At 45.1% G+C, this 72089-nt stretch overlaps 2 protein-coding genes across 2 annotated transcripts; both read left to right on the top strand.

The window, feature by feature from the left end:
* Positions 1 to 12885: 12885 nt before the first annotated feature.
* LOC149329302 (uncharacterized) lies at positions 12886 to 20545 on the top strand. Its single transcript, XM_089561942.1, has 2 exons — positions 12886 to 14638; positions 15625 to 20545. The coding sequence occupies exons 1-2, from the start codon at positions 14557 to 14559 to the stop codon at positions 16263 to 16265; spliced, it is 723 nt and encodes a 240-aa protein (XP_089418068.1). The 5' UTR covers positions 12886 to 14556; the 3' UTR covers positions 16266 to 20545.
* A 16544-nt stretch (positions 20546 to 37089) lies between these two features.
* On the top strand, positions 37090 to 70716 carry LOC149329301 (uncharacterized). Its single transcript, XM_089559224.1, has 4 exons — positions 37090 to 38110; positions 39091 to 39726; positions 65675 to 65848; positions 66510 to 70716. The coding sequence occupies exons 1-4, from the start codon at positions 38029 to 38031 to the stop codon at positions 67148 to 67150; spliced, it is 1533 nt and encodes a 510-aa protein (XP_089415350.1). The 5' UTR covers positions 37090 to 38028; the 3' UTR covers positions 67151 to 70716.
* Positions 70717 to 72089: the final 1373 nt, after the last annotated feature.

The following is a 72089-nucleotide window of genomic DNA, read 5'->3' as shown; positions in this document are numbered from 1 at the left end:
GGTGAACGTCCTTACCATTGTGACCATTGTGGTAGCAGCTTTGCACAAAAGTTCACCCTAGAGCAACACCAGCGCACACACACAGGCGAGCGTCCTTACTGTTGTGACTATTGTGATAGCAGCTTTACACAGAGAAGCAGCTTGGTGGTGCACATGCGTACCCACACGGGTGAAAAGCCGTATCAGTGCCAGCTGTGCCCCATGGCGTTTGTAGTGCGTGCATATCTTAAGAGGCATGTTAGATCCCATAACGGCGAAAAGCCCTACCAATGTGACTTGTGCCAAAAGACATTCACCCAGAGCTGTAGTTTGAAACGGCACAGAAAGGTGATTCACAAAGTATAGCAGTGGTTTGTGATGGCATTAGTGAATGCGTTTTGCTAGGTATCATTTTGTGTGCAAGCTAACGAGATTCTAGCTGAATGCCCGATGAAAGATGGTAGCTAACCTTCATCATTATATACATTTGTAAGTTTTGTTCACTTTTACGGAGTTTTCAGAAAAAAACATTTGTTGTTCCCTTAGACTACACACACACACTTGCTCTAAGTCTTTCCTGAACACGGACAGTGGGCCTGCTATGCTTGTAACTCGCATGAATGAAAATAAAATTGCGGTCATACGGGGATGTCATCACTTGATTTGATTCATTTCCATTTAAAGAAAATGGTGGAAACTGAGCCAAAAGCTGCATAAAGCAGCTGCATAAAGGCCCAGTACAATGGCAGCAGCAGAGGAAACACATGCACAGTTTCTTATCACACTGTTAACGGATAAAAATGAGTCAGCTTAATAAGTTAAACAACCTGATAAATTTAACGAGTGCTTGATAAATTAAACAACAATTGGTCGCACACACATTGGAGGATATTGGTATATGATTTTGTGGTTCCACAAACAGGTATAACAAAGAACGCATACACACAGAAACCTTTCACAGAAATTGCTCAGAAGGGAAAAAAAAATAATTCAATGAAATTCTGTATGTTGAGTGCAAGAGTTCACAAGTTTCTTAAAGTCGGTCAGTGAGAGATTACATACGTTTACACCTTGTGCGAGGTACGAATTCAGTAGCCTCGGAAGTGTATTACACAGCATGTTATGTCCGTACTTAGTTCGAGAAAGAAGAACATTATAGTTTTCTGCAGAATGAGTGATGTACGCTGGATCGTTTTCATGCAGATTTGCAATTTCTCTTAGAGTTGTGTTGTTTCGTATGCGAGGTATACTTGTGTTTTGTTATATTGTTTAAACAAGTGATTTCAGTGCTCCTTCTGGGAAACGTTAGCTGTGATTCGCATAATTTTTTTCTGCATTAGGAAGAGTTCATTTAGGTTTTCATCAGTGGTGGTTGCCCATAGCAAATGACAGTAACGAACATGTGATAGGAACAAAGAATTATATACTAATAAATTGACTGGTGTGCGTAAGTTATATCTATTACGATTTAACAGGCCAGTGATATTGCTAAGCTTCTGCAGCAGAAAACTGGCATGTTCATCCCACTGTAGTGTGCTTTGAAAAACAACTCCGAGCACTTTTATTTTGTTAACAATCTCTATTTTCATTGAATTTAATATCGAACTGTTGTTAGTGGGAATATATGTACCCTTTGTATGAAAAATGGCTGCTTTAGTTTTTGTCCAATTTACATGTAGGGCATTTTCGTTTGACCAGACGCCAAGTTTGTGAAGTACTTCATTTGAAGCACTGATTAAGTTAGAGTTAGAGTGGAAAGAAATAAATATACTAGTGTCGTCAGCGTATGTTACAAGCTTAGCATTCGGATTTATAGATGCAATATCATTAGTGTACAGAATGAAAAGCAGGGGCCCAAGTATACTGCCTTGAGGGATGCCGGGCACAATATCTTTCTGTTGTGAGGTTGCATTATTTAAAAGCACGAACTGGCACCTTTTGTCTAAGTAGGACTTAATTAATTGCAAAGGTACGCCTCTAATGCCACAGGTTCAAATTTCTTGACTAGAGTCCGGTGATTAACATGGTCTAAGGCCTGTCTGAAATCCACAAATATACCTACAGTAAGTAATTTCTCTTCGAAACTTCACAGGATATATTCTTTTTGGTCTAAAATGGGCGAGTTCTGTGGATTTCAGTTTTTGAAAGCCGTACTGTGATTTATTGTCTATTAGGTTATGTTTGTTGCAGAAAGAAGATAACCTATTAAACATTATTTTCTCCAATCCTTTTGAAAAAAAATGGCTGTGGCTTAGCTAAGGTTAAGCCTGGATATCTCGAAGCGAAAAGCTCTCGCTGCTTTTCGGCCGACTCCCAAGCTACCACTTCTGGATCGGTGTTTCTGCGCCGTCCAACTGTTGCTTCTTCTTCTCCTTCCATGGCGAGTGTCTGCGCCTGTTCTATGGGCAGGCGCGCTTTATATACCCCTGCTTTCAAATGTGCACTGCGCACGGCTGCGGCGAAAGGTCAAACAGCTGCTCGTTTAGCTCTGGTGCTTCCATTCTTTCTTCGAAACCGCTCGATGTCTCCCGAAGTACAGTCTTCGCTCACCTGGCCACTCTCAGTTGACGCAGCCAAACGCCGCATTTCATCGTCCTTTTGCCGCCGTTTAGCAAGGCGTGCCTCTCGTGCTTCTGGAGTTTCAGCTGCTTGTCTTGCCTTGCCCTTTTCATATGCTCGCTGCTTTTGAGCCAACTTCCTCGTTACCACTTCTGTGTCTTCTTTTTCTCCTTCCATGGCGAATGTCTGGGCCGCTTCTACGGCCGCCGCCGCCGCTCACGCGTTTTCGCAACGCCTTGCGAAAGAACCTTGTCCTCTTGGGACGGCGGGGGCGAGCGCGCGCGGCAGTGGCGAGGGGTAAACCGGTGGCGAGGAGGAGAAGTGGCGACGTAGCGCGCGCCGCGGCGGCGCCCAGGGGTGGCTCACGCGAAGCGCGGTGTTGACGAGCCTAGTGAAGCTTTTCGCTTCAAAAACAGGCAGAACAGATATAGGGCGGTAATTTTTCATATCCAACTTGTTGCCTTTCTTGTAGAGTGCCATCACTCTAGCAACCTTCATTTGTGAAAGATCTGACATTTAACATAGATTATAAATGTGAACTAGTACTGGGGCAATTTCATGGGTTACATATTTGACAGGTCGTATGTGTATACCAGCGAAGTCACAGCTTCTTGAATTCTTAAAATTTAAAAATATTGTCTGAACTTCTGAAGTTGTAGTTGGGTGGAAAAATATAGTATCTTTGTTTCATACTAAAGGAAAACTGTATGGCAAAGAAGTCAGGGGACTGCTAACTCGGTCAACAAAATACTCATTAAAGGCATCCGCTAGGCCCTCTCCTGTTATCACATGTCCATCACATACAATCTTCTCCACCTTAACAAAGTTTTCCTGTTTTTGCAGAAGACTATTCAAGTTTTTCCGTATCTTTTCTGGCTGTCCAGCACATGCAGCAAATAGCTTTATGTAATAGTCTTCGTTATCTTTTTTTAACTCCTTATTTAATCTGTTCCGAGATGTCTTAAAGAGTTGTAAGCCAGAACGTTGGCGAGTTTTAACGAATGTGGCATAAAGTTTGTCCCGTTTCTTTATTTTCTTTCAAGAGCCGTTTTGTAATCCAAGATTTTTTTGCATGCTTGCACCGTAGACTACTTTTATTGATGAACTGCTTGTGATACGCATAAAGAAAGATACTTATAAACATATTGTAAGCATCCTCCGAGTCATTTAGGCTAAAAATGCTATTCCAGTTTAATCGACTGATCTCAGTGCGGAAAGCCTCAAGAGATTCTTCCGTAATGGCTTGAAAAGTTGTGGAGGGACTTGAAGACGTAGTGTTCATGGGAGCCTTAATGCTAAGACATATAGGCGTATGGTCACTGATCGGACAGCGCAGTACAGCGTACGTGAAGTGTCGTAATTTTTAACGAAGAGATCTATAATGGTTTCGGTCATGGCGGTAATTCTGGTGTAGGTTTTGATTCTTCTTGTTGGAGAGAGACTTTAAAAACATTGTTCCCAATATTAGAGGGAGATTTAGCTTACCGGAGGCGTAATAGCATAGACGTACATGGTTTACCAGAAATTGGCTACGCACACGCTTTTTTTATGTTGCACATATTGTGCTGTCCTCCCATGCCAGCTTGCACTTGCATTGAGTGAAACCCAAGTGCAGTTACGCTGCATGTGCTGCGTGCTCCTTTCCAGCTACTTCTCTGTGGGCAGCTCCATGAGGCATATACGTGCTCGGGTGCCAGTCTGATTCATTTCATCAAAAGAATATAAAATGTGTGCTCATGCTACCATCTTTTATTTCCTGAGGAGTAGTGTCCTGCCTGTCTGTGATGTCGACAACTCAGGTCGAATTTCGATGGGAGCTAAATTCTAGAAGCCCGCGTACTGTGTGGTGTCAGTGCACGTTAAAGAACCACGGGTGCTCGAAATTTCCCGAGCTCTTCACTATACGGTGTCCTTCATAGCCTGAGTCGCTTTGGGACGTTAAACCCCCATAAACCGTCAAACTATTCATTCAGGTTCAAGTAAATCGCCTATACAGGGTGTTCCACCTAAGACTTATTACATTTTCTAAAAATAGGCTTTTTGTGTCAACGCTTTTTTCGGCGTTGCATTGTCAAGAGCGAAAGACGCCGATGCGCGGGCAGTAAAAACGTTGGGCAGTGCTGCGGCACGGAGCGCTCGCGCTAGGCCCGCTTCTAAGGCTGACAAGGGACGATTTCGCTCGGGGTTGGTACCCATCGGATAAGAGCTTGCGCACTAATAGCACTGATAAACCGCCGTACGTGCATGTTAAGCCGGATATAAAATTCAATGCCTGCAAGGATTGCGACCCGCCGAGTGCGACATCGAAACCAAAAGCGAACGTCCAGTTTTCGTTTCGCTTGCGTTAGAAGGTTACAACTTTCATACTGACACCCAATTTCCAATCAACTATACCTTGTGCGCGAATAAAACTTTGCAGTGTCATAAAGTATAGTTGCTTTATGTTCTCTACATGGTCCTCATAATGTTTATTCGTAATTAAAATGTGCCCATGCCAACCATGCAGGTAAGATGTACGATGGGGTAAGCTGCATCGCGGGTGGCATCAACAATTGCACAAACATGTGCACAAATTTCGTGTGTTGCCGGTCCTGCGAGCAAGACCTACTTACTGCCTGCGAGTACCTTTTTAACATATTCGTTTTTGTGTGTTGTTCGGGGTTGCTTGTTAACGCCTTACGTAACATGAAAGCCGCAGTATCAGACAAATTTGCGCCAGTGAAACGTGCCGGAGTTATTCCTTTAAACCTGCTATTTCAACACTTGCATCTGCGGGTAAGTAAACGCAACAGGCTGCACTAACGTTAACCTGTTTAAATTCATTACGTGTGTGTATTCTGCCGTGACCGTGTCACTCACTCGGTCGCCAGTGAGCTTTACTCGCTTACTTTCTCTTGTAGCGGGATTTAGCAAAGACAGTACGTTCGTGGAGATCGATATATGCGTTCTTCTTTCGCCATAATCACGAGGAAAATGCTGCGGTTAGTTCTTTCAGTGGTATGTATGAATAGCGCTCACGGTGCACTGGGGTGACTTGTGCAAGCCTGCAGACCATATCCCAATATCAGTACCTGTAGCCGGCAGTTTACGCCGAAAACTGGTACAAACAACTACTAGTTACTGCATCTCACTAGGCTTTTATTTTGTATATACAGGTCGACACCCCCGGCATGCTGTCATGACATGCTGTCATGGCATGCAAGTATTAAATCTTTTTTCCAGGTCCTAATAGCCGCCACCTAGGAATGAAAAGTGCATGCTACCCTAGCATTGCACTAAATGGTCTGCTTTAAAATACAGGACTGCCTGCATTATTGAACAATGCTGGTGTCTTTTGTCGTCTTTTTTTTTTTTTGGCCTGTTTTCTATGTTCTCTATTTTGCAGGCATTGGAGGAGCACCAGTAGCCAGGGGAAGAAGATTCCAGCGGAACTGCTGCCAACTTATTTTAACCTATAGCTTGATGCTCCTGTCCTGTAAAACAATGTATTGAGCGATGTGTCTTATGTACCACGCACCAAAAGATCTCCCATTAGATTAATAGATAACTGTTGGCGTCCCCTTTGTTTCAGGCCTGTGGCGAGTGCCACCTCGCCTAGTAAGTTGAATTGGTTCATTGTTTTATTTTTCTACAGTCCCTTCCTTATTTGTAAGCTTTGAATCCTTTTATGTTTATTTTTTGACATTTAAGGCTATTTTTTGTATTCTACACTGTATTCCTTCGATTTGTGTGACGTGTTGTGCAAATTTTTTCATTCTGCTTTTTCTCAGAGTCTGATGGCTCATTAGCCATTGTGCGCTTTTATTGTAAGAGTTCCTTGCTAGTTACGCTTTAGCTCCTCCAAGTTCATAAGTTGTCCTGCCTTCCTTATTTGTCATTGCGCCCATTCAAATTCTAACCATCATTATATTTATTTCATACCTGCTTTTTTGTATGATATCTGGCATAATATTTGTGCTTAGAAGTTTCAAGTGAAAAGACTGCATAAAAGTAAGGCAGGAATTATCTTTCCAGTGAAGCTAGATATTTCAGTTTAAATTGCAACTGAAGCAATGTTTTTCTTGTTGAGCAAATCTTATGGTTTGTCATGCACATTTCTTACTTGCCAGATTTTAAAATACTCTATTAGTCACCATAGGGGCACTGTGGTTATGGCGCTCAGCTGCTGACGTGAAAAACACGGGGTCAGTATCGGCCGCGGCAGTCGCATTTTGATGGAGGCAAAATGCCAGAGGCCTTTGTACTGTGCAATGTCAGTGCATGTTAAAGAACTGCAGGTGTTTGAAACTTCTGGAGCCCTCTACTACGGCTTCCCTCGTAGCCTTAGTTGTTATTGGTTGATAAACCCCATAAACAAACAAACAATCTTTAAGTTTAATGCAGTTAAATTCTATCCTTGCTCTTTTTATGCCCAAATTTTTCAGACATAGGTAGTTTTGACCGCTTTGAGATCGAGATTTGTTGCATAACAACCTTCTTCAAGGTTTTTCTGAGGCTGTTGTAAGGCCATTTGCTTTGTTTATGCAATCACTTGCGGCCATAGTCAACTGTTCAGCCTAAAAGTATCGTACTCGATGCAGTAGGCATGGGGATGTCCTCTGCTGATAACTTCATTATTATCAGTGTTGTCGACACTATGTGACAGATTAGGGGTTGGACACTTATGCTGTCGTTGCTTTGAGCTGTGATGGCTTTCCAAAAGATAAAATGTGCGCAGTTTCAGCGCCATAGTGTTCATTGTCCGGTGTTGCAGAAAAGTCGGCGTCATTGGCCATGAGCGAAATATCCACAGAAAACCTGTAGGAAAGCAACCTAGGTGGGCCACGTAGGTCGCTTGTCCTTGTGACTTCATTACAATCTGCCAGCCGTTGCAATTGAGACTTATATTAATGGTCGGTCGCGAGGTTCCTCGGGAAGAGCAACCTGGGTGGCTCTGCCAGGAGTGGTATGAGGACTCCCTGGGACCTATGAATGTTATGCAGAGAACAACCAATTCCACATATATTTGCATTAATCCATTAACTCTGTTGTGTCATACCCTTAAAGTGGAGCTCTTTCGGCAATCTTAAACTTTTTATTCCAGCATGTACGGTCATTCATGGGAGCGCTGCTGAACATGACGAGTGGAGGTAGCGGCACTGCTCTGCATTAAATGGTTTAACCTATTACGACTCAAGTTTTCGAGAACAATCTGGAACACAACAGCTGTCTAAGGATGTCGTTATGATGCCAGTGATTGTACGCTGACCGATTCTAGGGTCTGTAACATTCAGGTTAGCTCCATTGTCCATTAGTTTCCTTCACTTATCACTTCCTTGAGAGCAATGACGTTGGGATAAAATAGCACCGGGAAAGCAATAAAACTGTTTATTTGTAAACAGAGATAACTACAGCGTGGTGTTGGGTCTGCAATTGGACATTGATTCTACATTCACTAGCACACAGCCAGACGGTATGTGATCAGGTAGGAGGGAAGTGGCATTTAATTTAAAAAATTTTTCTTTCAGCATTGCCTTGGCCACCTTATGTCGCATACCAGGGTTACCACCTTTAAGAAGTATCGTGGACAAACGATATATGCTGTGATCTAACAGATTTCGCTCACAACGTGGGAATTCCCTGGGTGCTCACATATGCAAGGACCAAAAGACAATGTAGTCAGCAGTGCTGTGAATACACGCACCTCATGAAAACTGAGTACTAGGGGAGGCAGAATTAAGAAACATGTGCTACATGAAAAACTTGAGGAGGATAGAAACAAATGCGTCCCCACCTACCTTATACCATTAGTGAGGGGTACGAGCTCACGGCAAATGTTCCCGCAAGCTCTAGCGACGTGCGTGCAATGAATTCCCGAGGCTCAAGAGAGAGAGATGTCTCCCCGACACCTGCGACTGTTGGCGCTGGGGTCGCTGCAATGCACTAATGCAGTAAACCGCTGCAATGCAGTAAACCGAAGGGGGCGAAGCGGCCCAAGTCCCCACAGTGGAGAGAATGCGCTGTATAGTTTAGTGTTTGATCTCTGCACTTCCTTCTACGATTGACTGTATTGTATCGAGTGACACTCCGAATTTGCCTTGGAGATCGCATCTACAAGGATAGCCTTGCTCTGAAATGCATGGTGCCATATGTGCTGATAAAATAGGCAACTGCAGATATGTGGCTGATCTGCAGTTTAGGGTGCGCTCTCCTGGCTCGTGGCATTCGCTCGAAGCAGTGCATGCGAGTTTTACCTTAGCCAGGAACCCGCATCTAAAATCACATCAGCGCACCCCAGTTGCATCACACCATCAGTCTCCTATGTACGGGAGTCGTCTATCTGCTACCATGGTTTCATGGCAAGATGAAATCTATTCCTGCATTTTAAAGGCGGCTTCTGAGACACTAACTTTCCCTTGTGCTTATTCTGCTTTTCTGAGTGTCATTTTGCAGGAAAATCAAGCGTATAAGCTGGAGAAGGAATGCCAATTGCTGGTTAAACAACCTGTATGGACAACTGCTGCCAAAGTATGCAGAACCTCAGGCTCGTATCCTTTCAAACTGTGTGTCTGGTGCTCTGAATTTCTATGTGCCAAGTTAGGGTCACCAGAATCATTCTCGTTGATTTGTGACAAGAACACAATGTGTCTCAATCTGGCAGCACCTCTACATGGACTGGAGAGCATTTTGGAGCTTAGGCTTACGACCTTCTGTGGCATATCTGTTCTGGTCATTGCTTTCTTTTTTTTGGCTGTGTTGAGCTGCATGGAATGAGAGTTTTTTGCAGCAAAGTTTATCTCGCCAGTATTTACAAACAACATGTGTTTCAACATGTGTTTCAAATATTTGTACTCACAGTTAACAGTGTGTTGAGGTATTAGCGGGGTCGCAGCGGAGCACCAGACAGAGACGACCAGCGTGGCAGGCTTCTAGTTCCGGACTGCGTGTGCCGGGCATGCGCTCCGAGCACGCGCTGTCGTTCTTTATTTTCTTCTAGCGCGGGAACGCCGATCTCAGCGCCGGCGCTTTATAGCGTCTGAGCTGCTGAGGCGGGCCGGGTTCTGATGAAGGCTGCATGGGCGCGAGCGAGGCCGGTGCAGGGCCAGAGGCTGGCGGCGGCGAAAACGGGTCCGCTGCGTCGTAGAGCGGCGGCGGAACGTAGTAGGCGCCGAAGTACGCCAAGACGGCCGCACGCAGCTCATCGTATGGCCGGCCGCCGAAAGCAGAGTAGGTGAGCCGACGCAGGAGGTCGGCCGGGAGGATGTCACAAAGGACTTCGTGTTTGAACGGCTGGATGGTGATGCCGTTCAGGTACATCGCAGCCTCCAGTTGGGCGAACCACCCGCCGACGCCTGCAGGCCAGAACGCCGGGAGCGGCGGGTCGAAACTTGGGTGCTGCCAGTACGCCATGCTGGAACGCCGCTGAGATAGAAGGCACGGTTCGCCAGGTCACCACTGTTGAGGTATTAGCGGGGTCGCAGCGGAGCACCAGACAGAGACAACCAGCGTGGCAGGCTTCTAGTTCCGGACTGCGTGTGCCGGGCATGCGCTTCGAGCACGCGCTGTCGTTCTTTATTTTCTTCTAGCGCGGGAACGCCGATCTCAGCGCCGGCGCTTTATAGCGTCGCCGGGCGCTACAAGTGCAATGCCAGTTGCGCTTCTTTTTTCCTGTCAATTGAATTTAGGATCTGTTCGTTACTTCAAGCAAGGTTCCTGGACCCTTCCTGTAGTGTAGTTCAGCGTGGAAGAAGACCAGGAATCGTGCTTGTTGATGATGATAGAAGAGATGATGATATTTACAGCATACTCATAGAGAGAGTAAAATTGGAGAAGCCGGAATGAGTTTACAAAGAGAACAAACTTTGCGCTACTTTACTGATCGACCTAGTAGGTTAGAGCCTAAGTAGCACTGCATTACATGCCAAGCATGGAGCCCCAGCTCAGGCTGGACTCCATTCATTCAGCTCGATTTTTAAACCCTTATTTAACAAAGAAATAGGGGAGGTCATTTTCACTTGCCCGCCCCAAGCATCAATTCTCCAATCAACATATTATGCGAAGTGGGACCTAACCCGTGGGTTGGGCTCAGCCTCGAACCCAGGGAAACGCTGAGAGCTCAAAACAAATCAAAAACAAATACGACACCACTCTCTCTATGGTTAGGGCATCCACACCCTCTCCCGTCGGGGCTCTTCTTCCGACCTGTCTCATGCACGCTGCCGCCGCCCCCCTCTCCGTGCACTACCGTTGCGAGTCAGGTTCTTGACACTGATGCGTGCCCACCCGTCATCAGTGCATGTCGTTCGTGAGCAACGAGAGAGAGAGGAAAAGGGCCACGAAGCCAGTACAGCTCAGACGGTGGGACGCTCAGCGGATAATAATGTGGAACGGACTTTGTTCCCATGCATCACAAGAAAAAAACGTGGTAATTGCCTTAACCGGCGCTCCTAACCACCTTCCGTCAAAGACGCCTCGGTTAGGCCCCTTGGCAGTACGGGCAGCTGTGGGACATCGGGTGCCTTTCCGACGATAGCCTACAGCTTAAGGGGGCCCCGTGAAGATTGCGGCGGTGCGTCAAAAGAACATGTCCAACTCCCTATCTGCACTGTGCTTTGGGGGGCTTTCATTTACAACGGATAGCCACTTCCGTGAGTGCAGTGTTCCTGAAAAGGGCCGCAGCTGGAAATGAGCAGCGGTCTTGCACTATCCATAGCCTTTCACATTTTGTGATTAGGGTTGAAAGACTGCACAAAGTGCCCTGTGGTGTGGGTTTTGTGCATTGTCGCTACTGCTTTGTGCATTGCCATTTAAACAAGAGCGCACAAGCACCAGTGCTTGTGGCATTTGTGTTCATTCTAAAGTGACCTTTGCTCCCCACTATATTTCAGGTCATTACTGATAAGCCAATGCGTACAAGGTTCCAGAGGAAGAAACCTGCAATACCACGCCTGCCACCCTTTCATGACTCCATTGCATCATGCTTATAACCTGGAAAATTGCATGTTCGGTGACCTCAGTGCATTGTGTCTGTTCACAAAGTGGGTTGGAAATGGCTTTGATGTGATTGCTTGAATTGCAGGGATCTTAATAATGACGAGAATGGGCATAACCCTCAGAACAAAAATTTTTAGTTAACTCGTTCCGTAAACATTATAGTTCTTTCCCCAGAAATGACAACAGGCTTGCTTAAAGGAGAAGGAAGGAGGGAATAACGGGTGGCTGCATAGTGGTCTCTCCAGTTGTTGTTGATGTTGAGGAGGCACTGGGTTCTTTCTGTTGGTTTTGACACAATAGTCATTGAGCAGAAACCATTGGTTTGCACTGGTTGACTAGTTTAAATTAAGCTCTCGGTAAGATTCCCATTTTTGTCATGGTACCAATGGAACACCTGACCTCGCACAGCAGTCGAACGCAGCCTATGACCTATGTACTCTTGCGGTGTGCACTCTGTTGTAGAGGTATTAGGATCACGATGTTTGGTGACTTCAAACCAAGCACCAAGAGAGGATTATGCCTGTCGTGCAAGGGCCATTGGTCTTGCAGCTATCTCAGACAAGCCAGGCACTCCACGTAAAAATGGGTGGAAAATGGATGGGAGGATACGGAATGGTTGTCCAGCATTACACAAGACAATGAATGAAATTGACATATGTTTCAGGGCATTTATAACATTCAGGGGATTTTTGCATATTTCCGGAAAACAGTCTGTGCTGGTGTGTGTAGAACTTGGCATGTCAATTAGCTTTGTGACTTGGAGAATCGAAAAAAAAAAATAAGCAGCTGGGGCTCATCTTAAATAAAGGAGAGGCATTGGTTCCAAACCATTTTGCTCGGTTCAGAATACAAAGAGAAAATTTTTATCATTCAGAGATCAAAGCAAGATGTCTGGAACTGAAGTGACTGTCATTGCGAAAGATGATGTGCGAGATCACAAGAAAGAAAACAATATGTAATTATGCTATACATTGTGCTGTTGCTCTGATAAGTGTGTGAATTGATTATTTCATTTGTACCACAGTCTTTCGCATTTTTGACTTAAAGCAGAAACATCGCGGGTGAATATTGCATGCGTTGAAATAATTTGCCTTCTGGTGCATGTGTGTTTGACGCATCAATCTTGATGTTGATTCTTATGCTGTATAGCCGCAGATATTTTCAAGTGCTTGCTTACGTCACTCAGTGTGATTCCACCACATTGCACTCTTGCTTTGTCTGCTAGTTGGGGCTTTATGAACTCTTGGGGCTCTGTGGAACCCCTGCTGTCAGTATTATATGACAAATTCTTCATGGTATCATATTTGCCGGCGTTCACTTTTATGGGCATATCTGTGGCTTTGCTGAAGAGTACGCTATGATTCTTTGTGGTTTGTCACACGTGACTGACCTCACTTTGTCGTGTGCGAAGCATTCCTGACTCTGTCCAAGCTATGTTTGTTGCTGTGTGCATTTCGCCTGCATTCTGACATCTTCCATTCCGTTTTGAGGCTCTTTGAAGAGCAGGCGACATTTGGCTGTATGGGGTGTACCGTCACATTGTTTTATTTGAGTTTTCTACTACTGAATGCTGTTCTGCACATTTGTAATCATTGTGCATGGACTTCAGTTCATGATCATTGTATGCACCTTGAATTATCTTTGAGGAAGAAATTATTCATTTATGCGAAGCCATTCGAGAAAATTTGCTCGCCCAGTGTTTCTGTACAGCTTTGTGCTCTAAGGATGCTTTACCCTGTTGTCCATGGCAATACAAGATTTACTAGACTTTCTCGTCCAAGAACCACACTGTTTTTTTCTTTTGTTTTATTTATTTAATGGAGTGAGGTCCTGACGCGTGTCAAGTCTTCAAGCCTCACAAAATGCCTGTAAAACTGATTTAGTGTTGCTGTGATTTTGCTCAGAATTATGCGATAGGTGATGACAAGTTATACTTTTATTCTTTATTTCTCGCTGCATTCACTTTCCCCGCATCAGTGGCATAGTCATTGGAGCATGCACCATGCATGTAGGATGTTCAGGGTTGGAATCTCAGTACTAGCACTGGGTACCCACCAGAGATGCAATACGCAAGTTTTCCCCCGGCTTTTGCTGGGTGCAGTGCTTGGAAATGGGTCTTTAACCTCAACCTGTGTCGAAGAAAGTGCCTTGAGACATGGCCTCTTTAGCCAGAGCTGCCCTTTCACCATCTCACTTATTGTGATCAGCTTTCACTTTCGTTACTGTCCGATGAGATCACCTCGTCAGTATACATCTAGTGACGTTTTTTTTCCGTGCTATCCATGGTGTTGGAAAAGAATGTCACCTTAAACCTCTTTCAGTGTAGCGCATTGCAAAGCTCAGTAATGACAGTTTCTTCTTTCCCCCCCCAATTTTTCATCCCATATTGGAGATGTTGGCCTTGCACGAGTAAATTTGGTATCTCTAACTGCACTGGACACACAGTTGTGTGCACTTTCAGATGCGCTTCTACTGATTTGGTTAATGGCACTCTTGGAGCTGCTGCTGGGGACACACTGTGTTGGACATGTTGGCCACACTCGTGGGCAGCTGTAATCTTGGCTGCAAGCAAGACTGCTATCAATTTTTTACCAGTTGTCACGCTCTGAAAGGTTTTTTTCCCGTGTGTGGTACAAAGGGTGTAAGAGGTCTACAAAAAAAAAAGGAATCCTGTACCGGTGTGTTTTGTCTCTAAGCATAACTGACACTCTTTATTTCTTAAGCCTGTGTAGGCAGACTTGTGCAGTCCTTCTTATGAAGCCAGTTCGCTGCAAGTGAACAGGTCTTTGAAGTGGCTGTTAGTTTGCTTGCTACAGCTTTCTGATTTTTTTAGGTAACTGTGATTCTTTCATGAGCATAATCATACTTCTCACCTCCATGCAGATTTGGAAGTTTGGAATGTTTGCGTTGGAACTAGATTGTTTTTAAGCTTGGCCTACTGAATTTACACAGCCTAGCGCAACTGTTGTATGAGATTGCATTCCATTTTCACCTTCTGATCCACATAACACCATGTGAGTTGTTGCACATGTAATCCTGTGTCTTATGGATGTAACCTGTCTTTCACTTGCAGGCTTGACCACCAGAGGCCGCAAACACTGTGGATTTTCTGGACAAAACTCATCAGGTTAGAATCTGCAGTTTTTCTTCGTAAATGCACTCCTGAAGGTTGTCTTTCAAGGAGCAGTATGAAGGATACAGAAGCTTCTGTTCATAGAACTGTGGTGAATTATGATGATATTTGCCCTTAATATTCTTGAAAGCTGTTTTTCATAATATGTGAACTATTGACCAAACTGCCACCCCTGTGAATTCTGTGCATTGATGCAAGGACTTGTGCAGGGGTCCAAGGCCTCATCAGGTTTTAAGCCTTTAGCTCTTGCTTCCTCTTGTACGCCGTCTAAGGAAACAGTACACTCCAGAATGCGTGTGGTGCGGAGAGATAGCCACCCTCTACCACTTCACATGGGGCTGTCGGGCGAGCCCGATAGAGCCCAAAGTTACAAACCCGTCAATCGAGCACTGGGATGAGCTTCTGTCCAGCTCCGACCCGCAAGAACAGCTTGCGCTAGTTGAGCGGGCCGAGGAGGCAGCAAGAACCAATGGGATCCTGTACCTAGGAACACCACCTGCTGCTCAAGACCCCAACCCCTAAACCCTGTCCCATTTTGCGGAATAGTTTTATACTACTACTACCACTAAGGAACCAATAAAGAAAACAAAAATGGCAGTATGCTGTGTGCTAAACAGCCTTAGCTAAACATAGCTAACTGCGATTTGTTTAGTTATTAGGCCCACTTAGGAGGGCTGAGGACAGTGTTCGTCATGATGCCAGTAATGCAAGTGCTTTGGATTGATTTCAAAGGCTACCCTGTTTTGTTGGCAATGATAACATTTCTTGCAGCTGAAATGTTTTCAACTGCTTGCAGAATTTATTCTAGGGATATCATTCCTCAGGCAATGAATTCTCCTTAATGAATAAAACTTTTCATAAACATCCACAGCTCTTGTCGAATATGTCCTGCACATTGATCTTTATTTCCCTAGCTCCAGGTGAGCTGTGCAATGTTGGTTCCTGCATTTGATTGAAAGTATTCTGCCTTTATAACACAGGTTCCGTCATCACAAACAGCGACCATGGTGCACCTCCTGTGCAAATTTCAAGTGGTCAAAGGCGCCTAGTGAGCCACTGCATGGAATCTACTCCTTCTGGCATGGGTAACCACCGGGGAAAACACACAGGAAATAAGCTGCACAAATGCACCCACTGCAGCAAGGGATTCAAAACAAGATCTCAGCTAGTGGTGCATCTCAGAGTTCATACTGGTGACCGCCCATACCACTGTGATGACTGTGGTAGGAGCTTTGCACACCAGAGCACCTTAGTGAAACACCAGCGGACTCACACAGGCGAGCGTCCTTACCTTTGTGACTTTTGTGATAGTAGCTTTGCACTCCAGGAGACCTTAGTGAAACACCAGCGCACTCACACAGGCGAGCGTCCTTACCGTTGCGACTATTGTGATAGCAGCTTTGCACAGAGGAGCAACCTGGTGGCACACATCCGTACCCACACGGGTGAAAAGCCATATCAGTGCCAGCTGTGCCCCATGTCCTTTGTTTTACGTGCACATCTTGCAAGGCATGTTAGATCCCATAAGGGCGAAAAGCCCTTCCAGTGTGACTTGTGCCAAAAGACATTCACTCGGGTGCAAAATTTAAAACTCCACAAAAAGGTGATTCACAAAGAATAACAGTGGTTTGTGATGCCCATAGTCAATATGTTTTCCTAACTACCTTTTTATATGCAAGGTAACGAGATTCTAACTGAACGCCCTTTGAAAGGTGTTGGTAGCCAACGTTCATCATTAATTACATTTTAAGTTCTGTTCACTTTCACGGAGTTTTCAGAAAAAAACATTTGTTGTTCCCTTAGTCTATACACACACTCGCTCTAAGAATTTCCTGCACACAGAGAGTAAGCCTGCTATGTTCGTAAACTCGCATGAATAGAAATAAAATCAGTCACGTGGATGGCATTACTTCTTGTTGGAGAGAGACTTTCAAAAACTTTGTACCCAATATTAGAGAGAGATTTAGCATACCGGAGACCTATTAGCATAGACGTATACCGGTTTACCGCAAATTGACTACGCAAGCGCAGTGGCATGGGGCGTTCAGTTAACCAGTCTACGTCTACGCTGAATCTCTCTATTGCTGGTGCCATTTGTCAGCCTGCCTCAGTGGAAAGATTCAGGGGGGGGGGGGGGGGGTGTTAAACGTGCACAACTGTTCTTTTTACTCATGCGGTCTGAGTGGGTGTATTTTTGTGACGTTCATTATAAATTCACTCATTAATATCATTGAACCTACTTCTGTTTGTATGAAAACACAGGAGAGCGTGCTCTGGTGCTAATCTTTGCGTGTTTATTCCAGCATTTCTCGTGGCAGGAATGAGTGGGGAAAGGCAGGTGTCTGACCTCGTATTGATGTGTCTTATATTAGTCTGCATGCTTTATAGCAGTTTTCTTTTCTTTGGTATGAAAGCCAACAAAGAGAGTTCACAAACATCGACATCACCATTTCTCGGAGCGCTGTATCAGCTGCATATAAATGGCGTAATATTTGTGGAGCATTGTGCCCACACCATTTTTAATCTATTGTGCTTGTCAGAATATCACCTCTGTGTGACCATTGCATTTTGTGCTAGCTTCTTTGTTCTGTTGGTGTTACTTGAAAAAGCCTTATTTTTTTACATAACTTGTTCTTGATAACAAGCTACAAGGGTCACGGCTGCTGAAACAAGAATTACTGTGATTAGTACCTGAGACAAACAATGTAATCTTGTAGTGTATTGTAATGCTTGTAATTTGGGTCATTTTTGTTAAATTGCTTAATGCACTCAAGTATTTAATTCTAGTTTCCATTTCACATTGTTGAATACATTCTGGCTGTTTGTAAGGTGTTCATGATAACTTGTTGCTAGGGTTGTGGCTGCTGAAACAAAATATGCTGTGATTGGTGCGTATGAAAGACAGTTATTTTGTGGTGTACTTTAAAGTTTGTAATTTAGGTCTGTTGTGTGAAACTGCACATGAGGATTTTATTACAGTTGCCATTACAAAATGGTGAATACGTTGCGGCTGTTTGTAAAACTTACTTGACGTTTTGTGCATTAAATTCATAAGCAGTGCAGTTGTTTGTTTAGCCTTTTCTTCAAATAGTGATGTTTCCTTTTTTTTTAGCGTTATGCTTTGAGCGTCCACAGACATCATTGTGCCTTGCTTCCAGAAAATAATTTTCATCATCATTTGCTTCAGCTCTTGGAGCTGGTCCCCACAGCAAGGTTATCCTGTCTAATGGTATTGCATTTTCTGTGGCACGACAATGGGTGGTAGTTTTGTCGGTTGCTTTGGAGAAAACTTTAAACCTCTGTTTTTCTCAGCCACTGTGCATTTACGCTTCATTACATACATCCATTCTGATAAGAAACATTGAGCAACCTTTTCGGTGAATTCAAATTGAATAGCTCCTACTTTTCTTCGTTGCACATTGTGAAGTCCTTTCTATGTCTTGCACTCGCATTCCTTGAAGTTCAAGCACAGTTAACCCATATACATCTCGCATCCTATACATAGATCACTGCTTATACACGTCCTATACATAGACCACTGATAAGCCAATGTGTACAGGGTTCCAGAGGAAGAGACCTTCAATACCACGCCTGCCACCCTTTCATGACTCCATTGCTTCATGTTCATAACCTGGAAATTTGCATGTTCGGTGACCTCAGTGCATTGTCTCCATTCACAAAGTGGGATGGACATGGTTTTGATGTGATTGCTTGAATTACAGTTATCTTAATAATGAAGAAAATGGGCATCACCCTCAGAACAAAAATTTTGTTTAGTGAACTCTTTTCGTAAACAATATAGTTTTTTCCTCAGAAATGACAACAGGCTCGCTGAAAGGAGAAGGAAAGAGGGAATAACGGGTGGCTGCGTAGTGGTCTCTAGCATTTTTTACTCATGCTGAGGAGACACTGGGCTCTTTTTGTTGGTTTTGACACAATAGTCCTTGAGCAGAAAACATTGGTTTGTACTGGTTGACTAGTTTAAATTAAGCTCTCGGTGAGATTCCCATTTCTGTCATGGTACCAATGGAACACCTGACATTGCACAGCAATATAACGCAGTTTCCGAGCTGTTTACTCGTGACAAACACTCAGTAGTAGGCTTATTAGAATCACTATGTTTGGTCACTTCAAACCAAGCACCAAGAAAGGATTATGCCTCTCGTGCAAGGGCCAGTGGGCTTGCAGCTATCTTAGATAAGCCAGGCACTCCACATAATAAAGGGTGGATAGGAAAGGAGAGCATATTGAATGATCGTCCTGCATTCCACAAGACAATGAATGAAATTGTCATATGTTTCAGGGCATTTATAACATTCATGGGATTTTGCATATTTCTGGAAAACAGTCTGTGCTGGTGTGTGTAGAACTTTGCGTGTCAATTAGCTTAGTGACTTGGAGAATCGAAAAAAGAAAGTAAGCAGCTGGGGCTCATCTTAAATAAAGGAGAGGCATTGGTTCTAAACCATTTTGCTCGGTTCAGAATACAAAGAGAAAATTTTTATCATTCAGAGAACAAAGCAAGATTTTTGGAACTGAAGTGATGGTCATTGCGAAAGATGATGTGCGAGATCACACGTGGAGAACAAAATGTAATCACGCTGTACATTGTGTGGTTGCTCTGATAAGTGTGTGAATTGATTATTTCATTTGTACCACAGTCTTTCGCATTTTTGACTTAAAGCAGAAACATCGCGGGTGAATATTGCATGCGTTGAAATAATTTGCCTTCTGGTGCATGTGTGTTTGACGCATCAATCTTGATGTTGATTCTTATGCTGTATACCCGCAGATATTTTCCAGTGCTTGCTTACGTCTTTCAGTGTGATTCCACCACATTGCACTCTTGCTTTGTCTGCTAGTTGGGGCTTTATGAACTCTTGGGGCTCTGCAAAACCCCTGCTGTCAGTATTATATGACAAATTCTTCATGGTATCATATTTGCCGGTGTTCACTCTTTTATGGGCATATCTGTGGCTTTGCTGAAGAGTACGCTATGATTCCTTGTGGTTTGTCACACGTGACTGACCTCACTTTGTCATGTGCGAAGCATTCCTGACTCTGCCCTAGCTATGTTTGTTGCTGTGTGCACTTAGCCTGTATTGTGACATCTTCCATTCCGTTTTGAGGCTCTTTGAAGAGCAGGCGACATTTGGCTGTATGGGGTGTACCGTCACATTGTTTTATTTGAGTTTTCTACTACTGAATGCTGTTCTGCACATTTGTAATCATCGTGCATGGACTTCAATTCATGATAATTGTATGGACCTTGAATTATCTTTGAGGAAGAAATTATTCATTTATGCGAAGCCTTTCGAGAAAATTTGCTCGCCCAGTGATTCTGTACAGCTTTGTGCTGTATGGATGCTTTACCCTGTTGTCCATGGCAATAGAAGATTTACTAGACTTTCTCGTCCAAGAACCACACTGTTTTTTTTCTTTTGTTTTTTGGATTTACTGGAGTGAGGTCCTGACGCGTGTCAAGTCTTCAAGCCTCGCAAAATGCCTGTAAAACTGATCTAGTGTTGCTGTGATTTTGCTCAGAATTATGCAGTGGTTGATGACAAGTTATACTTTTATTCTTTATTTCTCACTGCATTCACTTTCCCTGCATCAGTGGCATAGTCATTGGAATGTGCACCACGCATGTAGGGTGTGCAGTGTTGTAATCTCAGTGCTAGCACTGGATACCCACCAGGGATGCAATACGCAAGTTTTCCCCCTGGCTTTTGCTGGGTGCAGTGCTTGGAAATGGGCCTTTAACCCTGACCTGTGTCGAAGAAATTGCCTTGAGCCATGGCCCTCTTTAGCCGAAGCTGCCCTTGCACCTTCTAACTTATTGTGATCGTCAGATTTCACTTTTGTTACTGTCCGATGAGATCACCTCGTCAGTATACATCTAGAGACGGTTTTTTGCCATGCTAGCCATGGTGTTGGAGAAGAATGTCACCCTTAAACCTCTTTCAGTGTAGCGCATTGCAAAGCTCAGTAATGACAGTTTCTTCGTTTTTTCCCTCCAGTTTTTCATCCCATATTGGAGATGTTGGCCTTGCACGAGTGAATATGGTATGCTCTAACTGCACTTGACACGCAGTAGTGTGCAGTTTCAGATGTGATTCTACTGATTTGGTTAATGGCTCTCTTGGAGGTGCTGCAAGGGAAACGTCATGTTGGACATGTTGGCCACATTCGTGGGCAGCTGTAATCTTGGCTGCAAGCAAGACTGCTATCAATTTTTTACCAGTTGTCATGCTCTGAAAGGTTTTTTTCCCGTGTGTGGTACAGAGGGTGTAAGAGGTCTACAAAAAAAAAAGGAATCCTGTACCGGTGTGTTTTGTCTCTAAGCATAACTGACGCTCGTTATTTCTTAAGCCTGTGTAGGCAGACTTGTACAGTCCTTCTTATGAAGCCAGTTCGCAGCAAGTGAACAGGTCTTTGAAGTGGCTGTTAGTTTGCTTGCTACAGCTTTCTGATTTTTTTAGGTAACTGTGATTCTCTCATGAGCATAATTATAATTCTGATTTGCATGTAGAATTGAAATTTTGGAATGTTTCCTTTGGAACTAGATTGTTTTAAGCCTGGCCTACTGAATTTACACGACCTAGCAGAACTGTTGTATGAGATTGTATTCCATTTTCTCCTTCTGATCCACATAACACCATGTGAGTTGTTGCACATGTAATCCTGTGTCTTATGGATGTAACCTGTCTTTCACGTGCAGGCTTGACCACCAAAGGCCGCAAACACTGTGGATTTTCTGGACAAAACTCATCAGGTTAGAATCTGCAGTTTTTCTCCGTAAATGCACTCCTGAAGGTTGTCTTTCAAAGAGCAGTATGAAAGATACAGAAGCTTCTGTTCATAGAACTGTGGTGAACTATGATGATATTTGCCCTTATATTGTAACGTGGCGGCCAGCCGAAGAATGAGACGTGGTGAACTATGAAAATGAGATGATTTAATGGCCGCTGGCCTAGCGCGAGCGCTCCGTCCCGCGCCGCTGCCAGCTTCGTCTTCGTCACACTACCCGGGGCCTCCGAGCGATCGCCCCGATCGGTGACGAACAGACGCGTGAAATGGCGATGGCCTTGAGTGGAGGGTTGAACAGTATATACAAGATGGTGCAGTGCTGGCCGCCACGATGAGAAATATGAGAGAATGAGTCCCGGTCCACGAAGCATCGGGCCGTAGGGTGCCAGGAGCTGACGGCCGAGGTCTCTGGACGCACCGAACGGCAGGGGCAGGGGGGCGGTGTCTTCACGTTTGGGTCTTGGGTCAGTGGGGTCTTGGGTCGGTGGGGTCTTGGGTCCGTCGGGTCTTGGGTCGTCGTGTCGTGTGGTCCGGGCGGGGGACGGGGCTGGGGTGAGCGTTGAGGTCGGTTCAGGTCGGGCGGGCTGGGGCGCGGCCGTGCAGTGCTGACCAGGTACTCACGGCCGACGTCCACTGCAGGCCCAGGACGCCGAAGCTCCGTGACCAGGAGGGCAATGAAGAGACCCCAGCACCTCACACCAAATGTAACGTGGCGGCCAGCCGAAGAATGAGACGTGGTGAACTATGAAAAAGAGATGATTTAATGGCCGCTGGCCTAGCGCGAGCGCTCCGTCCCGCGCCACTGCCAGCTTCGTCTTCGTCACAATATTCTCGAAAGTTGTTTTCCATAATATGTTAACTATTGACCAAACTGCCACCCCTGTGAGTTCTGTGCATTGATGCAAGGACTTGTGCAGGGGCCCAAGGCCTCATCAGGTTTTTAGCCTTTAGCTCTTGCTTCCTCTTGTACGCCGTCTAAGGAAACAATACACTCCAGAATGCATGTGGTGCGGTGAGATAGCCACCCTCTACCACTTCACATGGGGCTGTCGGGCGAGCCCGATAGAGCCCAACGTTACAAACCCGTCAGTTGAGCAGTGGGAGGAGCTTCTGTCCGACCCGCAAGATCAGCTTGCGCTGGTTGAGCGGGCCGAGGAGGCAGCAAGAACCAATGGGATCCCGTACCTAGGAACACCACCTGCTGCTCGAGACCCCAACCCCTAAACCTCATCCCATTTTACGGAATAGTTTTATACTACTCCTACATAAAAAAAAAAAAGAAAAATGGCAGTATGCTGTGTGCTAAACAGCCTTAGCTGAACATAGCCAGCTGCGATTTGTTTAGTTACTAGGCCCACTTGGGAGGGCTGAGGACAGTGTTCGTCATGATGCCAGTAATGCAAGTGCTTTGGATGGATTTCAAAGGCTACCCTGTTTTGTTGGCAATGATAACATTTCTTGCAGCTGAAATGTTTTCAACTCCATGCTGAATTCAACCTAGGGATATCTTTAGGTCTGAATTCTCCTTAAGGCCGAACTATTGAATAAAACTGTTTATAAACATCCAGTGCTGTTGTCGAATATGTCCTGCACATTGATCTTTATTTCCCTAGCTCCAGGTGAGCTGTGCAATATTGGTTCCTGCATTTGATTGAAAGTATTCTGCCTTTATAACACAGGTTCACTCATCACACAGAGCGACCATGGTGTACCTCCTGTGCAAGATTCAACTGGTCAAAGGCGCCTAGTGAGCCACTGCATGGAATCTACTCCTTCTGGCATGGGTAACCACCGGGGTAAACATACAGGAAATAAGCTGCACAAATGCACCCACTGCAGCAAGGGATTCAAAAAAAGATCTCAGCTAGTGGTGCATCTCAGAGTTCATACTGGTGACCGCCCATACCACTGTGATGACTGTGGTAGAAGCTTTGCACACCATAGCACCTTAGTGAAACACCAGCGGACTCACACAGGCGAGCGTCCTTACCATTGTGGCCATTGTGATAGCAGCTTTACACAGAGGAGCAACCTGGTGGTTCACATTCGTACCCACACTGGTGAAAAGCCGTATCAGTGCCAGCTGTGCCCCATGTCCTTTGTATTACGTGCACATCTTGCAAGGCATGTTAGATCCCATAAGGGCGAAAAGCCCTTCCAGTGTGACTTGTGCCAAAAGACATTCACTCGGGGGCAAAATTTAAAACTCCACAAAAAGGTGATTCACAAAGAATAACAGTGGTTTGTGATGCCCACAGTCAATATGTTTTCCTAACTACCTTTTTATAATCAAGGTAACGAGATTCTAACTGAATGCCCTTTGAAAGGTGTTGGTAGCCAACCTTCATCATTAATTACATTTTAAGTTCTGTTCACTTTGACGGAGTTTTCAGAAAAAAACATTTGTTGTTCCCTTAGTCTATACACACACTCACTCTAAGAATTTGCTGCACACGGAGAGTAAGCCTTCTATGTTCGTAAACTCGCATGAATAGAAATAAAATCAGTCGCGTGGATGGCATTACTTCTTGTTGGAGAGAGACTTTCAAAAACTTTGTACCCAATATTAGAGAGAGATTTAGCATACGGGAGACCTATTAGCATAGACATATGCCGGTTTACCGCAAATTGACTACGCAAGCGCAGTGGCATGGGGCGTTCAGTTAACCAATCTACATCTACGCTGAATCTCTCTATTGCTGGTGCCATTTGTCAGCCTGCCTCAGTGGAAAGATTCAGGGGGGGGGGGGGGGGGGGTTGTTAAACGTGCACAACTGTTCTTTTTACTCATGCGGTCTGAGTGGGCGTATTTTTGTGACAGTCATTATAAATTCACTCATTAATATCATTGAACCTACTTCTGTTTGTATGAAAACACAGGAGAGCGTGCTCTGGTGCTAATCTTTGCGTGTTTATTCCAGCATTTCTCGTGGCAGGAATGAGTGGAGAAAGGCAGGTGTCTGACCTCGTATTGATGTGTCTTATATTAGTCTCCACGCTTTATAAGTTTTCTTTTCTTTGGTATGAAAGCCAACAAAAAGAGTTCACAAACATCGACATCACCATTTCTCGGAGCGCTATATCAGCTGGATATAAATGGCGTAATATTTGTGGAGCATTGTGCCCACACCATTTTTAATCTGTTTTCGTTGTCAGAATATCACCTCTGTGTGACCATTGCATTTTGTGCTAGCTTCTCTGTTCTGTTGGTGTTACTTGAAAAAGCCTTATTTTTTTACATAACTTGTTCTTGATAACAAGCTACAAGGGTCATGGCTGCTGAAACAAGAATTACTGTGATTAGTACCTGAGACAAACAATGTAATCTTGTAGTGTATTGTAATGCTTGTAATTTGGGTCATTTTTGTTAAATTGCTTAATGCACTCAAGTATTTTATTCTAGTTTCCATTTCACATTGTTGAATACATTCTGGCTGTTTGTAAGGTGTTCATGATAACTTGTTGCTAGGGTTGTGGCTGCTGAAACAAAATATGCTGTGATTGGTGCGTATGAAAGACTGTTATTTTGTGGTGTACTTTAAAGTTTGTAATCTAGGTCTGTTGTGTGAAACTGCACATGAGGATTTTATTACAGTTGCCATTACAAAATGTTGAATACGTTCTGGCTGTTTGTAAAACTTACTTGACGTTTTGTGCATTAAATTCATAAGCAGTGCAGTTCTTTGTTTAGCCTTTTCTTCAAATAGTGATGTTTCCTTTTTTTTAGCGTTATGCTTTGAGCGTCCACAGACATCATTGTGCCTTGCATCCAGGAAATAATTTTTATCGTAACTTGTTTCAGCACTTGGTTCTGGTCCCCAAAGCAAGGCTATCCTGTCTAATGGCATTGCATTTTCTGTGGCACGACAATGGGTGGTAGTTTTGTCGGTTGCCTTGGAGAAAACTTTAAACCTCTGTTTTTCTCAGCCACTGTGCATTTACGCTCCATTACATAGATCCATTCTGATAAGAAACATTGAGCAACCTTTTCGGTGAATTCAAATTGAATAGCTCCTACTTTTCTTCGTTGCACATTGTGAAGTCCTTTCTATGTCTTGCACTCGCATTCTTTGAAGTTCAAGCACAGTTAACCCATATACATCTCGCGTCCTATAGGTAGACCACTGCTTTTTTTGAGCAGTTTTTTCTGTAAAAGCTTCCACCTGCTAACATAGGTTCAAGGGGTCTAAACTTTTCCTATTGTTAAGGACGAGGTAGCAGCATCCCACCGCTGCCACCAGTTTGTTACGGACGAGGTAGCATGGCCGTGTGCCGGAGAGTGAATGAGGGACGTCTGAGACGAGGCTGCTGGAAAAGACAATTAGAGGACTTTATACAGGAATATTTACAAGTGAGCTGCAGGAACGCTGCATCACGACAGCTCAACAGGAGACCATGATGACAACGAGCTCCTCGGCCGTGCCGCTGCCGGGCTTTTTAAGAGTTCCCTTCCCTAGGGTCCCTAGATGGGGGCCGGGTTTCACTGGCACCAATCACAGACACGCACGCACTCACTCACTCCCGAGAGATCACGCCGCCGTCACCCGCTGGGAGAGGGAGAACGATGCCATCGCACAGACGCCACAATGTCCTCGAGCGGCGTTTCCCGCGCATTCCGAACGCGCGTTCACACTCGGTGTAGGTGAAACGCTCGCTCCACCGGGCAGACGGACGCGGCTTCCGTGGCAATCCAGGCGCTCACCCAACGCGCGTCTCGGGGTTTGCCGGCATTTCGCTGCTGCCATGTCGTTGTCTTCCCCACGACGAAGGCGAGACGTAACAGACTGCCCCGCCGGGGGAAGGAGATCCCGATGGACAGGGGACAGCATCCGCTGTCTGGAGGGATGTCGCATGAGGCTGGTCTCAACCGGAGTCAGTTGTCTCTCGGCGGTTCTGGAGCTCAGCGCACCCCGAAGTCTTCCTTCGCATGTGCAGGTTCCCAAAGGGCACTGCAAAGTGACTCGTGCTCCGCTAGCGTTAGAACCACGCCGAAAACCCAACCGCTCAGTCCGCAAGCACGACACAATCCCCACTTAGTAATGCCAGGCTCTTTCCCTCTTACAAACCCAATCAATCCCTGGGAGTAGTTCCGCAGCACTGAGAAAATGCCCACAAATCGGCACATTACACCACAAAGCGCATCTCAATTTTAAAACAATAAACAAAACCAATTGGTTCAAAATCCTACATCAGGAAGAAAAACCACCAGCAAACTGCAACCATGATGCTGACTCTTGCGCTAGGGACCTCAATTTAAGCTATCGGCATTACCTTTGAGACTCCCCTTTTTGTGATGTATTCCGATTAGTAACGACCACAACATTTCATTCTGCATAGCAGCATACTGCCGTCACCTTGCATATCCCCGCAAAGATTCGCTCAACATCGAAGCCAAAGTCACCTTAATTTCCCAAATTCCAAAAAAATTAAGCGACTCCAGGCGCTTATGCTAGTGGCCTAAATGGCCCGTCTGGCTAGCACTTCGCGTTTTAACGGACGCTGCTACACATGGGCACCACTAGTGCATTTTTCGAAACAATCTTTATCAAAAGAAACGCTTTCAATGCAAACAACGCGTCGGGAACCTATTCCTGGTCAAACTTTTTTTTTCAGCAGGAATCGCTCAAAAAAGAAAAATCAAACAGCAGAGACATCCTCGGAATCCGCTGCTAACGAGCCGCGCCGCGGCTCAAAGGGGTCGCCTATTCTTCAACCGCGCCCTGCGCGGTCGCACACCAACAGTGGCTTTAGCAGCCAACAATTCACAAAATTCGAAGGGCTTAACTGCGCTTCGACACCTGCGAGCCTCAGACGCCACGCGACATTGATTTGTTTCGCACACCGGCCGCGTGTCTCCAACAACCGAGTAGCGTCTGAACATTTGAATGCGAGGGGTTGACGGTCGCGCATGAAACAAACGCCTGCGTGTACTCTCTCGATTCGGCAATGTCCTTCGACTGGAACGCGTTCTGCGGCGTTCTTCCATGCGGTAGCTGGGCGTCCTCTGCGGTCCGCTGCGAGTTTTACGCGTCCTGCTACCGTAGCGTCCCCACAATGGGTCAGGTGGCCTTCGCGCTGTCTGTACACGCCTAGCCAGCCTTGCCTTTGTACGGCGCTTATCGCATCTGGCGTGCCGCGATGACAGTCTTGGAGCATTACATGGTTGACCGGCCTTCACCCTTACGATGCTTTGGGCCCGTCCTTTGTCCTTTCTGTCCAGACTGCCCTTTCGCATGGCTCTCCTTGCGCGCGGTCGCCTTCCGGAAACTTCCTTAGCTGTTCCGTCCTGCGCGTCTCCCTTTCTCGCGGGGCACTCAGCCTTCTCATCAGCTTTTTGACTCAGCAGCGAGCCGCCTTTTCTACTAGAATTCGAACTATCAGCTCGCTCTTTCGATGAGTCACTGCGTGTCGCAGCACTTAAGTGTCCCGACTGCCCTTTAATTTCGGCTGGGCATAACTTGCTACCCTGAGGCTTGCTAATCGATCCTAATACCCTAACGCTCTTGCCCGGAACTTGAACTATGAGACGCTGTTCGGCTAACATAGCGTTATTGTCCTGGGTACTACCTTCTCGATCGCAGCAATCAGCCTCCTTCCCGGAAAGTGCATGCTTCTCTGGGCTCAAAACCAACGCATTGCCCCTTTCCTTATATTTAGCAGTGCCTACATTATCGCCCGAGCCCTCATGGCTGGCGGATCTGCACTCTTCCTCGTTGCTAGCCTTAGTGCCTACATTATCGCCCGAGCCCTCATGGCTGGCGGATCTGCACTCTTCCTCATGGCTAGCCTTTCGACCGAAGTCATCGGTCCTCGCTGCCGAAGTGTCCTTTCTTTCCTGGACCAAACCTGTCCTATGCCGCCACTTCTGCACAGCACTCGTGTCATCCGGCGACTGAGCGGAGCTTCGAACTCGGTCCCTGACACTCTCGCGGTGTAGCTTACCACCGTCAATTTGGCCTTCCAAATCTGCCTCCGCGGGAATACGAAAGTATCGGAGGAGCGCACTTTTGGTTATCGCATAGTTGTGGGCATCCTCGTCAGACAACCTCGCCCAGACATTACAAGGTTCCCATGGGAGGAATCCCATCAACACAATTGGCCAATAATCCTGATCTAGCTGCTCCTCCATGCAAATTCTCTCAAAATTTTCCAGAAAAGTTCTGAAATTTTCCCCTTTTCTGAAAACTCTTAAGCGAGATCGCGTTCTCATACTTCTGAGCGTGTTAAGTTCACGCGTGAGTTCCCGCATCTCTCTTTCGTATTCCTCTTCCCGCAGCTTTCTTTCGCGTTCCATCTCTATGTCGAGACGCTTCATTTCCGAAGCGTATTGACGCTCGCGTTCCTCTTTCTCTTGTTTTTCTTTACGTTCGCGTTCCTCTTTCTCTTGTTTTTCTTTACGTTCGAGTTCCTCTTGTTCTCTTTTTGCCAATTCCCTCTCCTCAATGGCCTCAAGGCATTCCGCAAGCTCGTCATCTTCAGCCTCTAACGCAAGAATAGCCTTCAGCAGTTCTGGTTTTCTGAGTTTGTCTGATACCTCCAGACCCAACTCTTTCGCAAGCTCCAGTAACTTTGGTTTGCGCAGCGCCTTCAAATCCATGGCTGCTCCGAGTGCTGCTTGTCTACTGCTCGCTATTGTCTTGCTGCAACTAACCCAGCAGCAACGACAACCCAATTACCAGCTCTGTTCCTGACACTAACAAAAGCCTGGCAAAACTCAGCAGAAGAAAGTCCCGCACTCACCAAACCTCGCAGCCAAGAATCCAGCGCAGTCGGTCCGCTGCAGGCAACCAGTCATCACAAAGGGCTGTTGCACTGCCCCCGACTCGCCGTTCTGCTGCTCAGCGTCCCGTTGTCCGCAACTCTCCGCTGGCGTCCGATGTTTCGCGTCCCACCGCTGCCAACCAGTTTGTTAAGGACGACGTAGCATGGTCGTGTGCCGGAGAGTGAATGAGGGACGTCTGAGACGAGGCTGCTGGAAAAGACAATTAGAGGACTTTATACAGGAATATTTACAAGTGAGCTGCAGGAACGCTGCATCACGACAGCTCAACAGGAGACCATGATGACAACGAGCTCCTCGGCCGTGCCGCTGCCGGGCTTTTTAAGAGTTCCCTTCCCTAGGGTCCCTAGATGGGGGCCGGGTTTCACTGGCACCAATCACAGACACGCACGCACTCACTCACTCCCGAGAGATCACGCCGCCGTCACCCGCTGGGAGAGGGAGAACGATGCCATCGCACAGACGCCACAATGTCCTCGAGCGGCGTTTCCCGCGCATTCCGAACGCGCGTTCACACTCGGTGTAGGTGAAACGCTCGCTCCACCGGGCAGACGGACGCGGCTTCCGTGGCAATCCAGGCGCTCACCCAACGCGCGTCTCGGGGTTTGCCGGCGTTTCGCTGCTGCCATGTCGTTGTCTTCCCCACGACGAAGGCGAGACGTAACACTATGCAAGGATCGCATTGCGTTCATTGAGTCTTGTGCGATGTATGCATTCTGTAAGATTGCACTGTCTTGATGGCACTTGGAGTTTCGATAGTTCCATCGATAGTACTATCAATGAAACTTTTGATAGTTCTATTGATAGTACTATCGATAGCCGTATCAGTACTACTTGCCATATATAGTACTATTGATTCTACAAAATCAACTGTGCCTACCCACTGCATCCTAAACTTGGTTTCCGGAATGTATGGTATGGAGGTGATGGTATGGGGAACTGACAAGGCTCATCCATTTTCGCAGCCTACGAGTCACCGAGCTATGCAAGGTGTTCTGTATGTAAAGTTCCTGAATTAAGTGTTAGTGTGCGAATATCCTCGTTGCGAAGCATGAGCGCGAAAAGTATTTCTGCAACGGTTACATCCACAAAAAGACGTCTACGGTGCATGATGGCGTCGTGTTAGCCAGCACAAGTTGTGCAGTTTGTTCTTTCATTGGATGCAGTTCCAGCTAGTTTTCCGAACAGTCCCAGTGCACATTAAAAAACCACAGGTGGTAGAAATTTAACCGGGGACCTCCACTACGGCATCTTTCATAGCTTGAGTCTCTTTGGGATGTTAAACCTCATAATACCGTAAAACTGATCGGTTATCGCAAATGCTTTAGCTATACCACTGGCCAACAAAAGCATAATATCAGCAGTGTTCCTATCGACAGTCTTACTGTAGACAGTCTCACTATTGATAGCGGTACTATTGGTAGTAATACTATCGATAGTAATTCTATCGGTAGCTATACTATCGATAGCAATACTATTGATTCCACTATCGATAGTTTTTACTCTATCGATAGTTTCAAGAAACTATTGTTGCGATTGATAGTCAATTTCCTGATGGTTTCGCATAACTAGGTTTTGCGTACAGGCATCTAACTGTTGGGTGCGTGATTTCTTCTTTGTAATGATGCGTAAGGCATTTTTATACATGGATTACCACTTGGTACTCTCCTATGACCTCTAAATAATTTATAATCGAATTTCTTTCTCATGCTGTTTCGGTTTCAACAGCTGAACGATGACTGTGACGTCAAAGTATGGGTATAGGTCACATGAGGCATGAAAAAACAACAGTATAATCGGTGCTTATACATTTGTTTTTATTCTGGATCTTGAGGAAAACTGGCTTTAGCATTCTAGCAACTTAAAGTGATGAAGCAGAGATTATATCGCAGTTTTTTCATGCCTCATGTGAGGTATATCCAACACTTCGACATCACAGCCATCGTTTGGCTCTTGAATCCTAAACTGGAACAGCATGACAGAAAAATTTGATTATAAAGTTTTTAGCGGTCATACGCAAATCCCACTTGGTGATTCATGCATAGCAGGGTCTTCCGCATCATTGTGCAGGAGAAAACATGACACCAAAATTAGATGTCTATATTCTTTTAATGTCCACACCCACAGCACAGAACGCTCGGTCCTTGTGAGGCACGAGAGATCCCACAGGGGTGAAAAACCCTATCAGTGTGACTTGTGCCAAAAGGCATTCAGTCGGAGAGAATTTTTGAAAAACTGCATGGAGACAAGGCACAAGGAATAGCAGTGGTCTGTGATGCCTGTAGTCAGTACGTCTAGCTAGCTGCCATTTTGCATGCAAGCTAATGAGATTCTAGCTGAATGCCCTATGACTCCCATGAGATATATTGGTTGCTACATTTGTAAGTTTTGTTCATTTGGTTGATCTTGCAGAAAATGACATTTGTTGTGCCTACAGACAGCACAGAGAGAGAATCGCTTTGTCTTTCCTGAACAAGGAGCGTGAGCGTCCTGTCACGTTGATTATCAATTAAGGAATTCATATTGCTACCCCTATGATTGACAATATGATGGGAAAATATGCTCCTATGAAAATCTTTGTGTGTTTATTCCAGCAGTGTTAGTGGCAGGAATGAGCGCGATGTATTTTGCATTAGTTTGTGGGCTTAAAACTGGAGAAGCCGGAATGAGTTTACTAAGAGAACAAACTTTGCGCTACTTTACTGATCGACCTAGCAGGTTAGAGCCTAAGTAGCACTTCATTACATGCCAAGCATGGAGCCCCAGCTCAGGCTGGACTCCGTTCATTCAGCTCGATTTTTAAACCCTTACTTAACAAAGAAATAGAGGAGGTCATTTTCACTGGCCCGCCGCAAGTATCAATTCTCCAATCAACATGTTATGCGAAGTGGGATCTACCTTGTGGGTTGGGGTCACCCTCGAACCCAGGGAAATGCTGAGAGCTCAAAACAAATCAAAAACAAATACGACACCACTCTCTCTGTGGTAAGGACATCCACACCCTCTCCCGTCTGGGCTCTTCTTCCGACCTGTCTCAAGCACACCGCTGCCCCCCTCTTCGTGCACTCACATTGCGAGTCAGGTTCTTGGCACTGATGTGTGCCCACCCGTCATCAGTGCATGTCGTCCGTGAGCAACGAGAGAGAGAGGAAAAGGACCACGGAGCCAGTACAGCACAGACGGCGGGACGCTCGGCAGATAAGAAAGGAACGGACTTTGTTCCATGCATCACAAGAAAAAAACGTAGTGTTACAGTTTCGGTTTCATGTTTGTTTGTGGCGCCACCCGGTGCCGACGGTTTAGAACTTGCGAGGCAGCAAGGCAATAGAAAGGACACAGCTCTAGGAGCAGTTAGTTGTTCATTGCGCAGTGGAGCGCGTGCATCATCGTCCGTTCCTTCGAGCCTAGCCGTTGACGGCGACCGCCGAGCCGGTCCGCCTCTCGGCATTGCTCGGTCCACTAACTCGTTACAAGTGGCGACGAGGGTGGGACCCGAACCCACGCGGGCAAAGCTTGTGTACAAGCCTGGTCTGGACTTAGGTCATGCGGATGCTCTCAGTAGGTTGCCGTTGCCTGCAAACAACGTGGATCTACCTGCACCTGCTGAAATGTTCATGCTTGAACAAGCATACCCAGGACTGTTGTCTCCTGCCATTGTGGCACAAGCTACAAAAAAGGATCCATTCCTGAGCCATGTAGCTGTTGCTGTCCTGCGAGGGGAAAAACTTCCAGCAGGACCAGAAGGAAATCCATTCACAGCAAGGAGCAGCGAACTCAGCCTCCACGAAGGTTGCTTGCTGTGGGGTTGCCGAGTTGTTATCCCAAAATCTTTGCAAGCCAAATTCCTAATGATACTTCATGCAGGGCATCCTGGCATTGAGAAAAGCAAGACAATTGCCAGAAGCCACGTCTGGTGGCCGGGAATTGATGGAGACATCACTAAGAGTGTAAAGAGCTGTGAAACCTGCCAAGCTTACCTGCGTGCACCGCAACGCATTCAGCACACGACATGGCCGTTTCCACAGAGGCCCTGCTCAAGGCTTCACGTTGACTTTGGGGGCCCATTCATGGGTCATACATTCCTGGTCATTGTTGACGCCTATTCAAAGTGGGTCGAAGTTTTTCCAGTGACGTCAACATCAGCGGATGCTGTTATCAATGCTTTGCGAACAACATTTGCGCAGCATGGACTGCTGGATCTCATAGTTTCCGACAATGGGCCTGCCTTTGCAAGTGAACAGTACTTGGAATTCTTGGCACGCAATGGAATACGTCGCATGCTTGTGCCTCCCTACCATCCAGCTTCGAATGGTGCGGCAGAGCGCGTCGTACAGACTGTCAAGAACAAGATCAAGAAGAGTGGATCTGGATCTTTCCAAACCCAGATTTCGCGGTTCTTATTTCATTACAGAACCACGCCTCATGAAGTCACAGGCAGAGCACCGTGTGAAATGCTCATGGGAAGGACGTTCAAGACACCTTTGGATGTTCTTCGCCCAAATCTACACACTTCAGTGCTGCTGAGACAGTTGAAGCAGAAACTACAGGCCGATAAAGGGTGCCGTTCTTCTCCATTGCCGAATGTGGGAGACAACGTACTCGCAAAGAACTTTCGTCGAGGACCACCGTGGGTACCCGCACGTGTCACGAGCATCAAAGGTCAGTCAGCAGCTACAGTCTGTCTCAGTGACGGTACTCTCTGGCATAGGCACGGTGACCACCTACGTCCTCAAGCCGAAGAAATCGTTGAGCCAACCACTGAACTATGGAGGCCTGGGCCTACTGGAACACAGGGTGTTTCCAGCCACCCATCAACTGAGTGTGACACCAGCTTGGCTGTTTCTGTGGACTTTGACCTCACCGTGAGTGCTACTAGTGGCACAGAAGAGATAACTGTGAACGTTACTGGTGGTACAGAAGAGACTGCTATGAACTCTCCCAAGTCAGCGTGCAGCACGCCTCAGTTGCGAAGAAGCATGAGAAGCCGCAAGCCAGTGCAGCGCTACTCTCCATAATTCTCTTCTCTTCTTGAACAAACTAATGGGGGAGGACTGTTACAGTTTCGGTTTCATGTTTGTTTGTGGCGCCACCCGGTGCCGACGGTTTAGAACTTGCGAGGCAGCAAGGCAATAAAAAGGACACAGCTCTAGGAGCAGTTGTTCGTTGCGCAGTGGAGCGCGTGCATCATCGTCCGTTCCTTCGAGCCTAGCCGTTGACGGCGACCACCGAGCCGGTCCGCCTCTCGGCATTGCTCGGTCCACTAACTCGTTACACGTAGTAATTGCCTCAACCGGCGCTCCAAACCACCTTCCGTCAAAGACGCCTCGGTTAGGCCCCACGGCAGTACGGGCAGTTGTGGGACATTGGGTGCTTCCAATGATAGCCTACTGCTTAAGGGGGCCCCTTGAAGATAGCGGTGGTGCGTCAAAAGAACATGTCCAACTCCCTATCTGCACTGTGCTTTGGGGGGCTTTCATTTACAACGGATAGCCACTTCCGTGAGTGCATGTTTTGCAAAGGGTCGCAGCTGGAAATGAGTGGCGGCCTTACAATATCCATAGCCTTTCACATTTTGTGGCTAGAGTAAAAAGACTACACAAAGTGGCCTGAGGTGTGGGTTTTTTGCATTGTCGCTACTGCTTTGTGCATTGCCGTTTAAACGAGCACACAAGCACCAGTGCTTGTGGCATTTGTGTTTATTCTAAAGTGACACTCCTTTGCTCTCCATTATTTTTCAGGTCATTACTGATAAGCCAATGCATACAAGGTTCCAGAGGAAGAAACCTGCAATCCCACGCCTGTCACCCTTTCATGACTCCATTGCATCATGCTTATAACCTGGAAAATTGCATGTTCGGTGACCTCAGTGCATTGTGTGTGTTCGCAATGTGGGTTGGAAATGGCTTTGATGTGATTGCTTGAAAAACAGGGATCTTAGTAATGGCGAGAATGGGCATCACCCTCAGAACAAAAATTTTTAGTGAACTCGTTTCGTAAACATTATAGTTCTTTCCCCAGAAATGAGAACAGGCTTGCTTAAAGCAGAACGAAGGAGGGAATAACGGGTGGCTGCATAGTGGTCTCTAACAGTTGTTACTGATGTTGAGGAGGCACTGGGTTCTTTTTGTTGGTTTTGACACAATAGTCATTGAGCAGAAACCATTGGTTTGCTCTGGTTGACCAGTTTAAATTAAGCTCTCGGTAAGATTCCCATTTTTGTCATGGTACCAATGGAACACCTAACCTCGAACAGCAGTCGAACGGAGCCTATGACCTATGTACTCTTGCGGTGTGCACTCTGTTGTAGAGGTATTAGGATCACGATGTTTGGTCACTTCAAACCAAGCACCAAGAGAGGATTATGCCTGTCGTGCAAGGGCCATTGGTCTTGCAGCTATCTCAGACAAGCCAGGCACTCCACGTAAAAAGGGGTGGAAAGTGGATAGGAGGATATGGAATGGTTGTCCAGCATTACACAACACAATGAATGAAATTGACATATGTTTCAGGGCAGTTATAACATTCATGGGATTTTGCATATTTCCGGTAAACAGTCTGTGCTGGTGTGTGTAGAACTTTGCGTGTCAATTAGCTTAGTGACTTGGAGAATTGAAAAAAGAATAAGCAGCTGGGGTTCATTTTAAATAAAGGAGAGGCATTGGTTCCAAACCATTTTGCTCGTTTCAGAATACAAAGAGAAAATTTTTATCATTCAGAGAACAAATCAAGATTTTTGGAACTGAAGTGATGGTCATTGCAAAAGATGATGTGCGAGATCACACGTGGAGAACAAAATGTAATCACGGTGTACATTGTGTGGTTGCTCTGATAAGTGTGTGAATTGATTATTTCATTTATACCACATTCTTTCGCATTTTTGACTGAAAGCAGAAACATCGCGGGTGAATATTGCGTGCGTTGAAATAATTTGCCTTTTGGTGCATGTGTGTTTGACGCATCAATCTTGATGTTGATTCTTATGCTGTATAGCCGCAGATATTTTCAAGTGCTTGCTTACGTCACTCAGTGTGATTCCACCACATTGCACTCTTGCTTTGTCTGCTAGTTGGGGCTTTATGAACTCTTGGGGCTCTGCAAAACCCCTGCTGTCAGTATTATATGACAAATTCTCCATGGTATATTGGCCGCTGTTCAATGGTTTATGGGCCTTTTTATGGCTTTGCTGAAGAGTTTGCTATGATTCCTTGTGGTTGGTCACACGTGCCCGACCTCACTTTGTCAAGTGCGAAGCATTCCTGACTCTGTCCTAGCTATGTTTGTTGCTGTGTGCATTTAGCCTGCATTCTGACGTCTGCCATTCCGTTTTGAGGCTCTTTTAAGAGCAGGCAATGTTTGGCTGTATGGGGTGGATCGTGACAATGTTTTTTTTTAGTTTTGTAATACTTAATGCTGTTGTGCACATTTGTAATTCATCAAGTGTGGACTTCAATTCGTGATGGTTGCATGTGCCTTGAATTATCTTTGAGGAGGAAATTCTTTTATTATGCGAAGCCATTCGAGAAAATTTGCTCGTCCAGTGTTTCTGTACAGCTTTGTGCTCTATGGATGCTTTACCCTGTTGTCCATGGTAATACAAGATTTGCCAGACTTTCTCGTCTGATTTAGTGTTGCTGCGATTCTGCTCAGAATTATGCGATAGGTGATGACGAGTTATACTTTTATTCTTTATTTCTCACTGCGTTCACTTTCCCCGCATCAGTGGCATAGTCATTGGAGCATGCACCACGCATGTAGGATGTTCAGGGTTGGAATCTCAGTACTAGCACTGGGTACCCACCAGTGATGCAATACGCAAGTTTTCCCCCTGGCTTTTGCTGGGTGCAGTGCTTAGCAATGGGTCTTTAACCCCAACCTGTGTCGAAGAAAGTGCCTTCAGACATGGCCCTCTTTAGCCAGAGCTGCCCTTTCACCATCTCACTTATTGTGATCATCAGTTTTCACTTTCGTTACTGTCCGATGAGATCACCTCGTCAGTATACATCTAGTGACGTTTTTTTTCCGTGCTATCCATGGTGTTGGAAAAGAATGTCACCTTAAACCTCTTTCAGTGTAGCGCATTGCAAAGCTCAGTAATGACAGTTTCTTCTTTCCCCCCCCAATTTTTCATCCCATATTGGAGATGTTGGCCTTGCACGAGTAAATTTGGTATCTCTAACTGCACTGGACACACAGTTGTGTGCACTTTCAGATGCGCTTCTACTGATTTGGTTAATGGCACTCTTGGAGCTGCTGCTGGGGACACACTGTGTTGGACATGTTGGCCACACTCGTGGGCAGCTGTAATCTTGGCTGCAAGCAAGACTGCTATCAATTTTTTACCAGTTGTCACGCTCTGAAAGGTTTCTTTCCCGTGTGCGGTACAAAGGGTGTAAGAGGTCTACAAAAAAAAAAAGGAATCCTGTACCGGTGTGTTTTGTCTCTAAGCATAACTGACGCTCTTTATTTCTTAAGCCTGTGTAGGCAGACTTGTGCAGTCCTTCTTATGAAGCCAGTTCGCTGCAAATGAACAGGTCTTTGAAGTGGCTGTTAGTTTGCTTGCTACAGCTTTCTGATTTTTTTAGGTAACTGTGATTCTTTCATGAGCATAATCATACTTCTCACCTGCATGCAGATTTGAAAGCTTGGAATGTTTGCGTTGGAACTAGATTGTTTTTAAGCTTGGGCTACTGAATTTACACAACCTAGAGCCACTGTTGTATGAGATTGCATTCCATTTTAGCCTTCTGATCCACATAACACCATGTGAGTTGTTGCACATGTAATCCTGTGTCTTATGGATGTAACCTGTCTTTCACTTGCAGGCTTGACCACCAGAGGCCACAAACACTGTGGATTTTCTGGACAAAACTCATCAGGTTAGAATCTGCAGTTTTTCTCTGTAAATGCACTCCTGAAGGTTGTCTTTCAAAGAGCAGTATGAAGGATACAGAAGCTTCTGTTCATAGAACTGTGGTGAATTATGATGATATTTGCCCTTAATATTCTCGAAAGTTGTTTTCCATAATATGTGAACTATTGACCAAACTGCCACCCCTGTGAATTCTGTGCATTGATGCAAGGACTTGTGCAGGGGTCCAAGGCCTCATCATGTTTTTAGCCTTAAGCTTCCTCTTGTACGCTGTCTAAGGAAACAATACACTCCAGAATGCTTGTGGTGCGGAGAGATAGCCACCCTCTACCACGCCACATGGGGCTGTCGGGCGAGCCCAATAGAGCCCATAGTTACAAACCCATCAGTCGAGCAGTGGGAGGAGCTTCTGTCCGACCCGCAAGATCAGCTTGCGCTGGTTGAGCGGGCCGAGGAGGCAGCAAGAACCAATGGGATCCTGCACCTAGGATCACAACCTGCTGCTCAAGATCCCAGCCCCTAAACCCCGTCCCATTTTGCGGAATAGTTTTATACTACTACTACCACTAAGGAACCAATATAGAAAACAGAAATGGCGGTATGCTGTGTGCTAAACAGCCTTAGCTGAACATAGCTAACTGCGATTTGTTTAGTTATTAGGCCCACTTGGGAGGGCTGAGGACAGTGTTCGTCATGATGCCAGTAATGCAAGTGCTTTGGATGGATTTCAAAGGCTACCCTGTTTTGTTGGCAATGATAACATTTCTTGCAGCTGAAATGCTTTCAACTGCATGATGAATTCAACCTAGGGATATCTTTAGGTCTGAATCCTCCTTAAGGCCGACCTATTGAATAAAACTGTTTATAAACATCCACAGCTGTTGTCGAATATGTCCTGCACATTGATCTTTATTTCCCTAGCTCCAGATGAGCGGTGCAATGTTGGTTCCTGCATTTGATTGAAAGTATTCTGCCTTTATAACACAGGTTCAGTCATCACACAGAGCGACCATGGTGCACCTCCTGTGCAAGATTCAAGTGGTCAAAGGCGCCTTGTGAGCCACTGCATGGAATCTGCTGCTTCGGGCAGTGGTAACCACAGGGGTAAACCTGTAGAAAAGAAGTTGTTTGAATGCACCCATTGCAGCAAGGGATTCAAAACAAGATTTCAGCTAGTGGTGCATCTCAGAGTTCATACTGGTGATCGCCCATACCACTGTGATGACTGCGGTAGGAGCTTTGCACACCAGAGCACCTTAGTGAAACACCAGCGCACTCACACAGGCGAGCGTCCTTACCTTTGTGACTTTTGTGATAGTAGCTTTGCACTCCAGGACACCTTAGTGAAACACCAGCGCACTCACACAGGCGAGCGTCCTTACCGTTGCGACTATTGTGATAGCAGCTTTGCACAGAGAAGCAACCTGGTGGGACACATCCGTACCCACACGGGTGAAAAGCCGTATCAGTGCCAGCTGTGCCCCATGTCCTTTGTATTACGTGCACATCTTGCAAGGCATGTTAGATCCCATAAGGGCGAAAAGCCCTTCCAGTGTGACTTGTGCCAAAAGACATTTACTCGGGGGCAAAATTTAAAACTCCACAAAAAGGTGATTCACAAAGAATAACAGTAGTTTGTGATGCCCATAGTCAATATGTTTTCCTAACTACCTTTTTATATGCAAGGTAACGAGATTCTAACTGAATGCCCTTTGAAAGGTGTTGGTAGCCAACTTTCATCATTAATTACATTTTAAGTTCTGTCCACTTTCACGGACTTTTCAGAAAAAAACATTTGTTGTTCCCTTAGTCTATACACACACTCGCTCTAAGAATTTCCTGCACACGGAGAGTAAGCCTGCTATGTTTGTAAACTCGCATGAATAGAAATAAAATCAGTCACGTGGATGGCATTACTTTTTTTTGGAGAGAGACTTTCAAAAACTTTGTACCCAATATTAGAGAGAGAATTAGCATACCGGAGACCTATTAGCATAGACGTATACCGGTTTACTGCAAATTGACTAAGCAAGCGCAGTGGCATGGGGCGTTCAGTTAACCAGTCTACGTCTACGCTGAATCTCTCTATTGCTGGTGCCATTTGTCAGCCTGCCTCAGTGGAAAGATTCAGGGGGGGGAGGGTTGTTAAACGTGCACAACTGTTCTTTTTACTCATGCGATCTGAGTGGGCGTATTTTTGTGACGGTCATTATAAATTCACTCATTAATATCATTGAACCTACTTCTGTTTGCATGAAAACACAGGAGAGCGTGCTCTGGTGCTAATCTTTGTGTGTTTATTCCAGCATTTCTCGTGGCAGGAATGAGTGGGGAAAGGCAGGTGTCTGACCTCGTATTGATGTGTCTTATATTAGTCTGCACGCTTTATAACAGTTTTCTTTTCTTTTGGTATGAAAGCCAACAAAAAGAGTTCACAAATATCGACATCACCATTTCTCGGAGCGCTATATCAGCTGGATATAAATGGCGTAATATTTGTGGAGCATTGTGCCCACACCATTTTTAATCTGTTTTCGTTGTCAGAATATCACCTCTGTGTGACCATTGCATTTTGTGCTAGCTTCTTTGTTCTGTTGGTGTTACTTGAAAAAGCTTTATTTTTTTACATAACGTGTTCTTGATAACAAGCTACAAGGGTCACGGCTTCTGAAACAAGAATTACTGTGATTAGTACCTAAGACAAACAATGTAATCTTGTAATGTATTGTAATGCTTGTAATTTGGGTCATTTTTGTTAAATTGCTTAATGCACTCAAGTATTTTATTCTAGTTTCCATTTCACATTGTTGAATACATTCTGGCTGTTTGTAAGGTGTTCATTATAACTTGTTGCTAGGGTTGTGGCTGCTGAAACAAAATATGCTGGGATTGGTGCGTATGAAAGACACTCTTATTTTGTGGTGTACTTTAAAGTTTGTAATTTAGGTCTGTTGTGTGAAACTGCACATGAGTATTTTATTACAGTTGCCATTACAAAATTCGAATATGTTGCGGCTGTTTGTAAAACTTACTTGATGTTTTGTGCATTAAATTCATAAGCAGTGCAGTTCTTTGTTTAGCCTTTTCTTCAAATAGTGATGCTTCCTTTTTTTTAGCGTTATGCTTTGAGCGTCCACAGACATCATTGTGCCTTGCATCCAGGAAATAATTTTTATCGTAACTTGTTTCAGCACTTGGTTCTGGTCCCCACAGCAAGGCTATCCTGTCTAATGGCATTACATTTTCTGTGGCACGACAATGGGTGGTAGTTTTGTCGGTTGCCTTGGAGAAAACTTTAAACCTCTGTTTTTCTCAGCCACTGTGCATTTACGCTCCATTACATAGATCCATTCTGATAAGAAACATTGAGCAACCTTTTCGCTGAATTCAAATTGAATAGCTCCTACTTTTCTTCGCTGCACATTGTGAAGTCCTTTCTATGTCTTGCACTCGCATTCTTTGAAGTTCAAACACAGTTAACCCATATACATCTCGCGTCCTATAGGTAGACCACTGCTTTTTTTGAGCAGTTTATTCTGTAAAAGCTTCCACCTGCTAACATAGGTTCAAGGGGTCTAAACTTTTCCTATGCAAGGATCGCATTGCGTTCATTGAGTCTTGTGCGATGTATGCATTCTGTAAGATTGCACTGTCTTGATGGCAGTTGGAGTTTCGATAGTTCCATCGATAGTACTATCAATGAAACTTTTGATAGTTCTATTGATAGTACTATCGATAGCCGTATCAATACTACTTGCAGTATATAGTACTATTGATTCTACAAAATCAACTGTGCCTACCCACTGCATCCTAAACTTGGTTTCCGGAATGTATGGTATGGAGGTGATGGTATGGGTAACTGACAAGGCTCATCCATTTTCGCAGCCTACGAGTCACCGAGCTATGCAGGGTGTTCTGTATGTAAAGTTCCTGAACTAAGTGTTAGTGTGCGAATATCCTCGTTGCAAAGCATGAGCACGAAAAGTATTTCTGCAACGGTTACATCCACAAAAAGACGTCTACGGTGCATGATGGCGTCGTGTTAGCCAGCACAAGTTGTGCTGTTTGTTCTTTCATCGGCTGCAGTTCCAGCTAGTTTTCCGAACAGTCCCAGTGCACGTTAAAAAACCACAGCTGGTAGAAATTTAACCGGAGACCTCCACTACGGCATCCCTCATAGCTTGAGTCTCTTTGGGATGTTAAACCTCATAATACCGTAAAACTAATCGGGTATCGCAAATGCTTTGGCTATACCACTGGCCAACAAAAGCATAATATCAGCAGTGTTCCTATCGACAGTCTTACTGTTGACAGTCTCACTATTGATAGCGGTACTATTGGTAGTAATACTATCGATAGTAATACTTTCGGTAGCTATACTGTCGATAGCAATACTATTGATTCCACTATCGATAGTTTTTATACTATCGATAGTTTCAAAAAACTATCGTTGCGATTGATAGTCAATTTCCTGATGGTTTTGCATAACTAGGTTTTGCATACAGGCACCTAACTGTTGGGTGCGTGATTTCTTCTTTGTAATGATGCGTAAGGCATTTTTATACATGGATTACCACTTGGTACTCTCCTATGACCTCTAAATAATTTATAATCAAATTTCTTTCTCATGTTGTTTGGGTTTCAACACCTGAACGATGACTGTGACGTCAAAGTGTGGGTATAGGTCACATGAGGCATGAAAAAACAACAGTATAATCAGTGCTTATGCATTTGTTTTCATTCTGGATCTTGAGGAAAACTGGCTCTAGCATGCTAGCAACTTAAAGTGATGAAGCAGCGATTATATCGCAGTTTTTTTATGCCTTATGTGAGGTATATCCAACACTTCGACATCACAGCCATCGTTCGGCTCTTGAAACCTAAACTGGAACAGCATGACAGAAAAATTTGATTATAAAGTTTTTAGCAGTCATACGCAAATACCACTTGGTGATACAGGAGAAAACATGACACCAAAATTAGATGTCTCTATTCTTTTAATGGCCACACCCACAGCACAGAACGCTCGGTCCTTGTGAGGCACGAGAGATCCCACAGGGGTGAAAAACCCTATCAGTGTGACTTGTGCCAAAAGGCATTCAGTCGGAGAGAATTATTGAAAAACTACATGGAGACAAGGCACAAGGAATAGCAGTGGTCTGTGATGCCTCTAGTCAGTATGTCTAGTATGTCTAGTATGTCAGTATGTCTGTTTGCTTGAAGCGGTATCCTTGAATGTTTGTAAATGCAACATTAAGACAAAGGCGATGATAAACTGTTTCTAGATGATGCAGAAGCCCAAGCGGCAGTGCTTCATTTGAGCTATGGGACGATGTAATGGAGAAAGGGGTAATGATGACTTGGCGAGTTCCAGAGAGGATTCTTATCATCCTGGGTACATCGTTTGGCGAGTTGGGATGCATCTGATCTTGTGAAGAAGATGTGCTTGTAGTTATGGTGCTGTAGATCTTTGTGGGCCTCTTCGTCTGCTCTCTCATTGGCCGAGATGCCGCAGTGAGCTGGAATCCACTGTAATATTATAATGTGGCTTTCAGCAACAGCCAAGTGGTGCAGGCATCCAGTGTCATGAGAAATGGGCTGGTGATTTGTTCTCTTCAGTAGGCTGGACAAGCTTTGTAGCGCTCCTTGCGAGTCCTGTGAAGATTACCCAGCATCCTGGGTTATGGCGCAGGATATAGGAGACAGCTGCTTTTATTCCGTATAGCTCTGCTGTGCTACAGGATGTCCTACGTTGTAGTCGCCATGAAAGCATTTGGCCTGACGAGGGCACGTAAAGGCTGCATAAAGAGGAGTCGTGAGAAGTTGAGCCATCAGTGAACATGTGTGTCTCTTGCGAATACTGCTTAGCTAAGTAGTTCAGAGCAGTTTGTAGCAGCACAGTTTGCGGCACACCATTCTTCTAAGTGACACCCGGTATGAACTGTTTGATTACAAGAGGTGAGAGAGTCCAAGGAGGAAAACTTGGAGCCAGTAGTTTACGTGGCTGACTGATGGCAGGAAGATGCAATAGCTGCACAGCTTGACCAAAGACGGAATTGCTGTGGGTTGTATGGACTCGGTGCAGGAAATGTTTATTCCCTTGAAGTACATGACGTAGATGGGTTAGTATCATTACCTGTGCGGTGAAGACTTCGAGCGGTAGACATCCTGCTTCCGTGTTCCTAAGGTGGAGGAGCTCCTTGGGAGGCCAAGACAGACAGGTGTTTCATGCTGCCTCCAGTGTCCTCTCATTTGTAGGTGACATTTTCTGCAATACTGGAAAACTATATCGCAGAACACCATGAACATAGGCCTTATAAAGGAGAACCATAGAGCGACAATTGCGGCCCCAGTGCATTCGTGCCATAAACTTGAAGATTTGTGATGCTGCTGCATTCTCGCACGGAGTTTTTTAACATGGGGTGTGCAAAAAAGGTCTCGGTTAATGACAATGTCGAGGGATCATTTTGTCCATATATAGGGTAGCAGGTTCCCATCAAGAAGGAGCGGATATTTGATCATTTTTTTCCTGGTGAATGCAATGGTAACACTTTTTTCCGGGGAAAGGTGCAGTCCTCGGAGACCCATGTACATGGAGGTGTTTAGTAATGTTTTCTGAAGAGATCGTTGCATGGCGTGGCATGATCTGGATTCACTCCAGATGCAGATATCATCTGTATAAAGCGTGATGTATGCTCCCTTTGCTAAGTTTTGTGTTATTTGTACCAGAGTGATATTGAACAACAGGGCTGGTGGTACACCCTTTTCTACTGCGTGAGGCAGTGTTGGGCCATGTGGGGTGCTCATAAACATTTGATGCTCTTTCAAATAGTTTTAGATCCACTTGTACAGGTTGCCTCCAAGTCCAAGACTGGCCAAGGCTGCTAGAATGGCATGGTGGAAAACAGAAGCCTTGATGTCGAAGAAAACAGTGATCGGGGTGCGCCCAGCATGTAGGTTTTATTCAAGTGATGTGACGAAGGCAATGACATTGTCAGTTGCAGATCTGTGCTGACGAAACCTGTTCATTTCTTGGGGGTACTCATTGCAGCTTTTGAGAAACCAAGTTATATGCACTTATGGATCATCCGCTCCATAAGTTTACTTACACTGCGCATGTGCTGCCTGCTCCTTTGCAGCTGCTTTTTTGTGTGCACCACCACGAGGCATAGACTCAGGTGCCTGTCTGATTCATTTCGTTCAAAGAATATAAAATGTATGCTCATGCCACCATCTTTTATTTGCCTGAGTAGTAGTGTTGTGTCTGACTGTTATGTCAACGGTTAAGCTCTAATTTCGATGAAGGCTAAATTCTAGAGGCCAGTGTACTGCGCGATGCCAGTGCACGTTAAAGAACACCAGGTGGTCGAAATTTGCGGAGCCCTTCATTACAGTGTCCCTCGCAGCCCGAATCGCTTTGGTAAGATAAACCCCCATAAACCGTGAAACTATTCATTCAGGTTCAAGGAAATGACATATGCAGGATGTTCCACCCAAGATTTCGTACAGTCTTTAAAAATAGGTCTTTTGAGTTAGACCACTTTTTTCGGCGTTGCATTGCCAAGAGGGAAAGACGACAATGAGCGTGCAGTGCCTCGGTAAGGAGCGCTCGCGCTAGGCCAGCTGCTAAGGCTGACAAGGGACGTTTGTGCTCGGGGTTCGTCCCCATCGGATAAGAGCTTACGCACTAATAGCACTAATAAACCGTCGTACGTGCAAGTTAAGCCGGCTATAAAATTCAAAGCCTGCAAGGATTGCGATCTGCCAAGTGCGATATCGGACCCAAGAGCCAACAGTGTCCAGTTTCGGTTTTTCTTTCGCTTGCGCTGGAATGTCACAACTGCAATAACTGACGGCCACTTTGCGACTGAAACTTTGCAGCGTTATAAGATATAGTTAATTTAGGTTGTCTACATGGTCCTCATAATGTTTATTCGTATTTAAAATGGGCATACGCCAACCATGCAGGTGCGATGTATGAAGGCGCAAGCTGCATCGCGGGCGGCATCATTCAACAATCGCACATTTTTCGTGTGTTGTCAGTTGTGTCAGTTCCTCAGTTTGTTGCCTTACATATTCCTTTTTGTGTGTTGTCAGTCTGTGAGAAGAAGAAGCTTTGCAGAAGAAAATCTGTGCGCATACAGAGCAAGGATAACTTCATTGTGACCCTGTGAACATCACTTTTGCAGCGTGCGCCTGTGAAGACGTGGTCCGTCTTTGTGCGCGCGTGCCGAAGTGTCACCGCGCAGTCACGAGATATTCGGGATTACTTGTTAATGCCTTACGTAACATGAAAGCCGCAGGAGTGTATAACCACAATAACAGCCAAATGTGCTCAAGTGAAACCTGCCGGATTTATTCCTATAAACCTGCTATTTCAACACTGCCATCGGCGGGTAAGTAAACGCAACAGGCTGCATGGCTGTAACGGACGTTAACCTGTCTAAATTCATTACGTGTGTGTATTCTGCCGTGACCGTGTCACTCACTCGGTCGCCAGTGAGCTTTCCATGCTTTGTTTCTCTTGTAGCGGGCTTTAGCACAGACAGCACGTTCGTGGCGATCGATGCCTGCGTTCTTCTGTGTCCGTAATCACGTGGAAAATGCTTTCATTAGTTCTTTCGGTGGTACGCAAAAAAAGTGTTCAGGTGCACTGTGGTGACTTGTACAAACTGGTGAACCATATCCAAAAAGGCGGTACCTGTAGCCAGCAGCCTGCGCCGAAAACTGGTACAAACAGCCACTAGTTACTGCATCTCGCCAGGCTTTTTTTTTTGTATATACTGGTCGTCCCCCTTTGCATGCTGGTATGGCATGCAAGCTGCGTCCCAATAGGCACCCTGCACCCGCCAGGCACCGCCACCGTCGAGGCTGCGTTCAGCTGCCCCGCGCGGCCAGTTCCTCGTCCCTGTCAGGAAGGCTCGCCCCGCAACTGCGAAGGGATGGCGTCTGCTAGCGGCTGCCGCTGTTCGTGGAGGCGGGATTTCGACCTATTCATTCATGAGGCTGCAAAATTCTTTCGAGGAGCGAACGTCAGGAAAGGAACGAAGCATTTTGAAGCAGGCCATGTACACAATGTGAAAGAGGTGGTCGTGCGACGGGAGCGAAGTAGCAGCCCGGTGCATTGCGCAGACTAGCATCACTGCGCCACCGAAAACGGTCAACGCTAATAAATATTTTTTATCTAATGCCAGTCAGCGCTGCACTCTCACTCATTTTTTTTTATGTAGCTATCTTCCACTAGACTGCTTGTAGCCGCGAGCTGCAGTTGCAAGGCAGGCAAATGCAAACACGCTGCTGCCGTTACCGTGTTTTTGGAGCGGTGTGAAACGCTCTCCAAAACAAACCACCCGCAAGCCTAGTGTGTTCCTGTATTTAGAAAGGCTTACCCTGAACTTTCAAAGACAGCCAGGCAGCGTAACATTGAAGGTAATTAAAAAACTCCAGTTTCTGAGCGAACGGCGCTAACCTGACTTCATAACATTCCTGTTTGCCGCACCTTGGGTGTTTGATGTGGAATAGGCAACGGGCGAACGTAACTCCGGCGCCGACGGAGGCGCCTCTCGCGGCGAGCAGCGCAGCGGAGACAGGATACGCTCGCCGTCGCACGCATTGGCAGTCAGCTCCGTATGTCATCTGATCGCCGCGGCTGGGCTGCGTACTCTTTTTGCGAAGAATGCCGGGGTCAAATACGAATGATTCTCCTGCTGTTGTCAGTCTGAAATAACAATGAGAGATGCGAGCCAGAAAAATACAAGCGATGAACAGACGTAGCTTACCTCGAGACCTCCACGCTCTTCGGCGGCGCGTTGATTATACCTGTTCTACACGGGTACTTTCGAATGACATCTGAGTCGAATGGCAGTCGAGAGTTGGAATGGAATTCGAACTCGACGGACTCCCGCGGTGCTACACGGCACTTTCCAAACGCATTCGAAATTCTCAGCTCGTTTTCAGTGTACAACGACGACTACGGTCACGCTAGTCCGACAACGGCACTATCACGGTGAACAGCAGCATGTGATTATAGCGAACTATCTAGTTTATTATAATATTATTGTAGTGGCACAAGTTTTTTGGCTAAACGACACCGACTAGTCCGATCAGCGGACGGTCAGCTTTCATGCCCTCGGGAGTTCGGCGGCTGAGCGAAAACGCGCTGAGGTGACGGTGCGAATACATGCGCGCTTATACATTATGCGGATTGGAAATAAGCGAAACGAGCGCCTATATTTCACCTGTGCACACATGGACACTCACTAGCGACAACCACTTGCCAAATTAATTTCAGTCGACGACGACTCCGTTCCCTTCAGCGACGACTGGCGAGCCCGCAGGGTAATCGGTGATTGTGAAGAACGAATTCACAAGTTTTAGCGAATGCAAATGGTCAACGAGTGTAGTTTTGACAAGAGTGACATGAAAGCAACTATTGCTTACATCGCAGGACGAGCATACGATGAACGGGAAGCGGCGGTATGACTCGGGCTGCCGAGCAGTGCTTTACGGCCAGCAGCAGTCGTCGCCGTCGCTAGCTTGTGGGTATCAAGTTAAGCCATTTCAGTTAACGCGAACGGTCACCAAACATGCTTCTGGATAAAGTAGTTTAAAATAAAGTACGGGGCATGTCGGAGGAAGCCGGGAAAATTAGCGAGAAGCGCCGGTCCTACGCGATGTCAACAACCCGGCTGTCAAGTGTTTCTCAGGCGAGCGATCGTGTCGGCGCTTCCCACAGATTGTCGCACTGCGTAAACAGGCACGGGTACAACCGGCACAGAAGAGAGGAGATTATTTAATAGAACTAAAGCGCATATTTCGTTTTATGTCTTGCAAACCAGTACAAGCTGTTCATACGCAGCGATGTAAACAGCAGCATGAGTACAGTCGTCCTCATCAGCGCACTCCTGGGGAAATTTCATGCACACGCGGTAAATGTTCGTTGGTGTACTATTATCTGCAAGCACTCACTTAGACGGAACATGAACTATTTGCTAAACAAACAGCAGAAAAAAGCGAGTAGCGGGTATCGAAATGAACAGCCACAGAGCCGAAAGCAGTCGCGCGGCTGTGGGCGGGGCGAAGCGACGGCGGCAGCGACGGCTTCGGTCGCTTCGGGCTGTGCTCGCGTTTCGAAGGCAAAAATCTGGAATGTCTCCGCGGAGCTCCGTCGACTCGAATGTCATCTGAACCGAATGCCGTTGAAAAACTTCGTGTAGCGGCGTTAGCTCGGCAGTCGAGTCGAATGACATTCGGTTGGAAGGCATTCGAAACGCCCGTGTAGCAGGGGTCTGCGCCATGCATTTCCCCCTTATTTCGGAGCCGCTTGAAAGCACGAGCTCTTTCACGTTGTGCACGTGACCGGCTTCAAGCAAAAGCTTGCCCTTTTTCAAGTTCGCTCCTCGGAAGAAGGAATTCAAATCGTCCAAATCGCGAAAGGCCGCCGATATAACCATCGGCACGCTTTCCACCGCCATTCTACCAGCCTCGCGCAAGGCTGCCATGCCGTCTGCTACGGCGGAGCAATCCTGCGATATGTTCCCCGCCTGCCCGCTAGATGGCGCTGGTTGTTCAGCGATCGTGGCGGCTCCTGACGACTGCCCGTTGCCTATACCCTGTTCAAACTACGCCTTGAAATTATGTGCCCATTGCGTAATCTGCCACTCATATTTTGTCTTTTTTTAGCCATTGCCATGCTGTTATCGCTACAACACGTGCGTCAGTATTTTGGTGATAGGAGATGTCCAATGAACGAGCTTTTTCAAGCAGAAGAGAATGGAAGCGGCGGCGAAGCGCCTGTGCGCACTGAAACTCATGCGGAAAACGTAAAACTTTTTGACTGGCATTTTGCAAAGAAAGAGTATCCCGGCTATTTCATGCAGGATTCTTGCAGAAAGCTTGTGCTCAAAAAGCAGAATTTCATTGCAGGGTTTGTTTAATTTCTATGCATTTAGCACAAGTGCCCTGACTCTTCGACATTAGGATATATGATTATTGTACTAAATTATCACCCAGTCGTTCAGACGTGGAGGCAAAGATTTATCAGGAGCATGTTGCCGTTGCCCCTGAAAACGTGCCTTTACTGTCGAAAAAGACGCTGGACGACAAGGCGCGAGCAAGGATTCTGCTCATAGCTTGAACTAAGGTAAACGATTATTTGCAGCGCAAAATTTGGGCTTCTTCCTAAGGTGTGACTGCGGGCGAGTTTCAGCGTGGCTTTAAGCCCACATATTGTTGACAGCCAGGTCAATGACCGGAAATCGTGGGTGTAAGAAGAGGGAAGGGTTCCCAGAGAGCCATTAGCAATCCTCCGAATTTGTCATGGGTCAAAAACCTGTCTAGGAGGTAATGCATGAGTCAAGTAAGTGTCTTCCGCACGGGTTTGACCGTTGTTTGACCAGAAACCGCGCGCGCGTGTTGCCCGTCGCGATGGGTGGGCCGTCTCCCAATGTCGCGTTGGAAATCCATAAAACCTAGTCCGGGGCGAATTTATATATGTATTATTGCATCTTACAACACAGCAATGTGTCCTGCTGCTATGTGCCATTTTGTGCTCGGGAAGGAGGTGCACAACTGCTTCGCGACGGCGCGCGCAACACAGCGGCAGCTGTGAGTCTGCCCCGCCTTCCTGACAGGGATGCGCGCGCCGCCGCCAGTGGCGTGCGCGTCGCGCGGGAGTTAGATGCGCAGGGTGCCTATAGCCACTACACAGGAATGAAAAGTGAATGCTACCGTAGCATTGCACTAAATGGTCCGCTCTAAAATACAGGGCTGCCTGCATTATTGAATAATGCTGGTGTCGTTTCTCGCTTTTTTTTTTTTGTGCTTGGCCTGTTTTCTGCGTTCTCTGTTTTGCAGGCACTGGAGGAGCACCAGTAGCCAGGGGAAGAACATTCCAGGGGAACTGCTGCCAACTTATGCAGACTCATAGCTCGATGCTCCTGTCCTGTAAAACAATGTATTGAGCGACATGTTTTTGTACCATGCACCAAGAAATTCCCCACTTCTCTCTGGGCGGTGTTAAGTGTCACGTTGCCTAGTAGATTATAGCGGTTAATGGTTTTATTTGTTTTGTACTGTGGGACATGGTTTATTTGTTATGTGTTGAGGGACGTGTCATTGTACCACACACCAATAGATTTCCCCTAGATAAATGGATAACTGTTGGCGTCTCCTTTTTATCAGGCCTGTGGCGAGTGCCACCTTGCCTAGCAAGTTAAAGTGGTCAAATGTTTTATTTTCCTACTGCCCCTCCCTCATTTGTATGCTTTGGGTCCTGTTCTGTTTATTTGTTCCCATTGAAGGCTGTTTTGTGTATTCTACGGTGTATTCCTTTGGTTTCTGTTATGTGTTGTGCAATTTTTTGATTGTGATCTTTCTTTTAGTCTGGTGGCTCATTTGCTATTGTGTGCTGTTCTAAGAGTTCCTTGCTTGTTATGCTCTAGCTCCTCTACATTCACACAATGTCCTGCCTTTCTTAGTTGCGGTAAGGCCTCTTTTTCTAGCCATCATTTTATTTATTCCATATCTGCTTTTTTGCCTGTTTTTTGCAGGAGTTTGGATATTCAGCTTGATATTGCAACTGAAGCATTCTTATCTTGGTTGAGCAAATCTTATAGTTTTTCATGCACGTTTCTTACTTCCCAGATTGAAAATACTGTATTAGCTATCACAGTGGCGCAGCGGTTATGGCGCTCAGCTGCTGACCCGAAAAATGCGGGATCAATATCGGCCGCGGCAGTCGCATTTTGATGGAAGCAAAATGCTAGGGGCTAGTGTACAGTGCAATGTCAGTGCATGTTAAAGAATTGTAGGTTTTCGAAATTTCTGGAGCCCTCTAGTACTGCGTCTCTCATAGCCTTAGTCGCTTTTGGTCGATAGACCCCATTAACAAACAAACCATCTTTAAGTTTAATGCAGATAAGTGCTCTCTTTGCTCTTTTTATGCCCAAATTTTTCATACTTAGGTAGTCTTGACCGTTTTGAGATCGAGATGTATTGCATAGCAGCCTTCTTCAAGGTTTTTCTGAGGCTGTTGTAAGGCCGCTTGCTTTGTTGATGCAATCACTTGCGGTCATAGTCAACTGTTCTGCCTAAAAGTATCGTACTCGATGCAGTGGGCATGGGATGTCCTCTGCTGATAACTTCATTATAATCAGTCTTGTCAGCGCTATGTGAATAATTAGGGGAGTGGACACTTAGGCTACCGTTGCTTAGAGCTGTGATGGCTTGCCAAAAGATACAATGTGTGCAATTTCAATGCTTTAGTGTTCATCGTCCGGTGTTGTAGAAAAGTCGGGTGCCATTGGCCGTGAGCGAAAAAATTCGCAGAAAACTTGTAGGAAAGCAACCTAGGTGAGCCACGTAGGTCACTTGTCCTTGTGACTTCATCACAATCTGCCAGCCGTTGCAATTTACACTTATATTAACGGTCAGTCACAAGGTTGCTGGGGTAGAGCAACCTGGGTGGCTGTTCCAGGAGTGGTATGAGGAATGTAATGTAATGTAATGTAATGTAATGTAGAAAACGACCAGTTTTGCATATATTTGCATTAATCCATTAACTCAGTTGTGTCCAGTGCTGCCAACTTCCAGAGCTGCTTCTCCCCCAATTTGCAACAAAAAATTCCCTAGATTTCCCCAGTTATGGAAAATAGTGTTCAATTCTGAAAAAATATATACTTATGCGTAGTTCAATAGCAAGATTTATCATGCAGCTACCCTATTACCAGCCGTTTGTAAGTAAATTAGCTGTAAATTTAAAATGAAGGATCTAGAATGAAGAACTTCTAAATAAAGCTACAAGATAAACCGTAGCACTCTTTGGAAATTACAAATCAAAGGCTCTATATCGTGTCTGTTTTTTTTCTTCACTGTACGCAAGATATTAGTAACCATGCGTCGGCATGTGGAATTAATTGAATTTTTTTCCCGCATGTTGTGTCAGTTTAGACTTTAGCCAAAGGATACCACACACAAAATGCCTGGAGGTCGCTTTAGGAGTGTGCGGAAACTGCGATATAAAAGCTGCTTGTTCGTTTGCTGCGATTGCTCTAGAGGGTGACTTAAGTAACTGTTTGAGTCAATTAAATTAATGAAGCAGTGATTGTTACAGCTTTTGTACGCCTCATGTGATTTCAACTCACTTTGTTCGCCGTAGTGAAACAGGGAATTATGGTTAATGATTTTGGAGGGTCCAAAATCCCAAAGCGACCTAGGCTATGAGGGATGAAATAGTGAAGGGCTCCGGAAATTTCAACCACCTGGGTTCTGTACCGTCCACTCACATCGCACAGTACACGGGCCTCTAGAATTTCGCCTCCATCGAAATTCGACTGCTGAGGCCGGGATAGGAGCCTCGTCTGTCGGGTCAGCAGCCGAGCGCCGGAACCACTCAGCCACCGTGGCAGGTGAACTGGGAATTGTTCCCCTAGTTAGACTAGTTAAGATTTTCAACACGGTGCACCTTTGTCAAAAAAATGGCGCCCTTGTTCTGTTCTGGTTATCAAAATAAACATGCAGATAGGTTTACTAAATAGGATTTACACGTCGTGCACCGAGCTCCAAATACAGTGCGAGAAAGTGTCGAGCGTGTTGAGGGAAGGTGCTGGTGCACCAGATCACAGCAGCGGTGCCACTGGCCACGTCAGGGACCATACACGTCTGACTACGTCCGTGTAAAGGCTGGTACACATGCATGCAAGCAACTGAAAATTGAGCAGCGCGGCGAAAAATTTGTAACTTGTTGGAACATCGCCGCTCTGACTGCTGGAGCCGCCGCCTCGATAGCTCTAAACAGCTTTTGTGCCACAGCAACAAAGCGTTTTCACTTGCATGTGAAACAGGCTTTACTCGAGCGTGCGGCAACGTTGTGGGGGCCTCCGTCAGTTGTAGAGAAAGCTTGTATTGTCTTCCCAATTTGATAGAGAAAAAAAAAGCTTTCTCCAAGCAAATGAAATTTTCCTAGATTATACAAAAAATCGCTTTTCCCCTAAACAACGTCCAAATTCTCTAGATCTAAGGAAAAATCCCTAGTGTTGGCAGCACTGGTTGTGTCATACCCTTAAAGGTGCACTGAAGAGGAATCTGAACTTGTTTTTTTGCCGCGGGAACTCCATCTACATGTTCCTAGCATTCTTAGAAACTGCAACTTATTGCCCTGTATGGCCGATGTCCCTAATTAAATCGAATTAACGTCCGGCTCCCACCCTTTGTTTTTAATTCTGCCTCGTACGGTGGGCGGAGTCGACCAACGCGTGGAGTGTCTTTCAGCCAGTCCCGTGGCGGCTTGCCGCTCTGCCATCGGCGGAGTAATACGTAGTAGTCCGTAGTAGCAAATAGTCCGTGCGTATTTTTATTTCTGCGGGCTTATTTTGCGGCTATATTATCTGCGAATGAAACTATTTATTCATGGAAACCTAAAAAATAAAATAAAGCGAAAGCAAAGCCTCCACGGAGCTGACTGAAAAAAGAACTTCACGCGTTGGTCGACTCCGCCCATCGTACGAGGCAGAATTAAAAAAAAAAGGGCGGGAGCCGGACGTTAATTCGATTTAATTAGGGACATCGGCCATACAGGGCAATAAGGTGCAGTTTCTAAGAATGCTAGGAACGTGTAGATCGAGTTCCCGCGGCAAAAAGACAAGTTCAGAATCCTCTTGAGTGCACCTTTAAAGTGGAGCTCTGTGGCAATCTTAAACTTTTTATTCCAGCATGTAGGGTTAGTCATGGGAGCGCTGCTGGACAAGACGAGATGAACATGAGTGCAGGTAGTGGCACTGCTCTGCATTAAATGGTTCAACCTATTACGACTCATGTTTTTGAGAACGACCTGGGGCACAACAGCTGTGTAAGGATGTCTTTACGATGCCAGTGATTGTACACTCACTGATTCTATGGTCTGTGACATTCAGCTTAGCTCCATTGTCCATTGATTTCCTTCTTTTGTCACTTCCTTGAAAACAAAGACGTTGGGATAAATAGCTCTCGAAAAGTAAAAAAACGGTTTGTTTCTAAACAGAGGTGACTGCAGCGTGGTGTTGTGTCTGTAATTGGACATTGGTTCTACATTCACTTGCTCACAACAAGACATTATGTGATCAGTTAGGAGGGAAGTGGCATTTAATTTAAAATGTTTTTCTTTCAGCATTGCCTTGGCCACCTTATGTTGCATGCCAGAGTTACCACCTTTAAGAAGTATCGTGAACGAATGATATATGCTGTGATCTAACAAATATCGCTCGCAACGTGGGAATTCCCTGGGTGCTCACATATGCAAGGACCAAAAGGCAATATAGTCAGCAGTGCTGTGAATACACGCACCTTATGAAGATGAGTGCTAGGGGAGGCAGAATTAAGAAACATGTGCTACATGAGAAACTTGAGCAGGATAGAAACAAATGCGTCCCCACCTACCTTATACCGTTAGTCAGGGGTACGAGCTCACGGGAAATGTTCCTGCAAGCTCGTGCAACGTGCGTGCAATGAATTCCTGAGGCTGAAGAGAGTGAGAGCCGTCTCCCCCACACCTGCGACTGTCACGCCATCTGTTGGCGCTAGGGTGGATACAATGCAGGTGACCTCCCTTGTTAGGGTAACTAGGGAGGATGACATCGCGGGGAGTAAACCCAAGGGGACGAAGCGAGCCAAGTCCCCACAGTGGAGGTAATGCACTGTCTAGTTTACTTTTTGATATCTGCACTTCCTTGTACGATTGACTGTATACTATTGAGTGTCACTCCGAATTTGTCTTGGAGATCGCATCTACAAGGATAACCTTGCTTTGAAATGCATAATGCCATATGTGCTGATAAAATAGGCAACTGCTGCAATGTGGCTGATCTGCAATTCAGGGTGCACTCTCCTGGCTCGTGGCATTCGCTCGAGGCAGTGCATCTGAGTTTTACCTTAGCCAGGAATCCCCGCAGGGAGGCGTCTGCAGCATGCAGACGTTGGTGAGTGGCGACACCACGGGGTTAACCCGAGCATCCGCAGGGACATCCCCGCAAGGGGATGATGGTGAACAATGCGTCACCACGGACCCGAGCATCCGCGCTTAGCCGTGCGTGGCATCGCCGTGTCCGGGGAAAAGGGGATCCTGGTGGTTGAGCCGATGCCGAGCGTTTGGACCCTTAAGGCCCCTCGGCGGAGGCAACACACCACTTTGGCCCCAGCTTCCTGTAGACGGCACCTCCGGCCTGACCCGACCGGGGGAAATCGGCAGTCGCCTTTTCCTATCCTCCCCTCCATCTTTCACTTTCCTATCCCTTTCTTACAACTCTCCTGTCTCCTCCTCTTTTCTTTGTTTTTTCCTCTTTTTCCTGGCGGCGAGGGTTAACCGTGTGTGACCAACTACCCTGAGTTGAGTCATATTAGGTTATAGTTAAGGTGTACAGCTGGCGTGGGCAGGACTTGCTCGCAAGTTCCTGTCCCGTCCCCTTGTTGGGCTCCATGGTGGGTGGCTGGCACCATGACCGAAAAACTAGAATTTTTATGGCTCCCCCTTTTTCCAAACTAGATCGCTCTCTCAAGAGAGGGCGGAACGAAGCAGAAGAGTTTTTTCAAAAAAGAAAAGTCAGTTTTCCTAAGTACCATGTGATCCATAGTGAAGTACAAGATAAACAAGCTAGAATCCTGTCCCCCTTCCTAGTGTCAAACTGTTTGACAGAAGCCTTGGGCATTGGCTACAAGGTATCTAAAATGGCTAGCGGTGACTTACTGCTCGAACTGCGTGACAACGTCCAACACTCAAAACTCGTAAACATTGTATCTGTTGGGGATATTCCTGTCTCCGTGACGTCACACCGATCTCTGAACACCGTCCGAGGCGTTATATCCGAAAATGACTTTGTCCACATCACTGAAAAAGAGATGCTCGAAGGTCTGAGTGACCAAGACGTGATAGATGTTCACAGAATCAAGATCCGGAAGGATAATAAGGAAATAGACACAAAACACATGATCCTGACGTTCAACACCAGCACACTGCCCGACACAGTCGAAGTAGGTTATCTGAAAGTTAACGTAAGACCATACATTCCCAACCCTCGTCGATGTTTCAACTGCCAACGGTTCGGTCACGGCTCACAAAGTTGCCGAGGCCGGAAAACGTGCGCGAAATGCGCCTCGAAGGATCATTCTGATCAATGTGACGCAGCCCCGCACTGCGCAAACTGTGAAGGTGACCATGCAGCATACTCCAGGGCGTGTCCGTCCTGGAAAAAAGAAAAGGAGATAATCACCATAAAGACAAAGGAAAACATTTCATTTAAAGAAGCGAGAAGGCGTTTTGCACTCACCAACTCATTCTCCTTCACAACAAAACAAAACTTCGCCGATGTGGTGCGTGGGCGCGGCGCACCACACCAGGCTTCGGCACCTGTCCCGGTCACACGTAGTGAGCCTGGGGCGGGGCCATCCGCGCCGTCTGGTGGAGTAGCTCACGCTACTCTGCCAACTCCAAGTCAGGCTGCGCAGACCCCCGGGTCGGCGGGCCTCAAGACCTCTTCCCACAGGTCGAGGTCAAACTCTAACGTGAACGTGCCTTCTGCACGGTCATCCAGCGCCTCCGCAGAGGCGATGGACACGACCCCGGGCAGCCCCGCGCCGTCCACGTCGGACGGTCGGCGGAGCTCTCTGGATCGATCAAAAAAAGACAGGCCCCGAGTCACGGGGCCATCAAAAACTTGATCTAGTTTTTCACCCGATACAAACACAAAAATAAGATGGCTTTCATAATACAATGGAATTGTAGAGGACTTTTACACAATTACAGTGACATAAAAGACATACTAGGAGCACATGCTCCTGTCGCCTTATGTCTACAAGAAACAAATTTAGGTCCCCAAAAAAATAACTTTCTAAAGAACTACACTGTTTTCCGCCGCGATCGGGAACAGGCGAGCCGACTATCGGGAGGCGTAGCCATCGTAGTGAAAAGCGGCGTCCCGGCTCGAGAGCTTAAACTAAAAACAAGACTTGAAGCTGTCGCAGCCACTCTGGTTGCCCATAAAACCATCACAGTGTGCTCACTATATATCGATCCGAACTTTAATTTAACACTACATGACTTAGAGGATCTTTTAGAGCAGCTACCAGAGCCATACCTGGTAGTTGGAGATTTTAACGCACATTCATATTTTTGGGGAAGTGAGAAAACTGACGCTAGAGGCCATCTCGTAGAGGATTTTATTTTATGCAATGACGTCTGTTTACTCAACTCTAATAAACCTACATACTGCTCCCCAACCTCGGGGAAAATGAGTGTTTTAGATTTGTCTTTTAGTTCACCGTCTGTTTTTAACGATTTTAACTGGAGTGTTTTAGACAATCCATATGGAAGTGATCATCTCCCTGTCGTAATAAGTCTTTCATCCTCGCTAACAGTTATTCCCACAAAACCACGGTGTTGGAAGCTACATTTAGCTGACTGGCAACTTTTTACAGCACAAGCTACATTAGAGAAAATAGTTTTAGAAAATGTTGACATCAATGAGATAAATGAAAAATTCACGAATTGTATCTTAGCTGCCGCACATTTAGCTATTCCTCAATCCTCTGGAATAGTAAAACAAAATCACAAATACTGGTACACAAAACAATGTAAAGATGCAAAAAAGAAACAAAACAAAGCCTGGGGCATTTTTCGGAGATATCCAACACATGAGAATCTCATAAACTTTAAAAAAGCAAGAGCAAAAGCACGATACATCAGACGCAACGCAGAAAGGGCATCATGGCAACAGTACATATCCTCGATAAACAGCTCAATAACATCCAAAAAAATGTGGGAGCAGGTGCGGAAATTCACTGGAAATTTTACTCCTTTCACATTTCCAATGCTAACAACACCCGGTACTCAAACAACATTAGAAGAGCAGGCCAACATATTGGGTGAGCATTTTGCTACAGTATCAAGCTCAGCCAACTACACACACTCTTTTCAAAAGCACAAAACAATAGTAGAAAAACAAAAACTTCCCTTCAGAACATGCATACATGAAGACTACAATCAGCTAATTACAATGCAGGAACTAAACGCAGTACTAACATCCGGTAAAAAGACAGCACCAGGCCCAGACAATATACATTATGTCATGCTTGCTCACCTCTCTGAGACTGCCATAGAAGCTCTCCTAAAATTTTTCAATAAAATATGGATGAGTGGAGAAATCCCCCAAGCATGGAGAGAAGCAATCATTGTACCCTTTCTAAAACCTGGCAAACCACCAACTAGTCCCACCAGTTACAGGCCAATAGCACTCACTAGCTGTATAGCAAAATCATTCGAAAGCATTCTAAACATCAGACTAACTTTCATACTTCAGTCCCGGCAACTTTTAGATATACACCAATGCGGGTTTAAAAAGACATGTTCCACAACTGATCACCTTGTTCGCTTTGAGAACACAGTCCGGGAAGCGTTCATCCACAAGCAACACTGTATCGGGGTTTTCTTCGACCTGGAGAAGGCTTACGATACCACGTGGAGGTTCGGTATCCTCCGTGACCTAGCGGACCTAGGTATCCGAGGCAGGATGCTGAGCTGTTTGAACGACTTCCTAACCAACCGCACGTTCCGAGTCCGCCTAGGCGCAACCTTCTCCAACACTTTTATTCAAGAAACTGGCGTACCCCAGGGGTGCATCCTCAGCACGACCTTATTCATAATCAAAATGAACTCAATAGGCAAAGTAATCCCAAAATCCATAATGTACTCAGTTTACGTAGATGACCTCCAAATAGCATGTACGTCTTCCAGCATACCTACCTGTGAGCGACAGATACAAATAACAATAAATAAACTGGCCACCTGGGCAGATAGAAACGGATTTAGATTTTCTCCTCAGAAAACAGTAGCGGTTCTATTCTCTTTGAGACGAGACCTACAGGCCGACCCCACACTATATCTAAACCAGACCCCATTACCTGTCAAACAAGAGCATAAATTTCTAGGGGTAACTTTCGATAAAAAGCTCAGTTTCTTGCCACATATAAACAGCCTAAAGAAAAAAGCTTCCCAGGCCCTCAATGTACTGAAACTACTGTCAAGAAAACGCTGGGGGTCTGATAGGGCATGCCTGTTACATATATATCGTTCTCTGGTTCGCTCTAAGTTAGACTATGGGTCCATCGTATATGGCTCAGCAAGACCATCCTACATAAAACGACTGGATCCTATCCACAATCTTGGTTTAAGGTTGTCTTCAGGTGCTTACAGAACTTCACCAATAGCAAGTCTGTATGTGGAAATGAATGAACCTTCCTTAGAAGATCGAAGAACTGCACTAACTTGTACATACATCCTCAAAATCCTTTCACAGCCCAAACATCTCTGTTACCCAATTGCCACGAAATGCCCATCCCGAATACTCTTCAATAACAAGCCTCACGCGATTAAGCCGTTGCTCTTGCGCTTCGAAGAAAAATGCCAAGCTCTGGACATACTAAACGAAATTAAAAATATTGCCCCAACACACGAAGCGCTACCACCGTGGTACACTCTCCCCACAGTGTGTGACGTCACACTAACACGCTTCAGTAAAACCTGTACACCACACGACCATATAATACAAGAATATCTAGCACTACAAGAAAAATACAGAAATTACACTGCATTTTATACTGACGGGTCAAAAACTCATGCTCATGTAGGAAGCGCACGCAGTAATACAAGGAAAAAATGAACATGCAGTACGACTTCCCTCATGTGCTACAGTTTTCACCGCGGAGTGTTATGCTATTAGTGTCGCGGTACAGAAAATAACAAATGAAAACATCAAAAACAGCATCATATATACAGATTCACTGAGCGTCCTTACAGCATTAAACTCCAAAAATGCCACAGAACCACTGATTGGAAGCATCATACACAATATAGTAAAGGTCACAGCACAAAAACATGTTATAAAATTCTGCTGGGTTCCCAGTCACATTGGCATTAGGGATAATGAGAGAGCCGACATGTGTGCTGCACAAACCAGAACCATGGAAATAAAACATGTGAATTTGCCTCCTAGGGATTACATGAAGTTAGTGCATAGCAAACTAAGAGCCAAATGGCAAGCTTCTTGGGAAAATGAAAGAAACAACAAGCTGCATACTGTAAAGCCGATTTTGAAAGAATGGAAATCATGCCGTCATAAAGAACGTTTTATCGAAGTAATTTTATGTCGTTTACGCATAGGCCACACACACATCACCCATAACTTCTTATTAACAAAAAAAGACAAACCAGTGTGTGAAATGTGTGGTGAGGACCTCACAGTGAATCACATTTTAATCTCTTGTTCTCATCTCGAAGAACTTCGAAAAAAATTTTTTACGGTATTTTACAATGAATACATTCCATTTCATCCCGCATTGCTTTTAGGCGAGCAAACACCTGTCGAATTTTCACTTGTTTGTAAGTTTCTAAAGAAAGCCAATGTTTTAAATCTATTATAATGTAACCTCTGTACACTTGACGTAACATCATCTAACCTTGTGTTTGGCGCATGATAGCCATAGTTGCTTATGCGCCATAAAACCCCATATAACTAACTAACTAACCTTAGCCAGGAACCCGCATCAAAAATCACGTCAGTGCTCCCTAGTTACATCACACCACCAGTCTCCTATGTACGGGAGTCATCTATGTGCTGCCATGGTTTCATGGCAAGGTGAAATGTATTCCTGCATTTTAAAGGCTGCTTCTGAGGCACTGAGGGGACACGGTGCTCATCGAACATACCTTCCCTGTGTACAAGTGGCTACTGTTAAACACTGCCTCCTGTAATTGAGGCTTTCCCTTGTGCTTATTCTGCTTTTCTGAGTGTCATTTTGCAGGCAAATCAAGCATATTAGCTGGAGAAGGAATGCCAATTGCTGGCTAAACAACCTGTATGGACAGCTGCTGCCGAACTATGCAAATAATATCCTCAGGCTCATATCCTTTCCAACTGTGTGTCTGGTGCTCTGAATATCCATGTGCCAAGTTCGGGTCATCAGAATCTATCTTGTTGATTTTTGACAAGAACAACATGCGTCTCGATTTGGCAGCACCTATACATGGTCTGGAGAGCATTTTGGAGCTTAGGCTTACGACCTTTTGTGGAATTTCTGGTCTTTTCGTTGCTTTCACTTTTATCTGTGTTGAGCTGCATGGAATGAAAGTTTTTGCAGCCAAGATTATCTGGCCAAGATTATCAAATGACGCATTGCTAAAGATACCAGAACTGAAATTGCATGTTAGCTGGTAGAAAACATCAGTTTCAAATATTTGTACTCCAGCTAACAGTGCATTGCCAATTGCTCTTCTTTTTTCCTATCCGTATCCTTTCACATTTTGTGTCTAGAGAAAAAGACTTCAGAGAGTGCTGTCAGATCTGGTGTTTGTGCATTGTCCCTACCCATTTGTGCATTGCCGTCTACACAAAAGCACACATGTGCCAGTGCGTGGGGCATTTGTGTTCATTCCAAAGTGACACTCCTTTGCTCTCTGTTATTTTGCAGCCCATCATTGATAAGCCCGTGCAAGGTTCCAGAGGAAGAAACCTTCAATACCACGCCAGCCACCCTTTCATGACTCCACTGGTTCATGTTCATAACCTCGAAAATCGCATGTGCAGTGATCTCAGTGCATTGTGTCTATTCACAAAGTGGGTTGGAAATGGCTGATGTAATTGCTTCAATTACACGGATCTTAATAATGAGAAAAATGGGCATCACCCTCGACATAAAAATTTCATTTAGTGAACTCGTTTCGTAAACCATGTAATTCTGTCCCCAGAAATTACAACAGGCTCGCTGAAAGGTCAAGGAAATAGGGTATAACGGGTGGCTGCTTAGTTGTCTCTCGAGTTGTTACTGATGTTTGGGAGGTACCAGGTTCTTTTTGCTCGTTTTCACTTGATATTGGTTGAGCAGAAAGCATTGGAGTACAGTATTTGAGCAGTTTGAGCTCTCAGTTAAATTCCCATTTCAGTTGGGGTACTAACAGAACACCTGACCTCGTACAGTGGTCGAACGCAGCCCATGACCTATGTACTCTCGCGGTATGCACTCAGTAGTAGAAGTATTAGAATCACAATATTTGGTCACACAAAACCAAGCACCAAGAAAGGATTATGCCTGTCGTGCAAGGGCCAGTGGTCTTGCAGCTATCTTGGACAAGCCAGGCACTCCACACAAAAAAGGGTTGCACAGGGGATGGGAGGATACGGAATTCTCCTCCTGCATTCCACAAGGCAGTCAATGAAATTAGCATATGTTTCAGGGTAGTTATAACATTCTGGAGATTTCACACATATTTGGAAGAAAGTCTGTGCCAGTGCCTGTAGGGCGTTGCATGGTAATTAACTTTGAGAATTGTAAAAAAATTAAGAAGCTCGTGGTCATCTTAAATAAAGGAGAGGCATTCGTTCCAAACCATTATGCTCGGTTAAAAATACAAATTGCAAATAATGACACCTTTATTTTTGGTGCAAAATGGGGTGAATCTGACTCCATCCTATTATTCAGAAATCGAAGCAAGATCTTTGTAACTGAAGTGATGGTCATTGCGAAAGAATGTGCGAGATCACACGAAAGAGAACAATATGAATTACGCCGGACATTGTGTGTGAATTGATTATTTCATTTATAAGATATTATTTCGTGTTTTTCTCTTAAAGCAGAAACATCGAGGGTGAATATTGCATCCATTAAAATAATTTGCCTTTTGGTGCGTGTGTGACTGACACATCAATCTTTATATTGATTCCTTCGCTGTATAGCTGCAGATATTTTCAAATGCTTGCTTATGCACGTAAACATTTCATGCTTACTTTACTCTGTTACGGGAGAAGCAGAGATTTTTTGTGACTAATTCTACATGGTATCATATTTACCACTGTTCACTACTTTATGGGCATTTTTATGGCTTTGCTGAAGCGTACGCTATGATTCCTTGTGGTTGGTCACAGGTGACTGACATTACTTTGTCATGTGCTAAGCATTCCTGACTCTGTCCAAGCTATGTTTGTTGCTGTGTCCATTTAGCCTGCATTGTGACGTCTTCCGTTCCGTTTTGAGGCTCTTTTAAGAGCAGGCGACGTTTGGCTGTATGGGGTGGATCGTGGCAATGTTTTATTTTTGTTTTCTACTACTGAATGCTGTTCTGCACATTTGTAATTCATTGTGTATGGACTTCGATTCATGGTCATTGTATGGACCTTGAACTATCTTTGAGGAGAGGAGATGATTTTATTATGATGTGAAGACATTTGAGAAAATTTGCCTGCCTAATGTTTGTGTAGAGCTCTGTGCTTTATGGACCCTGTTGACCCTGTACTCCCCTATTACCTCTGTGCTGTGTTGATCTATTGAAGCTGTGCTCTTTACCCTGTTGCCCAAGGCAATGCAAGATTTACCACATTTACTCGTCTAGGACCCGCACTGTTTTTTCCTTGTTTTTTTTTTAGTTTTGCCGGACTGAGGTCTTTACACGTGTCAGGTCTGCATGCCTCACAAAATGCCTGTAAAACTGATTTAGTGTTGCTGCGATTCTGCTCAGAATAATGCAATATGTGATGACAAGTTATACTTTTATTCTTTATTTCTTGCTGCATTCACTTTCTCTGAACCAGTGGCATAGTCATTGGAACGTACACCTCGCATGTATTATGTGCAGGGTTGTAATCTCAGTACTAGCACTGGGTACCCACCAGTGATGCAATACGCAAGTTTTCCCCCTAGCTTGTGCTGGGTGCAGTGCTTGGAAATGGTCCTTTAATCCCAACTTGTGTCGAAGAAAGTGCCTTGAGCCGTAACCCTCTTTAGCCAAAGCTGCTCTTGCACCATCTAACTTATTAACATCAGCTTTCACTCTCCTTATGTTCCGATGAGCTCACCTCATCAGCATATTTCCAGAGGTTTTTTCCATGCCATTCATTGTGCTAGATGTGCCGGTCACCTTAAACATCTTTCAGAGTAGCGCATTGCAAAGCTCAGTGCTGATACTTTCCTCTTTTTTTGCTCAATTTTTCATCCATATTGGAGATGTGGGCCTTGTGCGAGTAAATATGTTATGCTCTAACTGCGCTCGACACACAGTAGTGAGCCGTTTCAGATGTGCTTCTACTGATTTGGTTAATGGCTCTCTTGGAGCTGCTGCAGGGGAAACACTGTGTTGGACATGTTGGCCACACTCGTGGGCAGCTTTAATCTTGGCTGCAAGCAAGCCTCCTGACAATTTTTTACCAGTTCTCAGGCTCTGAAAGTATTTCTCCTGCGTGCGGTATGAAGGGTGTAGGAGGTCTACAAAAAAAAAAAAAAGGAATCCTGTCCCAATGTGTTTTGTCTCTAAGCATAACTCACACTCGTTAGTTTTTAAGCCTGCGTAGGCAGACTTGTACAGTCCTTCCCATGAAGCCAGTTACCGTGCAAGCGAACAGGTCTATGAAGTGGCTGTTGGTTTTCTTGCAACAGCTTTCTGATTTTTTTAGGTAACTGTGATTTTTTCATGGGCATAGTTATTGTTCTCAACTGTGTGCAGAATCAAGAGTTTGGAATGTTTGCATTGGAACTAGATTGTTTTGAAGCCTAACCAACTGAAATTACACAACCTGGAACAACTGTTGTATGAGATTGCATTCTATTTTTCATTCTATTCCATGCAAGTTAGCTGCACATCTAATCCTCTGTCTTATTAATGTAAACTATCTTTCACATGCAGGCTTGACCACCAGAGGCTGCAAATACGAAACATTTTCTGGACAAAACTCGTCAGGTTAGAATCTGCAGTTTTTCTCCGTAAATGCATTCCTGAAGGTTTTTTTCAAAGAGCAGTATGAAGGATACAGAAACTTCAGATCATAGAACTGTGGTGAATTGTGATGATATTTACCTTTGATATTCTGGAACGCTGTTTTCCATAATATGTGAACTATGACCTGACTGTCATAATCCAGTGAGTTCTAGGCATTGATGTAAGGACTTGTACACGGGTCCAAGGCCTCATAAGATTTTTAGCCGTTTGCTTTTTATACCGTCTAAGGAGCAAATAAAGAAAACAAAAGTGGTAGTGTGGTGTTTGCTAAACTTAGATAACTGCCATTTGTTTAGCTATTAGGCCACTTGGGTGGGCTTAGGACAGCGCCTGTCATGATGCCGATACTGCAAGCATTTTGAATCTATTTCTAAGGCTACCCTATTTCGTTGGGAAGGATGACATTTTTTGCAGCTGAAATGTTTTCAGCTGCTTGCAGAATTTATTCTAGGGATATCATTCCTCGGGCCTGAATTCTCCTTAATGAATAAAACTTTTCATAAACATCCAGAGCTCTTGTCGAATATGTCCTCCACATTGATCTTTATTTCCCTAGCTCCAAGTGAGCTTTGCAATGTTGGTTCATGCATTTGAGTGGAAGTATTCTGCCTTTATAACACAGGTTCAGTCGTCACACCGAGTGACCATGGCGTGCCTCCTGTGCAAGATTCAACTGCTCAAAGGCGCCTAGGGAGCCACTGCGTGGAATCTACTCCTTCTGGCATGGGTAACCGCCGCGGTAAACCCAGAGGAAATAAACTGCACAAATGCACCCACTGCAACAAGAGATTCAAACGAAGATACCAGCTTGTGGTGCATCTCCGTTTCCATACTGGTGACCGCCCATACCATTGTGACGACTGTGGGATCAGCTTTGCAGATAGGTCCAATCTTAATGCACATCAGCGCACCCACACTGGTGAACGTCCTTACCATTGTGACCACTGTGGTAGCAGCTTTGCACAAAAGTTCACCCTAGAGCAACACCAGCGCACACACACAGGCGAGCGTCCTTACCGTTGTGACTATTGTGATAGCAGCTTTGCACAGAGAAGCAGCCTGGTAGTGCACATCCGTACCCACACGGGTGAAAAGCCGTATCAGTGCCAGCTGTGCCCCATGGCCTTTGTAGTACGTTCAGATCTTGCGCGGCATGTTAGATCCCATAAGGGCGAAAAGCCCTTCCAGTGTGACTTGTGCCAAAAGACATACTCTCGGGGGCAAAATTTAAAACTCCACAAAAAGGCAATTCACAAAGAATAGGAGTGGTTTGTGATGCCCATAGTCAATATGTTTTCCTAGCTACCTTTTTATATGCAAGGTAACAAGATTCTAGCTGAATGCCCTTTGAAAGATGTTGGTAGCCATCCCTCATCATAATTTACATTTTAAGTTTTGTTCACTTTTACGGAGTTTTCAGATAAATACATTTATAGTTGCCGTAGACTACGCAGACACGCGCTCTAAGAATTTCCTGAACACGGAAAGTAAGCCTGGTATGTTCGTAAACTTACATGAATGGAAACAAAATCAGTCATATGTGGATGGCATCACTTCTTGTTGGAGAGAGACTTTTAACAACTCTGTACCCAATATTAGAGAGAGATTTAGCATACCGGAGATGTAATAGCATAGATGTATGCTGTTTTACCGCAAATTGAATACGTGCACATAGTGGTATGGTTGCAATCAGGCAGGGTCACTGCGCATCGGAGCCGGCATTCAGTAAACCAGTCTATGCTACTACAGCTCTGGTACGCTAAATCTCTCTATTGTTTGTGCCATTTGTCTGCCTGCCTCAGTGAAGAGAGTCGCGGGGTAAAACATGCACAACTATTCTTTTTATTCATGCAGTCTGAGTGGGTGTATTTTTGTAACAGTCATTATAAATTCACTCATTAATATCATTGAGCCTATTTCTGTTTGTATGACAACACAGGAATTTTCACTCTTGTGTTAATCTTTGTGTGTTTATTCCAGCAGTGCTAGTAGCAGGAATGAGTGGGGAAAACCAGGTGTCTCACCTCATATTGATGTGTCTTGCATTAGTCTGCATGCTTTATAACAGTTTTCTCTTCTCTGGTATGAAAGCCAACAAAAAGAGGTCACAAACATCAACATCACCTTTTCTCAGAGTGCTATCTCAGCTGGATATAAATGGCATAATATTTGTGGAGCGTTATGCCCACACCATTTTTAATCTGTTTTCGCTGTCAAGATATCAGCTGTGTGTGACCATTTCATTTTGTGCTGGCTTCTTGGTTCTGTTGGTGTTACTTGAAAAAGCCTTATTTTTTCACATAAGGTGTTCTTGATAACAAGCTGCAGGAGTCACGGCTACTGAAACAAAAAATACTGTGATTAGTGCCTGCGAGAAACATTGTAATCTTGTAGTGTATTGTAACGCACGTAATTTGGTTCATTTTTGGTTTGGTTTGGTTTATGGGGTTTAACGTCCCAAAGCGACTGAGGATATGAGAGACGCCGTAGTGGAGGGCTCTGGAAATTTCGACCACCTGGGGTTCTTTAACGTGCACTGACATCGCACAGTACACGGGCCTCGAATTTCTCCTCCAAAGAAATTCAACCGCCGCAGCCGGGATTGAACCCGCGTCTTTCGGGCCAGCAGCCGAGCACCTAGCCACTGAGCCACCGCGGCGGCATTTTTGGTCATTTTTGTGAAATTGCTTAGTGCACATAAGTATTTTATTCTAGTTTCCATTACACATTGTTGAATACATTGCGCTGTTTGTAAGGTGTTCGTGATAACTAGTTGCAAGGGTTGTGACTGCTGAAACAAAGCTTAATTGGTGCCCATGAAAAACATTGTTATTTTTTGTTGTGTATTATAAAGTTCATAATTTAGGTTGTGTGAAATTGCACATGAGTATTTTATTACTGTTGCCATTACAAAATCGTGAATACCTTCTGACTGTTTGTAAAACTTACTTGACCTGTTGTGCATTAAATTCAAAAGCAGTGGAGTTCTTTGGTTAGCCTACCTCTTCAAATAGCTGATGTTTCCTTTTTTTTTGTAGCGTTATGCTTCGAGCATCCACAGACATCAAATCAAATCAATTTATTTAGCATTTCTTTCAATACAGAAATAAATGCAAGGATAAGAACAAAAAGCTGCTTCTCGAGCAGCTTGACAACGGTTCTTACCCCTTGTTTTCTCTTGGCAACGGATAACAGCAGAAATAATACAAAGCTGCGATTAAAATTGTACGAAGATAAGAGCATGCAGTATACATAGAAACTGTAAACACAAAATATATAGTAAACACAAAATACATAATATACATAGTAATTCCAAACAAAAATGCTGCATATTAGTAAAAAGTAATAATACCGGTTCAATGTAACTAATAGACATGGATTCAATAAGACGAATACTAATACTTAATCACCAATATTTTTCACACTAAAGAACATCTAACGGCGAAATTGATATATGGCTATACAGGACTAAAAACATTTCCTGCTACATTTGCAGGCATAGAAGCACAGACCACAGTTTTACCACAGACAGTGTAATGCAGCCACCATTAAAAATACGTGCACAAAAGGCTGCAATAATAAAACAAGATTTCAAAACATTGACGTTATCTCCCTAAATTGTGAGTGAACAAACACTTAAGGTGTTGTTTCGATAGTGCGTGGATGTCCGTGTTTGAATTATGATGGTTGTTAAGTAAAGTAGGCATAATGTATTGTAGTCTGTTGTGACCATGATTCGTGCGGGAAAACCGCACCAACCATATCACAACGGCACATCATTTTGCCTTGCTTCCAGAAAAGAATTTTTATCATCATTTGCTTCAGCACTTGGAGCTGGTCCCCATAGCAAGGCTATCCTGTCTGATGGCATTGCATTCCTGTGGCACGACAATTGGTGGTGGTTTTTTCGGTTGCTTTGGAGAAAACTTTAAACCTGTTTTTTCTCGGGTGCTGTGCATTTACATGTTGTTACATGCATCCATTCTGATAAGAAACATTAAGCAACCGTTTCTGTGAATTCATATAAATAGCCTCTGCTTTTTTCCGTTGCACGTTGTGAAGGCCTTTCCATGTCTTGCATTCGCATTCTTTGAAGCTCAAGCACAGTTAACCCATATACGCCTCGCATTCTATGTGTAGTGCACCGCTCTTTTTTGTGCAGAAACTCAAAGTTTATTCTGTAAAAGCTTGCACCTGCTAACGTAGGCTCAAGGGGCTCAACTTTTTTTATGCAAGGATCGCATTGGGTTCGTTGAGTTTTTTGCATTGTATGCATTCTGCAAGATCGCACTGTCTTCTCTGGAGGCCAGTTTTGAAATCTGGCCCCATTGACTACATTGTAATTCTGCAAGAAAAACACAATATTTTTGCATTGTCATAAGGGAACCACCTTGCGTGATGAGAAATGCGATTTTATAGTTGATGTAAAATGCTTGAAGGTTTAGCTCACTTAACAAGCGGCGGTGGCTCAATGGTTATGGTGCTCGGCTGCTGACCCGGAAGATGCAGGTTCGATTCTGCCCGCGGCGATCAAATCATGATGGAGCTGAAATTCTAGAGGCTCGTGTACTGTGCATTGTCAGTGCCCGTTAAAAAACCCCAGTTGGTTGAAATTTCCGGAGCCCTTCACTACGGTGTCTCTCATAGCCTGAGTCGATTTCGGACGTTAAACCCCATAAACCAAACTTAACCAAACACTTGAGAAGAAGCGGATTTTGCTTGTATCCTGCATTGTAGGACGGATTGAAATTTGGTGTAAAGAAAAATATTTCCGCCAATGAAAGAACCGTTCTGAATTGTGAAGTGCAATAAACATTTTATATCGAAAATTATTTCAGTTTTTTTCATATTTCTGAAGTTTCGGTACGTACATGTTGAGCTGTGTTCTTGGAGAATGTGTACAGCCTTTGTCAAAAGTATACACCCCAAGGGGTCTGCTTCTGAAACCTGCAGTGCAGCTCCTCTTGCATACTCGGGGACTCTAATCTTACGAAGGAAGGAGGAATTTAAGTCCTCAACCCTCCCAAGCTTAGGAAAGATAGAATCAATCAGTAAATGAATCAGTCAACCAACCAATAAAAAAATCTTTAGTAATAAATACCAGTTCAGACGTTCTTACAGATATATTATTCCGCAGGCAGTCACAAAGCAAGGGTTATGTTGGGACCTCTGAAGATTGTGCTTAAATGTTAGGAAAACTGTACGAAGGCATTCTCTTTCCAACATTTATCGTGTGGGCCGGTCACATTTGGACGATGCAAGACTTGGACTTTTTGCGGAATCCTGTTAGTGGGGTTTTCCAGATATCGCATGAGATGAGAACGAGATGGCCAATGATCCCTTTTGAACAATCACAACGTGAAAGCCCCAGTTTTCTGTTTCATACATAACGTGACACATGCTTAAAGGAGTAGAGTCATCCAACTTTTGGGTGCGTGTTTTCTTCTTTGAAATGATGGGTAATTGCATTATTATACGTGAATTGCCATATGCTTTTCTCCTACAACCGCGTAATAATTTATCGAATTTCTTGGTTTCAGCAGCCGAGCGATGACTGCGACATCAAAGTGTGATTACAGGTCACGTGAGGCATGAAAAAACTGCAATATAATCGGTGCTTCTGCAGACGCTGCTATTCCGGCTGTTGAGAAAGGCTGGCTTCAGCACTGTAGTGAATTAAAACGATGAAGCAGCAATTATGTCGCAGTTTTTCCATACCTCAATTGACCTATAACCTCTCTTTGACGTTGAACCTATCGTTCGGTTGTTGAAACAGAAACAGCATGACAGAAAAATTCAATCATACACGAGTTTAGTTTGCATACCTGGGCGCTGCCACGTTTGTTTTACACGAGCGCAGATGACGCAGAAGCCCAAGCGGCAGTGCTTTATTTGAGCTATGGGACGATGGAATGGAGAAAGGGGTAATGATGACTTGGCGAGTTCCAGAGAGGATTCTTTTCATCCTGGGTATATCGTTTGGCGAGTTGGGATGCATCTGATCTTGTGAAGAAGATGTGCTTGTAGTTATGGTGCTGTAGACCTTTGTGGGCCGCTTCGTCTGCTCTCTCATTGGCCGAGATGCCGCAGTGAGCTGGAATCCACTGTAATATTATAACGTGGCTTTCAGCAACAGTCAAGTGGTGCAGGCATCCAGTGTCATGAGAAATGGGCTGGTGATTTGTTCTCTTCAGTAGGCTGG

Source organism: Amblyomma mixtum, chromosome 9 (assembly GCF_055824585.1).
Source record: "Amblyomma mixtum isolate Tamu chromosome 9, ASM5582458v1, whole genome shotgun sequence".
Lineage (NCBI taxonomy): Eukaryota > Metazoa > Arthropoda > Arachnida > Ixodida > Ixodidae > Amblyomma > Amblyomma mixtum.
This window is presented reverse-complemented; position numbering and strand designations above follow the sequence as displayed.

Coding starts and splice junctions, on each gene's coding strand:
- LOC149329302 (XM_089561942.1), top strand. CDS start 14,557: ATGGATGTAACCTGTCTTTCACTTGCAGGCTTGACCACCAGAGGCCGC. Junction 14,639..15,624: donor TTCTGGACAAAACTCATCAG/GTTAGAATCTGC, acceptor TTTATAACACAG/GTTCCGTCATCACAAACAGC.
- LOC149329301 (XM_089559224.1), top strand. CDS start 38,029: ATGGATGTAACCTGTCTTTCACTTGCAGGCTTGACCACCAGAGGCCAC. Junction 38,111..39,090: donor TTCTGGACAAAACTCATCAG/GTTAGAATCTGC, acceptor TTTATAACACAG/GTTCAGTCATCACACAGAGC. Junction 65,849..66,509: donor TTCTGGACAAAACTCGTCAG/GTTAGAATCTGC, acceptor TTTATAACACAG/GTTCAGTCGTCACACCGAGT.